This window comes from Oreochromis niloticus, linkage group LG3, assembly GCF_001858045.2.
Source record: "Oreochromis niloticus isolate F11D_XX linkage group LG3, O_niloticus_UMD_NMBU, whole genome shotgun sequence".
In the NCBI taxonomy this organism is placed as follows: Eukaryota; Metazoa; Chordata; class Actinopteri; order Cichliformes; family Cichlidae; genus Oreochromis; species Oreochromis niloticus.
Window position 1 is genome coordinate 81421897 of NC_031967.2, and position 72089 is coordinate 81493985.

General features: G+C 40.2%; 2 protein-coding genes and 1 long non-coding RNA gene across 6 annotated transcripts; all 3 read left to right on the forward strand.

The window, feature by feature from the left end:
• Positions 1 to 14547: 14547 nt before the first annotated feature.
• On the forward strand, positions 14548 to 17619 carry LOC109201541 (rano class II histocompatibility antigen, A beta chain). Its single transcript, XM_019357287.2, has 4 exons — positions 14548 to 15709; positions 15790 to 15857; positions 15942 to 16067; positions 16521 to 17619. The coding sequence occupies exons 1-4, from the start codon at positions 15552 to 15554 to the stop codon at positions 16544 to 16546; spliced, it is 378 nt and encodes a 125-aa protein (XP_019212832.1). The 5' UTR covers positions 14548 to 15551; the 3' UTR covers positions 16547 to 17619.
• An 11634-nt stretch (positions 17620 to 29253) lies between these two features.
• Positions 29254 to 41026, forward strand: LOC109201540 (CMP-N-acetylneuraminate-beta-galactosamide-alpha-2,3-sialyltransferase 1). The gene is made up of 7 exons (XM_019357281.2): positions 29254 to 29321; positions 33232 to 33514; positions 35266 to 35462; positions 35673 to 35840; positions 37987 to 38032; positions 38803 to 39512; positions 40194 to 41026. The coding sequence occupies exons 1-6, from the start codon at positions 29254 to 29256 to the stop codon at positions 38818 to 38820; spliced, it is 780 nt and encodes a 259-aa protein (XP_019212826.1). The 3' UTR covers positions 38821 to 39512; positions 40194 to 41026.
• Positions 41027 to 41862: 836 nt separating this feature from the next.
• Positions 41863 to 45429, forward strand: LOC109201545 (uncharacterized). Of its 4 annotated transcripts, none has more exons than XR_002061600.2 (4): positions 41863 to 41880; positions 42628 to 42666; positions 42892 to 43603; positions 43904 to 45429. It is a non-coding gene; the product is annotated as an uncharacterized LOC109201545 (long non-coding RNA). The 4 variants fall into 4 exon arrangements; XR_002061599.2 differs by lacking the exon at positions 41863 to 41880 and adding an exon at positions 41917 to 42533; XR_003219000.1 differs by lacking the exon at positions 41863 to 41880 and adding an exon at positions 41917 to 42512.
• The last annotated feature ends 26660 nt before the right edge of the window (positions 45430 to 72089 follow it).

Sequence of the window (72089 nt, forward strand, 5' to 3'; positions counted from 1 at the left end):
TTCTAGTTATTATAGATTCCGTACGTTTTTTGTAGTCCTACTCCTTCAAACCGTTCAACTTAGAAAACCATTCAAACACCGTTAGATTCTCTTCTTTTGGACATGACTGCTTCTATTTTTTTCATTTATAACATTTATTTTTAAATTATTCAACTTTTTTCAACAAAATTTCCCATGTATTTCAATGAGAGACCCTTCAAATCTCATTCAACTTACTCATTTTTAAACTGTATCTACTTCCACATACGTTGACATAGAGCAACCATTAAAACTTTAAAACGAAGACAAGACATTCAACTGTTCAACTTGTATTTTCTTTCAATATCTATTACACTTTCTTCAGTCCAGTTTAAGTTTCATGATGTTTTTTCAGCCGTTCAGAGTTTATAATGGGTGTGTATGGGACGGAATGTTGGGGCTAGAGTGAGCCAGCTCAACTGCTAGAGTGAGAGGAGCAAAAAATTAATCTTAAAATATTTTTTAAACTGCTGCTGTGTCCGCGGCGTTTGCTGTACAGGTATGATTTTACCCTCAAACGTAGCATCGCTGTCCTCTTTCATCCAATGTGTTTACTATTGTACTAGGTGTTATGGTTCTTTCATAAATGTCACAATGCACAGCCTCCTCCCTCCAACTCTTCCATAGACTCTAATGTTAAAATGGCTCAGAAGGTTCGTTTGAAAATCAGAAGAGCACGGTTTTACACTGTCACCACGTCCATATAATAAACTCACAGCCATGAAAACTGAGAATTAGGTAGACTGGACATTGCTGCCGCTCACGGTGAAAGAATTTCGTCAATAGGACCTGTACTTTTCATTTGGGAGCGATTTGTTCGACCTGACTTTCTGTTCATTTTAAGCAGCAAAGTGAGGTGCATGTCTGTGAGCGTGGTGTACTGAGCCATTGGGTGCAGTCACTATAGCAACCAGCTCACACCTGCCTGCCTAACGAGCTCTGTCTCTCACTGTGCCAAGATTCATCTTAAACACTTCTCTTTCAACTGCTGCTGTGTCCACAGTGTTGGTCTACAGCCATCATTTTACCTCAAAACGTAGCCATCGTTGTTCTCTTTCCAACAGCATGTCTTTCAAGCTCAGAGATGTAAACCTTTAAAAGTGTGTGGATCCAAGTGGAGGGATTACACTTTAGTCATTCAGTGATTCAAAGAATATGAACTTTTAATATTCATTCAGATGTTTTCTGACTCTAAATTTTCTGTTCTCATTTCTTAGGTTTTCTAATTTAATTTAAAAACTTTTCAGCTATTTCCAACTTCTTCTGTGTGAACATCAGCTTTCAAAAGTTCTGCACTTTTGTTTTCAGGCGAAAATTTCTGTATTTTTCATCTCATTCAACATTTTTAACTAAAATTCAGCATAATAATTCATTTCAGTGCATACATTCAGATTCAAGCATTCACACTGCAGTTCTTCAGAAAATGCACTTTCTAGTTATTATTATATTTTATTATATATTCCGTACGTTTTTGTAGTCTATCTCCTTCAAAACCGTTCAACTTAGAAAAACCATTCAAACACCATTAGATTCCTCTTCTTTAGGACATGACTGCTTCTATTTTTCTCATTTATAACATTTATATTTTAATTTTATTCAACTTTTTTCAACAAAAATTTCCATGTATTTCAATGGAGAGACCCTTCAAATCCTCATTCAACTTACTCATTTTCAACTGTATCTACTTCAACATACGTTGACATAGAGCCGCCATTCAAACTTTAAAACGAAGACAAGACATTCAACTATTCAATTGTATTTATCTTTTCAATATCTGTTATACTTTTTCTTCAGTTCCAGTTTAAGTTTCATGATGTTTTTCAGCCGTTTCAGAGTTTATAATGGGTGTGTATGGGACGGAATGTTGGGGCTAGAGTGAGACAGCTCAACTGCCAGAGTGAGAGGAGCGAAAAAATTAATCTTAAAATCTTTTTTAAAACTGCTGCTGTGTCCGCGCGTTTGATCTACAGGTATGATTTTACCCTCAAAACGTAGCCATCGCTGTCCTCTTTCATCCAATGTGTTTACTATTGTCCTAGGTGTTACGGTTCTTTCATAAATGTCACCAAAGCACAGACTCCTCCCTCCAACTCCTCCATAGACTCCAATGTTAAAATGGCTCAGAAAGTTCCTTTGAAAATCAGAAGAGCAGGCTGTCTTTACACTGTCACCACGTCCATATAATAAACTCCACAGGCATGAAAACTGAGAATTAGGTAGACTAGACATTGCTGCCGCTCACGGTGAAAGAATTTTGTCAATACGACATGTACTTTTCATTTGGGAAGGATTTGTTTGGGCCTGACTTTTCTGTTCATTTTAAGCAGCAAAAGTGAGGTGCATGTCTGTGTGCGTGTGTATGGAGCCCCTGGCTCAGTCACTATAGCAACCAGGCTCACACCTGCCTGCCTAATGAGCTCTCTCTCACTCTGCAAGATTCATCTTGACACTTCTCTTTCAACAGCTGCTGTGTCCACAGTGTTTGCTCTACAGCCATCATTTACCCTCAAAACGAAGCCATTGTTCTTGTCTTTCCAACAGCGTGTCTTTCAAAGCTCAGACATTTAAACTTTTTAAACTGTGTGGATCCAAGTGGAGGGATCACATTTTAGTCATTCAGTGATTCAAAGAATATGAACTTTTAATATTCATTCAGATGTTTTCTGACTCTAAATAGTCTTTTCTCATTACTTAGGTTTTTCTAATTTACATTTAAAACATTTTCAGCTCTTTTCCAACTTCTTCTGTGTGGATTTCAGCTTTTAGCAGTTCAGCACTTTTGTTTTCAGGTGAAAATTTCTGTATTTTTCATCTCATTCAACATTTTTAACTTAAAATTCAGCAATTAATTCTTTTCAGTGCATATATTCAGATTCAAGCATTCACACTGCAGTTTCTTCAGAAAATGCACTTTCTAGTTAGTGTGAATGCTTGTAAAAGCATTCACAGTATTGTTGTTGTAATCTTTATTATTATTATTATTATTATTATATCATATTCCGTACATTTTTGTGCATCTATCTCCTTCAAAACCGTTCAACTTAGAAAAACCATTCAAACACCGTTAGATTCCTCTTCTTTTGGACATGACTGCTTGTATTTTTCTCATTTATAACATTTATATTTTAAATTTTATTCAACTTTTTTCAACAAAAATTTCCCATGTATTTCAATGGGGAGACCCTTCAAATTCTCCTTCAACTTACTCCTTTTTAAACTGTATGTACTTCCACATATGTTGACATAGAGCCACCATTCAAACTTCAAAACGAAGACAAGACATTCAACTATTCAACTTGTATTTATCTTTTCGATATCAGTTATACTTTTTCTTCAGTTCCTGTTTAAGTTTCATGATGATTTTTCAGCCGTTTCAGAGTTTATAATGGGTGTGTATGGGACGGAATGTTGGGGCTAGAGTGAGACAGCTCAACTGCCAGAGTGAGAGGAGCGAAAAATTAATCTTAAAATATTTTTAAAACTGCTGCTGTGTCCACAGCGTTTGCTCTACAGGTATGATTTTACCCTCAAACGTAGCCATCGCTGTCCTCTTTCATCCAATGTGTTTACTATTGTACTAGGTGTTATGGTTCTTTCATAAATGTCACCAAAGCACAGCCTCCTCCCTCCAACTCCTCCATAGACTCTAATGTTAAAATGGCTCAGAAGGTTCGTTTGAAAATCAGAAGAGCATGGTGTTTTTACACTGTCACCACGTCCATATAATAAACTCCACAGGCATGAAAACTGAGAATTAGGTAGACTGGACATTGCTGCTGCTCACGGTGAAAGAATTTCGTCAACAGGACCTGTACTTTTCATTTGGGAGCGATTTGTTTCGACCTGACTTTTCTGTTCATTTCAAGCAGCAAAAGTGAGGTGCATGTCTGTGTGCGTGTGTATGGAGCCATTGGGTGCAGTCACTATAGCAACCAGGCTCACACCTGCCTGCCTAACGAGCTCTGTCTCTCACTGTGCCAAGATTCATCTTAAACACTTCTCTTTAAACTGCTGCTGTGTCCACAGTGTTTGCTCTACAGCCATCATTTTACCCTCAAAACGACGCCATCGTTGTTCTCTTTGCAGCAACGTGACTTTGAAAGCTCAGACATTTAAACTTTTTAAACTGTGTAGATCCAAGTGGAGGGATCACATTTTAGTAATTCAGTGATTTAAAGAATATGAACTTTTAATATTCATTCAGATGTTTTCTGACTTTAAATTTTCTTTTGTCATTTCTTAGGTTTTTCTAATTTCCATTTAAAACATTTTCAACTATTTTCCAACTTCTTCTCTGTGGATGTCAGCTTTTAGCAGTTCAGCACTTTTGTTTTCAGGCGAAAATTTCTGTATTTTTCATCTCATTCAAAATTTTTAACTTAAAATTCAGCAATTAATTCATTTCAGTGCATACATTCAGATTCAAGCATTCACACTGCAGTTTCTTCAGAAAATGCACTTTCTAGTTATTAGTGTGAATGCTTGTAAAAGCATTCACAGTATTGTTCTTCTAATCTTTATTCTATTTTATTATAGATTCCGTACGTTTTTTGTACTGTATCTCCTTCAAAACCGTTCAACTTAGAAAACCATTCAAACACCGTTAGATTCCTCTTCTTTAGGACATGACTGCTTCTACTTTTCTCATTTTTAACATTTATATTTTTAAAATTATTTAACTTTTTTCAACAAAAATTTCCCATGTATTTCAATGGGGAGACCCTTCAAATTCTTCTTCAACTCACTCCTCTTTAAACTGTATCTACTTCCACATACGTTGACATAGGACCACCATTCAAACTTTAAAACGAAGCCAAGACATTCAACTATTCAACTTCTATTCATCTTTTCAATATCTATTATACTTCATCTTCAGTTCCAGTTTAAGTTTCATGATGTTTTTCACCCGTTTCAGAGTTTATAATGGGTGTGTATGGGACGAATGTTGGGGCTAGAGTGAGACAGCTCAACTGCCAGAGTGAGAGGAGCAAAAAAATTAATCCTAAAATCTTTTTTAAAACTGCTGCTGTGTCCGCAGCGTTTGCTCTACAGGTCTGATTTTACCCTCAAAACGTAGCCATCGCTGTCCTCTTTCATCCAATGTGTTTACTATTGTACTAGGTGTTATGGTTCTTTCATAAATGTCACCAAAGCACAGCCTCCTCCCTCCAACTCCTCCATAGACTGTAATGTTAAAATGGCTCAGAAGGTTCGTTTGAAAATCAGAAGAGCATGGTGTCTTTACACTGTCACCACGTCCATATAATAAACTCCACAGGCATGAAAACTGAGAATTAGGTAGACTGGACATTTCTGCCGCTCACGGTGAAAGAATTTCGTCAATAGGACCTGTACTTTTAATTTGGGAAGGATTTGTTTCGGCCTGACTTTTCTGTTCATTTTAAGCAGCAAAAGTGAGGTGCATGTCTGTGTGCGTGTGTACTGAGCCATTGGGTGCAGTCACTATAGCAACCAGGCTCACACCTGCCTGCCTAACGAGCTCTGTCTCTCACTGTGCCAAGATTCATCTTAAACACTTCTCTTTCAACTGCTGCTGTGTCCACAGTGTTTGCTCTACAGCCATCATTTTACCCTCAAAACGAAGCCATCGTTGTTCTCTTTCCAACAGCAAGTCTTTCAAAGCTCAGAGATGTAAACCTTTAAAACTGTGTGGATCCAAGTGGAGGGATTACACTTTAGTCATTCAGTGATTCAAAGAATATGACCTTTTAATATTCATTCAGATGTTTTCTGACTCTAAATTTTCTGTTCTCATTTCTTAGGTTTTCGAAATTTTAATTTAAAAACTTTTCAGCTATTTTCCAACTTCTTCTGTGTGAACATCAGCTTTCAAAAGTTCTGCACTTTTGTTTTCAGGTTAAAAACTCTGCATTTTCCAGCTCATTCAACATTTTTATTTTTAACTTAAAATTCAGCAATTAATTCATTTCAGTGCATACATTCAGATTCAAGCATTCACACTGCAGTTTCTTCAGAAAATGCACTTTCTAGTTATTATTATATTTTATTATATATTCCGTACGTTTTTTGTACTGTATCTCCTTCAAAACCGTTCAACTTAGAAAAACCATTCAAACACCATTAGATTCCTCTTCTTTTGGACATGACTGCTTCTATTTTTCTCATTTTAACATTTATATTTTTAATTTTATTCAACTTTTTTCAACAAAAATTCCCATGTATTTCAATGGGGAGACCCTTCAAATCCTCATTCAACTTACTCATTTTTAAACTGTATCTACTTCCACATACGTTGACATAGAGCCACCATTCAAACTTTAAAACGAAGACAAAACATTCAACTATTCAATTTGTATTTATCTTTTCAATATCTATTATACTTTTTCTTCAGTTCCAGTTTAAGTTTCATGATGTTTTTTCACCCATTTCAGAGTTTATAATGGGTGTGTATGGGACGGAATGTTGGGGCTAGAGTGAGACAGCTCAACTGCTAGAGTGAGAGGAGCAAAAAAATAAATCTTAAAATATTTTTTAAAACTGCTGCTGTGTCCACGGTGTTTGGTCTACAGGTATGATTTTACCCTCAAAACGTAGCCATCGCTGTCCTCTTTCATCCAATGTGTTTACTATTGTCCTAGGTGTTATGGTTCTTTCATGAATGTCACCAAAGCACAGCCTCCTCCCTCCAATTCCTCCATAGACTCTAATGTTAAAATGGCTCAGAAGGTTCGTTTGAAAATCAGAAGAGCATGGTGTTTTTACACTGTCACCACGTCCATATAATAAACTCCACAGGCATGAAAACTGAGAATTCGGTAGACTGGACATTGCTGCCGCTCACAGTGAAAGAATTTCGTCAATAGGACCTGTACTTTTCATTTGGGAGCAATTTGTTTCGACCTGACTTTTCTGTTCATTTTAAGCAGCAAAAGTGAGGTGCATGTCTGTGTGCGTGTGTACTGAGCCATTGGGTGCAGTTACTATAGCAACCAGGCTCACACCTGCCTGCCTAACGAGCTCTGTCTCTCACTGTGCCAAGATTCATCTTAAACACTTCTCTTTCAACTGCTGCTGTGTCCACAGTGTTTGCTCTACAGCCATCATTTTACCCTCAAAACGAAGCCATCGTTGTTCTCTTTCCAACAGCATGTCTTTCAGAGCTCAGAGATGTAAACCTTTAAAAGTGTGTGGATCCAAGTGGAGGGATTACATTTTAGTCATTCAGTGATTCAAAGAATATGAACTTTTAATATTCATTCAGATGTTTTCTGACTCTAAATTTTCTGTTCTCATTTCTTAGGTTTTCCAAATTTTAATTTAAAAACTTTTCAGCTATTTTCCAACTTCTTCTGTGTGAACATCAGCTTTCAAAGTTCTGCACTTTTGTTTTCAGGTTAAAACTCTGTATTTTCCAGCTCATTCAACATTTTTATTTTTAACTTAAAATTCAGCAATTAATTCATTTCAGTGCATACATTCAGATTAAAGCATTCACACTGCAGTTTCTTCAGAAAATGCACTTTCTAGTTATTATTATTATATTTTATTATATATTCCGTACGTTTTTTGTAGTCTATCTCCTTCAAAACCGTTCAACTTAGAAAAACCATTCAAACACCGTTAGATTCCTCTTCTTTTGGACACGACTGCTTCTATTTTTCTCATTTTTAACATTTATATTTTTAATTTTATTCAACTTTTTTCAACAAAAATTTCCCATGTGTTTCAATGGGGAGACCCTTCAAATTCTCCTTCAACTTACTCATTTTCAAACTGTATCTACTTCCATATACATTGACATAGAGCCACCATTCAAACTTTAAAACGAAGACAAGACATTCAACTATTCAACTTGTATTTATCTTTTCAATATCTGTTATACTTTTTCTTCAGTTCCAGTTTAAGTTTCATGATGTTTTTTCACCCATTTCAGAGTTTATAATGGGTGTGTATGGGACGGAATGTTGGGGCTAGAGTGAGACAGCTCAACTGCTAGAGTGAGAGGAGCAAAAAAATAAATCTTAAAATATTTTTTAAAACTGCTGCTGTGTCCACGGTGTTTGGTCTACAGGTATGATTTTACCCTCAAAACGTAGCCATCGCTGTCCTCTTTCATCCAATGTGTTTACTATTGTCCTAGGTGTTATGGTTCTTTCATAAATGTCACCAAAGCACAGCCTCCTCCCTCCAACTCCTCCATAGACTCTAATGTTAAAATGGCTCAGAAGGTTCGTTTGAAAATCAGAAGAGCATGGTGTTTTTACACTGTCACCACGTCCATATAATAAACTCCACAGGCATGAAAACTGAGAATTAGGTAGACTGGACATTGCTGCCGCTCACGGTGAAAGAATTTCGTCAATAGGACCTGTACTTTTCATTTGGGAAGGATTTGTTTGGGCCTGACTTTTCTGTTCATTTTAAGCAGCAAAAGTGAGGTGCATGTCTGTGCGTGTGTATGGAGCCATTGGGTGCAGTCACTATAGCAACCAGGCTCACACCTGCCTGCCTAATGAGCTCTCTCTCTCTCACTGTGCCAAGATTCATCTTAAACACTTCTCTTTCAACTGCTGCTGTGTCCACAGTGTTTGCTCTACAGACATCATTTTACCCTCAAAACGTCGCCATCATTCTTCTCTTTCCAACACTGTGTCTTTCAAAGCTCAGAGATGTAAAGCTTTAAAACTGTGTGGATCCAAGTGGAGGGATCACATTTTAGTCATTCAGTGATTCAAAGAATATGAACTTTTAATATTCATTCAGATGTTTTCTGACTCTAAATTTTCTTTTCTCATTACTTAGGTTTTTCTAATTTACATTTAAAACATTTTCAGCTCTTTTCCAACTTCTTCTCTGTGCTTGTCAGCTTTTAGCAGTTCAGCACTTTGGTTTTCAGGTGCAAATTTCTGTATTTTTCATCTCATTCAAAATTCCTAACTTAAATTCAGCAATTAATTCATTTCAGTGCATACATTCAGATTCAAGCATTCACACTGCAGTTTCTTCAGAAAATGCACTTTCTAGTTAGTGTGAATGCTTGTAAAAGCATTCACAGTATTGTTCTTCTAATCTTTATTATTATTATTATTATATTTTATTATATATTCCGTACGTTTTTTGTAGTCTATCTCCTTCAAAACCGTTCAACTTAGAAAAACCATTCAAACACCGTTAGATTCCTCTTCTTTTGGACATGACTGCTTGTATTTTTCTCATTTATAACATTTATATTTTTAAAATTATTCAACTTTTTTCAACAAAAATTTCCCATGTATTTCAATGGGGAGACCCTTCAAATCCTCCTTCAACTTACTCCTCTTTAAACTGTATCTACTTCAACATACGTTGACGTAGAGCCACCATTCAAAGTTTAAAACGAAGACAAGACATTCAACTATTCAACTTGTATTTATCTTTTCAATATCTATTATACTTTTTCTTCAGTTCCAGTTTAAGTTTCATGATGTTTTTTCAGCCGTTTCAGAGTTTATAATGGTTGTGTATGGGACGGAATGTTGGGGCTAGAGTGAGACAGCTCAACTGCTAGAGTGAGAGGAACAAAAAAATTAATCTTAAAATCTTTTTTAAAACTGCTGCTGTGTCCGCGGCGTTTGCTCTACAGGTATGATTTTACCCTCAAAACGTAGCCATCGCTGTCCTCTTTCACCCAATGTGTTTACTATTGTACTAGGTGTTATGGTTCTTTCATAAATGTCACCAATGCACAGCCTCCCCCCTCCAACTCTTCCATAGACTCTAATGTTAAAATGGCTCAGAAGGTTCGTTTCAAAATCAGAAGAGCATGGTGTCTTTCCACTGTCACCACGTCCATATAATAAACTCCACAGGCATGAAAACTGAGAATTAGGTAGACTAGACATTGCTGTCGCTCACGGTGAAAGAATTTTGTCAATACGACTTGTACTTTTCATTTGGGAGCGATTTGTTTCGGCCTGACTTTTCTGTTCATTTTAAGCAGCTAAAGTGAGGTGCATGTCTGTGCGTGTGTATGGAGCCATTGGGTGCAGTCACTATAGCAACCAGGCTCACACCTGCCTGCCTAACGAGCTCTCTCTCTCTCACTGTGCCAAGATTCATCTTAAACACTTCTCTTTCAACTGCTGCTGTGTCCACAGTGTTTGCTCTACAGCCATCATTTTACCCTCAAAACGTCGCCATCGTTCTTCTCTTTCCAACACCGTGTCTTTCAAAGCTCAGAGATGTAAAGTTTTTAAACTGTGTGGATCCAAGTGGAGGGATCACATTTTAGTCATTCAGTGATTCAAAGAATATGAACTTTTAATATTCATTCAGATGTTTTCTGACTCTAAATTTTCTTTTCTCATTACTTAGGTTTTTCTAATTTACATTTAATACATTTTTAGCTATTTTCCAACTTCTTCTCTGTGCTTGTCAGCTTTTAGCAGTTCAGCACTTTTGTTTTCAGGTGAAAATTTCTGTATTTTTCATCTCATTCAACATTTTTAACTTAAAATTCAGCAATTCATTCTTTTCAGTGCATATATTCAGATTCAAGCATTCACACTGCAGTTTCTTCAGAAAATGCACTTTCTAGTTATTATTATTATTATATTTTATTATATATTCCGTACGTTTTTTGTAGTCTATCTCCTTCAAAACCGTTCAACTTAGAAAAACCATTCAAACACCATTAGATTCCTCTTCTTTAGGACATGACTGCTTCTATTTTTCTCATTTATAACATTTATATTTTTAATTTTATTCAACTTTTTTCAACAAAAATTTCCCATGTATTTCAATGGAGAGACCCTTCAAATCCTCATTCAACTTACTCATTTTCAAACTGTATCTACTTCAACATACGTTGACATAGAGCCGCCATTCAAACTTTAAAACGAAGACAAGACATTCAACTATTCAAATTGTATTTATCTTTTCAATATCTGTTATACTTTTTCTTCAGTTCCAGTTTAAGTTTCATGATGTTTTTTCAGCCGTTTCAGAGTTTATAATGGGTGTGTATGGGACGGAATGTTGGGGCTAGAGTGAGACAGCTCAACTGCCAGAGTGAGAGGAGCGAAAAAATTAATCTTAAAATCTTTTTTAAAACTGCTGCTGTGTCCGCCGCGTTTGATCTACAGGTATGATTTTACCCTCAAAACGTAGCCATCGCTGTCCTCTTTCATCCAATGTGTTTACTATTGTCCTAGGTGTTACGGTTCTTTCATAAATGTCACCAAAGCACAGACTCCTCCCTCCAACTCCTCCATAGACTCCAATGTTAAAATGGCTCAGAAAGTTCCTTTGAAAATCAGAAGAGCAGGCTGTCTTTACACTGTCACCACGTCCATATAATAAACTCCACAGGCATGAAACTGAGAATTAGGTAGACTAGACATTGCTGCCGCTCACAGTGAAAGAATTTTGTCAATACGACATGTACTTTTCATTTGGGAAGGATTTGTTTGGGCCTGACTTTTCTGTTCATTTTAAGCAGCAAAAGTGAGGTGCATGTCTGTGTGCGTGTGTATGGAGCCCCTGGCTCAGTCACTATAGCAACCAGGCTCACACCTGCCTGCCTAATGAGCTCTCTCTCACTCTGCCAAGATTCATCTTGAACACTTCTCTTTCAACAGCTGCTGTGTCCACAGTGTTTGCTCTACAGCCATCATTTTACCCTCAAAACGAAGCCATTGTTCTTCTCTTTCCAACAGCGTGTCTTTCAAAGCTCAGACATTTAAACTTTTTAAACTGTGTGGATCCAAGTGGAGGGATCACATTTTAGTCATTCAGTGATTCAAAGAATATGAACTTTTAATATTCATTCAGATGTTTTCTGACTCTAAATAGTCTTTTCTCATTTCTTATGTTTTTCTAATTTACAATTAAAACATTTTCAGCTATTTTCCAACTTCTTCTCTGTGGTTGTCAGCTTTTAGCAGTTCAGCACTTTTGTTTTCAGGTGCAAATTTCTGTATTTTTCATCTCATTCAACATTTTTAAATTAAAATTCAGCAATTAATTCATTTCAGTGCATACATTCAAATTCAAGCATTCACACTGCAGTTTCTTCAGAAAATGCATTTTCTAGTTCTATTTTATTATTATTCTTCCGTACGTTTTTTGTACTCTATCTCCTTCAAAACCGTTCAACTTAGAAAAACCATTCAAACACCGTTAGATTCCTCTTCTTTTGGACATGACTGCTTGTATTTTTCTCATTCATAACATTTATATTTTTAAAATTATTCAACTTTTTTCAACAAAAATTTCCCATGTATTTCAATGGGGAGACCCTTCAAATCCTCATTCAACTTACTCCTCTTTAAACTGTATCTACTTTAACATACGTTGACATAGAGCCACCATTCAAACTTTAAAACGAAGACAAGACATTCAACTATTCAACTTGTATTTATCTTTTCAATATCTGTTATACTTTTTCTTCAGTTCCAGTTTAAGTTTCATGATGTTTTTTCAGCCGTTTCAGAGTTTATAATGGGTGTGGATGGGACGGAATGTTGCCGCTAGAGTGAGACAGCTCAACTGCTAGAGTGAGAGGAGCGAAAAAATTAATCTTAAAATCTTTTTTAAAACTGCTGCTGGGTCCTCAGCGTTTGCTCTTCCGGTATGATTTTACCCTCAAAACGTAGCCATCGCTGTCCTCTTTCATCCAATGTGTTTATTATTGTACTAGGTGTTATGGTTCTTTCATAAATGTCACCAATGCGCAGCCTCCTCCCTCCAACTCTTCCATAGACTCTAATGTTAAAATGGTTCAGAAGGTTTGTTTGAAAATCAGAAGAGCATGGTGTCTTTCCACTGTCACCACGTCCATATAATAAACTCCACAGGCATGAAAACTGAGAATTTGGTAGACTAGACATTGCTGTCACTCACGGTGAAAGAATTTTGTCAATACGACTTGTACTTTTCATTTGGGAACGATTTGTTTCGGCCTGACTTTTCTGTTCATTTTAAGCAGCAAAAGTGAGGTGCATGTCTGTGTGCGTGTGTATGGAGCCAATGGGTGCAGTCACTATAGCAACCAGGCTCACACCTGCCTGCTTAACGAGCTCTCTCTCACTGTGCCAAGAATCATCTTTAACACTTTTCTTTTAACTGCTGCTGTGTCCACGGTGTTTGGTCTACATCCATCATTTTACCCTCAAAACGTCGCCATCGTTCTTCTCTTTCCAACAGAGTGTCTTTGAAAGCTCAGATATGTAAACTTTGTTAACTGTTTTGATCCAAGTGGAGGGATCAAATTTTAGTCATTCAGTGATTCAAAGAATATGAACTTTTAATATTCATTCAGATGTTTTTTGACTCTAAATGTTCTTTTCTCACTTCTTAGGTTTTTCTAATTTACAATTAAAACATTTTCAGCTTTTTTCCAACTTCTTCTTCTGTGTAACCTTCAGCTTTTAGCAGTTCAGCACTTTTGTTTTCAGGTTCAAATTTCTTTATTTTTCATCTCATTCAACATTTTTAACTTAAAATTCAGCAATTAATTCTTTTCAGTGCATATATTCAGATTCAAGCATTCACACTGCAGTTTCTTCAGAAAATGCACTTTCTAGTTTTGTTAAAATTTTTAAATCTAAACATATTGTAAATCAAATAAACGTATCTATCAAATATATATAACTTTGACTACAACAACCAACAGCAGCTTTCATTCTGTGCTGTCACCATAGCAGATTTTAGATTTCTGAGAGATATAATCTCTCCAGTGTGTCGTGGGCAGTGTTGGGTGTAATGTGTGACTAAGTAATGCGTTACTGTAATTAAATTACTTTTCCACTGAAAAAGTAGAGTAACTGATTACTGTTCATTTTTAGGTATTTTAATTACAGTTACTTACAATGTACTTGCGTTACATTGTAAAATAATTAAACTCTCTGAATATCATTATTTAATTTCAATAATTTGTCTTCTAAACGTAGAAGTAAACTCTGCCGCTTTAACATCGCTGTAGTGCAGCTGCACGTCATTTCGCGCCAGTTTGCTGCATAGTCGTATTCTACAGCGGAAGATGTCGGACTCGGCTGAAGCCAGTGGCTGTTTCATGACATGGACATACTCTTCACTTTTCTGAAACAGCAGACAAGAACATTACAGTAATATGTAAAAACTATCGGCTGCTGTTAATAGCACAGTAATCTACTGAAGTGCCAGACACAGAGCATAGACGAACACTTCTGAGTGATCCTTGTTCATCATCCATGGATAACACCGCGGCAACTCCGGCTAAGCAGCAAAACCTGATTTTATTTCAGCAGCACAGAAAGTGTCTGAAGGTGAGCTTAAAAAATGATTGCAGGCTACATTGTGGAAGAGATGCTACCGCTGCGCAGTGTAGAGTCTCTGTCTTTAAAAAAATGTATTTATTAAAGAGTTTAATTTCTATTGTTTGCCCACTCAAGGTTTATAGGGATTTTAAGAAGTATTTAGTTAAATTAATTATTTAGTAATTAAGTTACTTTTCTGACACAGTAATTAGATAAGTATTTTAAATACAATATTGACTAAGTAATTAGTAATTAATTACTTTTTTAAAGTAACTTACTCAACACTGGTCGTGGGTCTGCCTTTGGGCCTCCTCCTGGTGGGATCTTATTCAGATCTCGCTCTTTCGGTCACTACCCACAGCTGGTGAACACAGGTGAGGGTGGGGAAGTAGATCGACGTAGATCGAGAGCCCTGCTTTTACACTCAGCTGTCCAATCTCTTGTCACTCGTGACCCCAAGATACTTCAACTCCTCCACTTGTGGCAAGGACTCATCCCCAACCCGGAGTGGGCACTCCATTCTTTTTCTGAGGAGAATGGACCGATCTGAGGACCATGGATGCAGATTTGGAGACGCTGATTCTCATTCCCACCGCTTCACACTTGGCTGTGAACCATTCCAGTGCGAGCTGGAGGCCACCTCCTCCTGACCTCCTGCCTGGTTGGACAAACTCCCTCAATGCACTCAATGCACTCTTGAGTATCCTTAAGAGGATGAAGAGCTGGTCCAGTGTTCCATGTATAACGGACGGACTGTCCTTTCCAGCACCCTGGCATACACCTTTCCAGGGAGGCTGAGTAGTGTGATCTCCCTACAGCTGGAACACATCCTCCGGTCCCCCTTCTTAAAGATGGGAACCACTCCAGAGGTACCCCCCCAAACACAACCAAAACATCCCTAAAACATCCAGAGTCTTCAGGAACTCAGGCTGAACCCAGGGACTCTGCCACCAACAAGTAGTTTAACTGCCTCAGTGACTTGACTCACTGGACATTGGCGGGTCTTCCTCCTCGTCGCCAGGCTCTGCTTCCTCCACGGAAGACGTGTCAGTGGGATTATGGAGGTCCCCGAAGTATTCCTTCCACTGGCTGACAATGTCCTCAGTCGAAGTCAGCAGCACTCCACCCGCACTATTAATATGCACTGTGCCTTTTAAATAAATACATTCAAATTATACAGAGAACATTAATGATAATACAAACTAATAATGTCTTGGAGCTCGGCCCACTGTCAAACTTCACTCCACGACGCCTCTCTCCAGTCACCATCCTGCCATGTTGGTCTGCAGTGTCTTTGACTTCTTTCCCAGTAAGATCAAAGTGAGCTGGCACAGAGACGGACAGGAAGTCACCTCTGATGTCACTTCCACTGAGGAGATGGAGGATGGGGATTGGTACTACCAGACCCACTGCTACCTGGAGTACACACCCAGGTGAGCATCATAATAATAATAGTGCTAAAGTTTAAACATTTAAAGTCCAGATCTGAGAGTCACTGATGTTTGTGTTGAAGGTCTGGAGAGAAGATCTCCTGTGTGGTGGAGCACGCCAGCCTGGAGAAACCTCTGATCACTAACTGGGGTAAATACCTGTCTGCTCGTATCTTCACGCCTGTACATACCTGTCTGTCTGTCCACCTGTCTGACTCTCACCTGTGTGACTCAGATCCCTCCTCATCCTCATTCATGCCTAAGATAGAGAGGTACAAGCTTGCCATCGGCGCCTCAGGACTGATCCTCTGTCTGATCTTGTCTCTGGCTGGGTTCATCTACTACAGACAGAGAGCTCGAGGTCAGAGAACCACTCTCACTCACAGACCAGTTCAGACCAGAAACCAGTTCATACCAGAAACCAGTTCAGACCAGAAACCAGTTCAGACCAGACTGAAACCGTTCAGAGATGTCAAAATCTCAAACCACATACGATGGGTCTAAAACTGGTTTGGATCTGGTTTACATCAGTATTTTTTTAATATATTGATGTTTTAAAATTTACACTTTTGGGCAGGTTAAGGCCAGTTTTACAAATTTCTAGAACAAAACAGTACATTTTCAGACAAGTGTTAGTTTTTGGCTGCATTCAAATGCAGGTTTTCTACTGGTCTCAGAGAACTCTTGGTCCTTGTCCAATCCCTAAAACATGAAACCTTTCTGAATAATCAGTATTGCTCAGTTTAAAATCAGCTTCCATGAAGTGCTTTCAGAGTTTGTTGGTGACTGTCCTCATCTCTTCTTCTTTCTCCAGGTCGTATCCTGGTTCCCACAAACTGAGGCTGTTCCTGGTCCTGGTTTTCTTCGATGTTTTAAAGTCAGCTGCCTCCTGTGTTTAGCAGACTGATGACGATGTAGCCAATATGTCAGCTCACCAAAGAATAACTGAAACAATATCTGTGCCAAAAGAAGAAAATGTATTCAGGGTCTGACTGCAGTTTACCATCTGTGCTTAATATCTTATAGAGCAGCGGTTCCCCAACCCCGAGTCGTTTAGTACGGGGCCGTGAGAGTTGAGGTTCGGGTGTAAAATGTTTGGTTTTCAGGGTTTTTAGTGTTATTTTGTTATCGTTTTTGTTGTTAACTCGGTTTTCATAGGTCTTTAAACACGTGTTATGAATAAATCTTCTTTTTTCGGTAGCGGTACTAGTTTTCTTTTGTGGTATTTATTTGCGACACCTTAAAGGCCGGTCCATGAAAACATTGTCAGGCATAAACGGGTCCGTGGCGCAGAAAAGGTTAAGGGACCGCTGTCATAGAGATTTCTGGATTGGAGCATGTCATCCTTCAGGACTCACATCCGCTTTACAGTTTACTTTTTGACCCTGGGCCCGCTGATACAAGCGCTCTTTAAATGACTGTGACTCCGTCATTGTTTGTGCTAGTGAGAACATGTGAATGGCTTTGAAAAGATGAGAAGCTGTTCTTTACGGGATATTTGGTGTATTACGGTAGCACAAAGCATTCACAGGCTACTGCTGTCTGAACAGAGAAAAGTCAACTCTGCTTAGGTTTTACCATCAGTGTTTTGCAATGCCGTAGCTCCTCCACCAACTGGGCTGGAGAGACATTTCAAAGACGAGCTTTACGAAACTTTACTGTGCATCATTAGAAAGCACGAGCAGCTGCAGTCCAATCACAGATAAGAATTGATGATTGATTGATTGATGATGATGCACGGAGCAGAGAGGCAGGAATGGAGAAGTGGCAACGCACAAAAAAAGACCAGGAGATTTAAAAACTCCAGTGTGGCCCAGGCTGAAAACCCTTTTTATACATATTTAAAGTTGATGTTGTGTTACATTTTGTTCATGTTGAATATCAGTTTCCACTAAAGTATAAAGCTGAAAAAACTGTCTGTTTTGTTTCTTTCTAAATGTCTGTATATAGTCTGGCCAGCAAAATACTAAAAATGAAAAGAGCTACAGTGGCTTGCAAAAGTATTCGGCCCCCTTGAACTTTCCCACATTTTGTCACATTACAGCCACAAACATGAATCAATTTTATTGGAATTCCACATGAAAGACCAACACAAAGTGGTGAACATGTGAGAAGTGGAACGAACAAAATACATGATTCCAAATGTGTTTTTTTAACAAATAAACAACTGCAAAGTGGGGTGTGCGTAATTATTCAGCCCCTTTGGTCTGAGTGTCTAATGTCAGTACAAATACAGCTGCTCTGTGACGGCCTCAGAGGTTGTCTAAGAGAATGCTGGGAGCAACAGCACCATGAAGTCCAAAGAACACACCAGACAGGTCAGGGATAAAGTTATTGAGAAATTTAAAGCAGGCTTAGGCTACAAAAAGATTTCCCAAGCCTTGAACATCCCACGGAGCACTGTTGAAGCGATCATTCAGAAATGGAAGGAGTATGGCACAACTGTAAACCTACCAAGACAAGGCCGTCCACCTAAACTCACAGGCCGAACAAGGAGAGCGCTGATCAGAAATGCAGCCAAGAGGCCCATGGTGACTCTGGACGAGCTGCAGAGATCTACAGCTCAGGTGGGGGAATCTGTCCATAGGACAAGTATTAGTCGTGCACTGCACAAAGTTGGCCTTTATGGAAGAGTGGCAAGAAGAAAGCCATTGTTAACAGAAAACCATCAGAAGATCCGTTTGCAGTTTGCCACAAGCCATGTGGGGGACACAGCAAACATGTGGAAGAAGGTGCTCTGATCAGATGAGACCAAAATCAGGGCTCTAGACTAACTTTTTGCCATGGGCCTCCCCAGCAGAACTGCCCCTCCCTGAGCCTGGTTCTGCTGGAGGTTTCTTCCTAATAAAAGGGAGTTTTTCCTTCCCACTATCGCCAAAGTGCTTGCTCATAGGGGGTCATATGATTGTTGGGTTTTTCTCTGTACCTATGAAGTGCCTTGAGGCCACTTTTGTTGTGATTTAGCAATATATAAATAACATTGAATTGACTTGAAATTGAATTGAATTGGATGTTGAAGAAGCTTCCATCCTCTCCTCCGGTGTTGCCCACCTGTCTCTGGGCTGCCCCCTGCTGGTCCCCGGGTGCAGTGTCGGGCGAGATGGGTCCCTTCAGCTCTTGATTGGAGCATGCCGGGTGTGGGAATTAGCCCTTCCTGAGGTCCCATCTAGTAGAGTGGACCTCAAGGTTGTTGCTATCACGCAATCTCAGTGCCTAAGGTGCCGCTGCTGCCTGGTTGGCCTGGTTGCAGGCAGTGACTGCCCTGCCTCCCAGCATTTATGGTCCCCTGCCCGCAGTTGGTTGCTGCCGTTCATGGCGGGAGTAGCTGCCCCTCCCCGGTCCCTGGTTGCCCCTTCGGGCCTTCCGTGGGCAAGGGCGTGAGGGTTACTTATGCTGCTGGTGGCCATTTTGTCGCTCCCTCTATGGAGCTTGACACGACAGCTGCAGGCGGGCTGGGCATGGAGAGCCCGCCCCAATCCTGTGCCTCTCAGGCTGAATGAGGATGATAGCAGCAGCATTCTCTCCCATGGCCCTGACTTTGCGAGGCCTGGGGCGGTGGAGGTTGATTATCATGAGGTGGATGTTGACGAAGCTTCCATCCCCCCTGGCTGCTACTGGAGTAGGGTCCAGACAGGTGAACCCATGTCTGGGTTGCCTGGTTCTGGGGCCCTCCCACAGCATTCCCTCCCATGGCCCCGCCTCCTCGAGGCCTGGGCTGCTGGAGGTTTGATTGTCAGGAGGTTGATGTTTATGACGCTTGGCTAAGTCGGTCAGACGACCAGGGTTGCCTGTTGGAACTGCCTGTCTACCCTGCGGCCACCTCGCGATGAAGCAGGTGAGGGGCCTATGCAGGCGTGCGGAGACAGCCATGTTCAGTTGAGGTGGGGAGGACTCGGAGCCTAGGCTCAGCTGTCCTTCAGCGCCCTCCTCCCTCCTGACATCCTTTGAGTTGGGCCTAGTGGCCAGCACCGCTGCGGTGGCGGTTGTCAGCTGCTGCGACAGGCTCTCTCTCCCTGGCACTGTGTCACTGCCTAGTCCCAGGCGGGGACCTGTTGTGACTTGACTTCTCCAGCTGGCGGCTCCGTCTTCCCGTTTGGGGCGTCATCCGCATATCACGGGCTTCTGTCACAGCGATAGCCAGCTGCTGTGCTTGAGTGGCTTGGTAGGCTGTGTTGCCCTGGCTTATTGCCGGCGCTTCGCCAGTTTATACGCAAGCTGGACCTCGCTGTCTCTGATGCTCTGCCAGCAAGTGAGTGTTCTCCAGCCTAGTGTAGCCTGTTGTGTCTGGCGTGTTGTCCGCAGTGCGCGGTTCACACGGCCAGCAGGGCTCCTGTCATTGCTCGAGTGGGGCGGCTTCTCGGCTCTGACTGCAGCTTAAGCCGCCATCGCCGCTGCTGCTGCCGCTACTGCCGCTACTGCCGCTACTGCTGCTGCTACTGCTGCAGCTGCAGGCTGTGTTCCCCTCGCGTATTATCCACGCTTCGCCGGTTTACGCGCCAGCTGGACCTCGCTGTGTCTGATGCTCAGCCAGTGAGTGAGTGTTCTCCAGCCTGCAGTGCCAGGCTCCCTGCAGGCGGTTCACCCGTTACACGTTAGCCGGGCCTCGCTGTGTCTGATGCTCAGCCAGCGAGTGAGTATTCTCCAGCCTGCAGCCCCAGGCTCCCTGCAGGCAGTTCACCCGTTAGTGTTCCCCAGCCCGGCGCTGGCTCCCTGTCTGGCGTTGCCCGCTTCTTGCAGGCACCCGGTAAGGTACCCTCTCAGCGGCTCGGTGATCTACGCTTCCTCTCCTCTCTCTGCTCCTGGGATTCCAAGTTCGGGCCCTGGGCTCCAAAGGCTCCAGCTGGAGATCCTTGGGGAGCGTACGCATGGGCTCATCCTAGCCGACCAATCGTGCTTCTGGCATTCCGTTGCTCCAACCGCATGGCGGTTGTCAGACCGCTTCGCCGGCTTACACGCCAGTTGGACCTCACTGTGGCAAGTGAGAGTTCTCCAGCCTGTCGCGCCGACTCTCTGTCTGGCATTGCCCGCGTGTTTTAGGTCTGTGCGACCAGCAAGATGCTACTTGGCAGCTTGGTGTGCTGCGCTCCCTGGTGGTCTGCCTTGCGGTTCCCAGGCTGACCTTGATCAGCCGATCACTTGCGGTCCTGCGTCTTGCACGACCGGTTCAGGCCAGTCTGGCGTCTGCAGACTGCAGCCTCCACCCCCTGGCTTGACCTTCGCATTGCGAAGCCCTGACCAGGGTGGTGGCTCTATTGGTGTGTTGTTACTGACTCCCGGCACCTTCACTCAGCGGTTCGGTTGCACAGTCTCCTCGCGGGGTGTCTTACAGAGTTACTCCGTACATGTGGAATATGTTACGGTGTGGAGAGATAGTCTCTCACTAAGAGAACCAAGGTTACACCGTAACCGTATGATCAGCTCAACAGGCCCTCAGTTTACCTGCATGCATCCTCCTCCTCACTTGTCAGCTGTTTAACACTTGCTGTTAATTCAAGAAACGAGCCCATGTTACCTGGTGATAGTCACAGTTTAACTGGGCAGTAGGTGCTCAATATAATGCAATGTTGGCAAATTTGGAGAACACTCACTCACTGGCTGAGCATCAGACACAGCGAGGTCCAGCTGGCGCGTAAACCGGCGAAGCGCGGGTAATACGCGAGGCGAACACAGCCTGTAGCTGCAGCAGTAGCAGCAGCAGTAGCGGCAGCAGCAGCAGCAGCAGTAGCGGCAGCAGCAGCGGCGATGGCGGCTTAAGCTGCAGTCAGAGCCGATAAGTAAATATAGTTTTTTTTCCCAAGCGCAGAGCTGCTGGAGCTTGTTTCCCAACAGAGCACTTTATAGGTGAACTCACTTTATCAGCGGCTGATGTCCAATCACCGGCACACAGCTTTGAAACCTCACCTGAGTTTTAGCTCTCAGTGGTTAAACACTGGACTTAATTCACTCAGGTTTTGTCTGTCGGGTCATGTTTACTTTGCTGTTTTATTTACAAATGAGCAAATTGGTTTGGCTGAGGTTAAAGTTACGTTTCATAACTGCATAGTTTTACAGACGTTTAATGGTTCACTGGCACATGTGTTAGACTGAACCATTCGCTTTTCTTTATCTGGTGTGTTTTGGATTTAACAGTGAATTTTGAGATTAAACTGACTTTTAAAATGTTTTTATACAAAACGGAAAGAGAAGGCGCATTTCCACCTAGAGGAGCAGAGTTTGCAACAGCATGTTCATCATGAAGACTGCAACCTGGTCAGAAATATTACATCATCAGTTTTTTAATAGTTATTCAACTGTATTCTAAGCACCAGCTATCTGTTAGAATTTTTAGAGTTTACTTAACTAAAAATAAATGAGGTTAACATATACAGTGGCTTGCAAAAGTATTCGGCCCCCTTGAACTTTTCCACATTTTGTCACATTACAGCCACAAACATGAATCAATTTTATTGGAATTCCACGTGAAAGACCAATACAAAGTGGTGTACACGTGAGAAGTGGAACGAAAATCATACATGATTCCAAACATTTTTTACAAATAAAAAACTGAAAAGTGGGGTGTGCGTAATTATTCAGCCCCCTGAGTCAATACTTTGTAGAACCACCTTTTGCTGCAGTTACAGCTGCCAGTCTTTTAGGGTATGTCTCTACTAGCTTTGTACATCTACAGACTGAAATTCTTGCCCATTCTTCTTTGCAAAACAGCTCCACAACTGCCCTGTGACGGCCTCAGAGGTTGTCTAAGAGAATATTGGGAGCAACAACATCATGAAGTCCAAAGAACACAACAGACAGGTCAGGGATAAAGTTATTGAGGCTACAAAAAGATTTCCCAAGCCTTGAACATCCCACAGAGCACTGTTCAAGCCATCATTCAGAAGTGGAAGGAGTATGGCACAACTGTAAACCTACCAAGACAAGGCCGTCCACCTAAACTCACAGGCCGAACAAGGAGAGCGCTGATCAGAAATGCAGCCAAGAGGCCCATGGTGACTCTGGACGAGCTGCAGAGATCTACAGCTCAGGTGGGGGAATCTGTCCATAGGACAAGTATTAGTCGTGCACTGCACAAAGTTGGCCTTTATGGAAGAGTGGCAAGAAGAAAGCCATTGTTAACAGAAAACCATAAGAAGTCCCGTTTGCAGTTTGCCACAAGCCATGTGGGGGACACAGCAAACATGTGGAAGAAGGTGCTCTGGTCAGATGAGACCAAAATGGAACTTTGTGGCCAAAATGCAAAACGCTATGTGTGGCGGAAAACTAACACTGCACATCACTCTGAACACACCATCCCCACTGTCAAATATGGTGGTGGCAGCATCATGCTCTGGGGGTGCTTCTCTTCAGCAGGGACAGGGAAGCTGGTCAGAGTTGATGGGAAGATGGATGGAGCCAAATACAGGGCAATCTTGGAAGAAAACCTCTTGGAGTCTGCAAAAGACTTGAGACTGGGGCAGAGGTTCACTGTCCAGCAGGACAACGACCCTAAACATAAAGCCAGGGCAACAATGGAATGGTTTAAAACAACACATATCCATGTATTAGAATGGCCCAGTCAAAGTCCAGATCTAAATCCAATCGAGAATCTGTGGCAAGATCTGAAAACTGCTGTTCACAAACGCTATCCATCTAATCTGACTGAGCTGGAGCTGTTTTGCAAAGAAGAATGGGCAAGGATTTCAGTCTGTAGATGTGCAAAGCTGGTAGAGACATACCCTAAAAGACTGGCAGCTGTAACTGCAGCAAAAGGTGGTTCTACAAAGTATTGACTCAGGGGGCTGAATAATTACGCACACCCCACTTTTCAGTTTTTTATTTGTAAAAAATGTTTGGAATCATGTATGATTTTCGTTCCACTTCTCACGTGTACACCACTTTGTATTGGTCTTTCACCTGGAATTGCAATAAAATTGATTCATGTTTGTGGCTGTAATGTGACAAAATGCGGAAAAGTTCAAGGGGGCCGAATACTTTTGCAAGCCACTGTAATTTGTGTGAATTTTTTTCCCGTTTTTTAAAATTTTGGTCATGTTATGTTTACCTGTCAAAGGCTTGTTACAAACTATGAAACACATCGTGCAGACTTCTGGTCATAATACTGCTCATGAATGAGACTAAAGGCAGGAAGGTGTCCTTTAAAACTAAACATGTTAATAGGACCTCCCTATTTATATCATAGTTTATGATATAGCACGTGTATTTCAGTAATAGCCTACTTATTTCAGTGTAGTGGTGTACAGTCACACAGCTCATGTGGGCGTTATCTGTGATACTCCTTAACTATAATTTATCCAAGTTAACTTCAGTTAACTATTCAGACAGTTCTTTTGCAATGAAAAACATTAACATTCATGTCACCGGTAGGTTTCTGCTGTGCCAGCTGTTTAATTTACAGCTGCTTATGCAGTAACCATGGTAACCACGGACTCTGAGCGGCTGGATCGATGCAGGTCAGACAACAATTTTACATGTATGATCTTAAAACAGGACACAGCCATTATCCGTCCTGGCCTCATATCAAATGTGACAGTAGACAGAGTTTGACTTTTTTTTATTTTTTTATTTATCTAATCTTCGCTCTCAAACATTTAAACAGCAGCGAGTTTGCAGCTGAGGGAACACAAACTCAAATTATCGGAACAGTTTCCTGCTTGTATTAATTTGGTGATTTATTAAATGTATAACTGTTAGTCTAATCTGCTGCTGAGTCTATTACGCTGATGAAAATGCAGATAACACAGATCACAAACACCTGTTCAACAAATCACTTTCATTCCACTTTGATCTGTGACAAACTGACGTGTTCATCTCTGTTACAGTGTTGCGTTAGACTGCTATATTTTTGTGTTCTTTATATTGTAGATTTTCAGGTCTCTGGAATAGTTGGCAGTAATAAGGATGATTTTTTTCTAAAATCATATAGATATGACCCGTGAATTATTTGTAGATGACCGTTAGATTCGTTTGATGCTGCTGACATTTTCAGCTGGGAAACTCGGGGTTAACTCAGAGAGCTGAAGATATCGTGGATATGCTGAGCTCACTCCGTGGTGTACAGGGCCGTTTACCCTCATGATTAATATTAACAATAAAAATATTAGCCGGACATCATGAAGTCTGTATGTGTTTCATAGTGTTGAACAACCTTTGTACAGTTAAAGCCAGCAGTTACTACATGACGGAAACACCAACGTTATCTCTTTTATGCGTTTATACGCAGGTCACAGTGATTATTGAACAAAAACCCAAAGATCAGCTGTTAATCGGATTTATTTGCTCTCTCTCCTCCTTAAACATGTTTTTAATGTTAGTTATGATTCAGAATTGGCAACTGAAACAGGTAGGACACATACGAACATCAGGAAATAAAACCACGATAAATATAACCTCAGTAAATGAAGTTGGTGTACTGCAGGGGTTATGACAGCCGTGTACCGGGACCTGCATTTTGTTGGCGGTAATAACAACTCATTTGGTTGCGAGGCAAGCGGGTCTATCCCACTTTGTCGTGAGACTGGGCTGGGCAGACATCTCCGATATCATCGAAGCACTTTTGCAAAGAGGCTGTATCTTGACAAACTGACCAGACATCTGAAGATTAAACCACTACATTCTCGGCTAAAAAATATTATTGGTGACACACAAACATGGTTTTTCAAAGTTCAGTTCTGTTAGTTTCAACATGCCGGTTGTTGTGTGCTGAAAACAATGGCCACCAGGCCAAAGCAATGGTTTTGACTCGATCAGCCCCCTTGAGTTTGATCGGTCAAAAATATTTATTTAATTAATTATTTCCCATTTTAATTAATTATTTACAATTTTAATTAATTATTGCCACATTTAATTAATTATTTAATGGTGTATTTAATTAATTCAGTATATGGCAGTCCTGGTGTTCCATAGAACACGATTCCTGACAAAATGCAAAATATGAGAGAGAGAGAGAGAGAGCAGCATTATTTAATAGCTAATAATAATTTAATACAGTAGTGGTGTACAAAGACAGACAGTAAAATGAGATGAAGGAAGAAATGCATCATGAGAAGTAAATGTATCATGAGAAGCCCCCTAGCTGTTTAAGCCTATTGCAGCATAATTAAGAAATGGTTAGGGTCACCTGACTTGGCTCTCACTGCAGTACCATATCACTTCTTCTTCCTGTTGGAACTCAGTGTTTTGTTTTGTTTACCTGGATTAATTACAAAGTTTTTTATAGCGACATATTTCACACTATGAGGCTTCTTTATCTGAGCACACATTCTCTTGAATCCAAATTATATTCATAGTATTAACTTACTGTGACTTTACCAGTATAACTCTACAGGGGTTTAAAAATATTAATACTACTAATATGAAAATATTATTGCACAAATGAAGTCAGTCTGTGATTAACTTTAATTCCACCAATGAATTTTTCAGAGACACTAATATGAAAGTGAAAGCACTGGCTGAGTCTTCCCTGTTTTGTTAAACACTGTATGAGCTGACGTGACTATTACACCAACTGCCATGAGAGTGAGTTTTTTCTTCCGTGTTCTGAAACTACTGACTATATGGAATATACATGCCCATGAACTGTCAGCTATCAAATTATTCCCCCAAACGTTAAACCATTCCGTGTACGTAAATGACTGAATTTGATTTAATTTTATACTTTTTATGAGAAAAACAATAATTACCATCAGATCAAGATAAAATGGCAACGACTCACCCGCGGCATTTCTGGCATATCTTTGACATCACCTACACCCATCAACAACTATCGCAGCCGCCATGAAAAATATTATTTTTTACGTTAAGTACTGGAGTGTTTTACAATGACTTTTGCAATCCGAACATTTAAATTATCGTCCCCAAATTTTGCAGTCAGAAAGGAAAACTTAGGGCTGGAATAATGAAGCAGTAAAGAGATCATCTTTCATTTATAGAAAGTCACTAAAGAATTTTCCTTTTTATGTCCGAAAATACATTTATACATTTACTTTTTAATGTCTGTTTTTGTTTGTTTGTTTGTAAATAAATAACAAAAACAAACAGTCAGTCAAAATCTGTCTGGGAGAATTTCAGTTAAATAAATTTAATCTAAATACATTTAGAATGTATTAAAAGAATATAATAATTTTAAATTAATTAGTACGTTTTTTTAAAATACCGTACCTTATCTCAGAGTACACTACATTCATAATTTTAGTTGTGCAAATTGTTTTAGCCTTTCAGTTTCAGCGTTACTATAAAAGATTTCAAAGATGTAAAGTTCAAAGTTTATTTTTTTGTACATAGTTAAAGATTTGACACTGTGCTCACAGCTGTTAGGTAAAAATATATAAATATATCATTCACATATTTCAGTCATAAAATAGACAGTGTTCCTCTTTAATAAATCCTGCAGCTTTCCAATATCAACAAACGGTATTATGCTTCCACGTCAGTAAATCTGTTCCCGTATGTGCAATTCCACCCTGTGTATTGTTGTATTTCACAGGTTGTTGTACTTTATATGCCGTGCATAAATCAACAGGGTCAGAATGCATTATGGTAAAGTAATATGCTCGTTTTGTAATTCATCTCCTGCACTTTCAGCATCTGCAAATAATTGCAGGCTTCCCCACAAGGAGGAACCAGTTCTGAGTGTAGTAAGCTGCTTCAAGTCTACCATTACGTCAGACAAGAAAGAGCCTGCAGACCGATCACATCTATTGTCCCCAGTTTCTTTTATTGAAACAGGTTAGTGTGTTTTCTGATCTCAACACATTTATAAGGACATAAAACCCGTATTTGTGCTAATATGATAAAGTTGAAATGTTATTATTAGTAGTAGTATTATTATTGTTATTATTATTTCTTTATTATTTTTACTTTGTCTCAAATGTAGAACAAGTAAAAATAATAAAGACAGGGTGCCATGTATTTTGATTTTGGGAGATGGCTTAATGTGTTTTTGTGCAATTGATTTCTATTGGAGGGCAGCACAGTGGAGCAGTGGTTAACACTGTTGCCTCACAGAAAGAATGAGTTCCTGAGTTTGACTCCATGACTTGGCTAAGGGCTTTTCCATGTGGAGTTTGCAAGTTTTCCCTGTTACTGCGTGGGTTCTCTCCAGGTACCCCACTGGTTAATTGCAGTGCAAGTGTTACTGTACAGATATATTTTTGAAGTGGGACAGAAGCAGAGTTAAGTTCCAAGTTGGAACATATTTAAAAGAGACTTTAATATGGACATTATATTACAAAGGAAATTATTTAAAGCTATAACTTTGAGTAGTCATACACATTTATTTAATTGAAATTTTAATTCCCCCAGACAGATATTGTCTAACTGAAAATAAATACCAAACATTACAAAGCAAAAAAGTCTCAGGCCATGTGATGTTTCTTGTGATAAATGTATTTTCTGAAGTGAAATGGACATTTTTCAGTGACTTTATATAGTTGAGTGATGATCTTTCCATTTCTTGATCTCATTACATCGGTAATTGAACAAAATGTAAATTCTTTCATAATTAATTCACTGCAGTTAATTTTATTCATGCAGCGCCAAAAACAACACTCAACCCCCACACGTCATGATGTTAAGATCAGTTGGAATGACTGATTAAATCGCTATACAACAATAGAGAACAGGCTTGTTCAGGAAGTCACGTACAACTCTTACCTACTTTAGGGTGGATGGCTGTGTTGAGATTTTATTAGTTTCAGTAGGTAATTTCAGAGCTATGTCAGAAATGTCCTGGTGGAGTAATTGCTATGTCATTTTGAAGTATATGCGCTGCACATAGCAAATAGGCATAAAAGTCAAAACGTAACTGGTCTGCACCACTAAGAAAAATATAGCATCATAGAGACAATATTTTAACACAGATGCAACAAAAGACAAAATGGCACACACAAGTGAGAAACTTTTAAAAAATTATGCCAGTGTTGCAACAATGAGCTTTCTTGAGACAGTCAACATAAATGATAAACCTTTTTCACATAGCAGACCAGAACCTATCTAAATATGGATAATATTTTACCTGGCCCAAAAGCGTACAATTTACACAGCATACAACATACTCATGCACCCATTTGCAGGAGAGGTAGCACTGTGGAATTACTGTTTATTTATAATGCTAAAATGCTCGAAAGCGGCTCATAATAATAATAATAATAATAATAATAATAATAATAATAATAATAATAAATAATAGATTTGTATAGCACCTTTCAAGAAATCCAAGGACGCTTTACAAAAGAGTATAAATATATAAATAAACAAAAACAAGGCTAGAAGTTGACAGCTTTGTTGAAGAGGTGAATTTTGTTGGTTTTTTGAAGGACTCCAGTTATGGGGCATTGTAAAACTCATATGGAAGAAAGTTCCAGAGGGTGGCCGCCATAGCTGGACTGGCTATGGTGATTTTTCGTTTTTATGGGCCGATGTGTTTTGTTTTGGGGGTTTTTGTAACCGTTTAAACAATGAAAGGTGTGGCCAGATGCTGGCCAATGTGTAAAAATAACTCATTTGTTTGGCGGTGGCTATATGGCGGAGCTTCCACAGAGGCCAGCAGGTGGATGAGGGAAAGGGGAGGCAGGAGGAGAAGAGACGAGGAGGTCCAAATGTCAGGTGAATTGGACTTCAGGTAAGAAGTTATGACCTGCAGTCTATCTGGGTCAGATATAAACCAAGTTTAGGTGGAGTTTATTTTCATTGTGCTGACTTTTTACAGTCAGTTACAATAACTCGTACTGCTTTCTAGCGAGCATGACGGACTTTCTATACAGCTGGGTGGGTGCTATGATGTTACTGATAGTGAACTTTATTTTATTCCTAAGGTTAGTTAGTAGAGTTGCCAACCGTCCCGTAAAAAGTTTATCGCCCACTTGCGCAGCAGCAGCACGTTAATTTCTAGTATCAGCTGATGTTTGCTGGAGCCACAGCTGTAAAAGCTGCTGGTCATGATATCAGTTTGTATATCTGGTGAGAGGGAAACATGAAGATGAAACCAGGAGATGTCCTTACTGAATCATCAGAGCTGAACAGGTGATGGAGAAACAGGTTTACCTTTTAGGTGACATGAATGAGTTGAAGGGAAGTTATGAACTGTTTCTGAGAGACAAATAACACCAGGATCCTTTTCTAAGTAGCTGACAGCTGGTAACTGTGCAGGGGCGGGTCTAGCAAAGTTTTGCCAGGGGGGCCAGGTAGGGCATTAACAGGGAAAGGGGGGCACAAAGAAATACTTTTCTTTCTTATTCTCATTTCAAATGTCTAGCTGTTAATAAATAATCATCTGAATCTCACAACCAAAGTCATTAGCTGATGTAAAATGTATAGAAATCATACATATATACCAACAAGAAAGTGTACATCACTGTCACAACAGCATTTGTTTTCATTCAAAGGCTTTATGGCTTTAATACCTGGTGGGCCGGTCTCTAGTCAAAATGTCCGGGCTGATTTTTTGTCCCAGTCCAGCCCTAGTGGCGGCCACCCCAGAGTTATAGAGCTGATGCAAGGGACAGAAAGCAGACTGATGGCTGAGGATCATAGCATCTGAGACTGTGTGTGTGGGTGCACCAGGTCAGAGAGTCACATCATGATGGTCCATAACCATGTTTTTAATTGTAAGTTGGAGAATGATACTGAGATAAGGCCAACACAAGGACAATTCCCCTCAAAAATTGCATCTGAAGCAGATGATCTTCTGTTGTTCTTTTTATAACACTATAGTTAAAATAAAATCAGAAAATGAGATTTTCACAACATTGTGATAGCTTGTGATAGGTACTGGCTGATAGCTCATTTGAAAACTAAAATACTTCTATCTACTGCTGTCTAGTATATAATGTTATTTGACGATAATGCTTTACAGGAGGCAAAACGTGGGGTTAGTGCTCTGTATTCAAGTATTAAGCTTAATAAACTTGCAACATATATGCAATTCAATCACAATTCAGTCAAAATATTTTTAAAAGGAGCTGCTGATATGATTTTTTTAAAATCGTATTTTCATAAACCAAAATTTAGTGGTAAGTTAATATGTTTGTTTTGTTTTTAATTTCTACCATAGTGATGCCAAAGCCTGTGTGATGGAAAGATTTAGGTTACTGCATTAAATGAAGATACATGGTGGCAGCAACATCTTTTTACAATTTGGAAAATTATGTTTGGCAAATTAACTATCAACAGCCGGGTCATTCCTACTACTCTGTGTTATTTTGAGATAATAATATTGTAAAAAAAAAAAAAAAAAAAAAGAGAAAGAGAAAAAGAAAAAGAAAGGAGAGAGTTCAAAAAGTTGCATATTAAACTATTAGAAAAATATACTGGTCAAGTTAAGACCATATGCTCATGCCATAACAATTTTATCCACACTTTCCACACATGATGTATGCCAAATGTGCCATCTCCATTAGTAAGTGTTTTCTACATGCAGTTACTTTCATATTTACATTGTTTAAAAAGTCTCCGTCTTTACTCATATTTACACATGTATTTTAAGTCAGTGTTAATAAACAAGCATTATCCAATAAAAGCACAGTTTATTTTGAAGCACAATGTTATTTCAATTGATGTCTTTTAGTTTAAAAAGGAATTTTTATGAAAATGTAATAATTCAGTTTTGTCAGTTCATTATTTTTGATTTACCACAAAGATATATAAAAAGTTTTATGTTAAATTCATATTAAAATATTAACACACACACACACACACACACACACACACACACACACACACACACACAGAGGAATAATGGAGAATTAGGGTTGACATAACATCAATAAAAGCTGGACCCAGCATACACTAAACCAACTGGAAGATGTAATTTTAATTTGATTTCATGGGGGCTAGTACAGTCTTTCACCTAAAATAAGTCCTTATACTGCTCTTATAATATAATATACTGCCTCTTCAACCGCATGTCTGAATCGTCTTTAATTCACCCTATCAATAGCTGTGGACACCATCTACACCATGTTATTACGCTATGCTATTGATGCAGGAAGAACAAATATTAATATTTTAGTAAATAAATGAAGAAGTTATTAAAAAAGTTAATAAAATGTGATATTAACTCCTTAAAGATTATTTCCCTCCAAAAACGTTCTAACTTACTCTAAGTCATGAACTAGAGGACTAATGAGGGGACCTGTTTAGAAAGATTTCCACAAGAGTAACAGGAGGGAAAGGCAATTCAGGGGCACTTACTTCACACTTATTTCAAACACTTTAAAACAATAGAAATAAGAATAGAATCAATAGAAATGAACAACTGAATATAATGAGTAAATGAAGAAAAAGATCAGTACCCCCCCCCCCCCCCCCAAAAAAAAACACAACCTTTACAACTAATAATTTCACCCAAACTTGATGATTGGGGCCATAGCATTATAGGGTACTGCTAAGTCATAATTTGGTGTGTGTGTGTTCTGAAACCTCTGCAATCCTGTCCCACTCGTCTATTGTACACTATCCCATACCTTTTGAAATGAAAAACAAAAAAAACAAAAAACTCATAACAAGAATAAGGAAAGAAAGTGTCCATCAGCTATAACTTTGGCCAAAAATTATAAATGCATGGAGACACATAAACATGCCAATGAAAAGTTATTCAGTCTACAGCAAACACATCTATTACACCATTACCGGTGTCCTTCAAAATGAACCTTCTTTGGGTTTTAAGACTTTTCAGTATCAAAGTGAAACCAGTAATAAATCAGTACATCCATGATAGAAATAACAACTATAGTTTAACTGGCCAACTTAATTTTCAAAACAAATCCTTCAGACATCAAGTTACTGATGTGTAGCACAGATCAGTGCCTTAAAGAATGTTTTTTTCATAAAAACATATAATGGCAAATGTTGTATTTTGATTTTGATTTAAAGCTTTAAACCTATTTAGTATAATTAGATTAACCCAAAACCCAGCTAATACATTATGGTGTGGTTTAGCTACAATGCATTACCTCCAGCTATGGTGTACTGTTTAATGAGTCAGCAATTACTGTTCTTCCATCCATCCATCCATCCATCCGTCCATCCAATCTCTTCCACTTATCCTTCTCATTGTCAAGGGGATAGCCCTATTTGGATAGGCTCCAATTAGGGCTAACACAGAGAGTCAGGCAACAATTTGCACTCACTTTCACACCTATGGGCAATTTAAATTCATCAGTTAACCTAACCCCACTAACTGCATGTCTTTGGACTGTGGGAGTAAGCCGGAGTACGTGAAGAGAACCCACGCCAACATGGGGAAAACTCCACACAGAAAGGCCCTTACCTGGTGGTAGAGTCAAACTCAGCATTTTCTGACTGTGAGGCATCAGGTATTGTTACTTACATGAACTAATAATGTAGAAGCAGGTTGTTGCTGGTGAATAATATCTATGCATGTACCACGTAAATCCAACAGGATGACACAAACTGTAAATAATTTCATTGAACAGTGATCATTTCAGTTACCGTTTTGTTTTAGGCTTGTCATATTTTCCACATTTATGTATTTGCTCATTTTAATAGTCCACCATTCATTGTATCCACAGATTGGACCTGTTCTTCATTAAAACTGCCAAGATGGTTTTCAGACGGAGAAAATCCAGGCTTCAAATTTTACAACTAATGAGAATAACGGCAATTGCTTTGGTCTCCATCCTTTTATGGAATTTATCAGGATTTTCCTTCTGTCGTCAAGAGTCAAGCCTTTGTGCCTGTCTCAAATGTCTAACAGACAGTGATCCTTGGTTTAATTACATTATCAGTGAAGCTCCTAAACCCTTTATGTCATGGAAACATAAACCTTCAGAGGAAGATTTCAACTGGTGGAAGGTAAGCAATGAAATATCAACTACACATCACAATAAACTTTTTGGGCTACTTAGGCCATCTTAAAGTTATACATATTAAAACCCTTTAGTGTTCCCTGTCAAAATGGACCGGTCATTGTTAACTGCTCTTAAATAAGCACAAAAACCATTTTTCCCACCAAACTTTTACTCAACATTCTTTAGCTGTGAACAATGTTTCAAAGTAGTGTTTAACATGATTAAAAAGAATTAGACATAAAATAACTGCAGTGAAAATACAAATAGGCACTGTAAATGTATTACAAAATGAACATGTAAAAAATAAATTGAAAACCAAAGACCAAACTGTGTGTGTGTGTGTGTGTGTGTGTGTGTGTGTGTGTGTGTGTGTGTGTGTGTGTGTGTGTTATTATTTCAATACTTTATCAATGTACTTACCATTTACCCACAATGACATAAAGTAAAAACACTATGAAAACACCTCACTACACATAAAACTGCATTATTGGTGAATTTTACAGTATTTAAGAATCAAAAGTAATTATTCAGCGAAAAAAAGAAAATGTTTCACCATCAATGTTATATTGAGCAGTATAAATGCTGTAGATGTTTAAGGTTGGACTTAAATATTTCATTTTCTATTTAATCTCCAGAGCATCATGTTCTATACAATCCCTTTATTAAGTGAGGACCATGTATCTCCAGAAAAAAAGAAAAAAAAAGATTTAATGAGCTCACAAAAAAAAGGTCTACACCCTGAGTGATGTTATAATTAATAAAATTGCAGCTGATTAAAAAGACTTAAACATGACACGGTTAATTGTCTACAGTGGGGTTTTTTTTTTTTTTAAAAAGAAAAAGAAAAATGTGGGTGTTTTAGCAAAACAGCAGTTGTTTATGATGAAATTACAAATAGAATATGTCTTTTAGTGCAGAAACTGAAAATAAAATAAATAAGAATAAAAGTAGGAATACATTACTCCAATTAAAAGAAAATTTGCAACTCCAATTAACAAAAACTCCAACACAAAAACACATAGCAATTGAGAGAATGTGACCAGGAACCAAGGAAAACTGAGGGCTTAAATACATACATGAAGTAGTTAGGGAGACAGGATAAAGGTGAACAGAATCTATCTAACAAAACAAAGGGAAGTACAACTTAAGACGAAGCACACAAGACAAGAGACTGGCAAAATAAGAAGAGAAGTAACAGAACATGGGAAGAGAAACACAGACTTGATACAAAGACAGAAAGGGTAACAAACACAAAGACAAGACTTCAAGAGATGCTAGGGACAAAACAGGCAAGACTAGGGCAGACTGCACATGAAAGCAAACTAACAAAACTAAGAAATAAGAACTAGAAGCAAAGATTTCAAAACTCAGAAGCGCAGAGAAAGATTACTATAGTCCAAAAGACTAAATAAAATAAAAATAGAATTTAAATCACTTCAAAATCCCCCAAAACACGTTGATTGTTGCCATTGTAATTAGAGAAGCTACAGTCTCGATGTAGTTAAAAGTTAACAGATCCATACATTTTTAGTAAAGGTCACTGTGTGGAATTTTTAAGAGGTCGAAAAAAAAGGAAACCATTTGAACTTCAAATGGCAAAAAATGGGAGACTAGGATGCTAAGGAGCAGCAGGAGGAATTTATCTGGATAACGCAGATGGCTGATTGATTAGACGACTTTAACACTATTGCATGATTTTAAGCTTTGAAATGGAGATGTGATCTCAGCCTGCAAAACTTTCTTCTTCTTTGTCAGGCCTTACAGGGGAAAAAAGAAAACTTCACTTTCTACAATAAAACACTACAAAGTGTGTTTGAGACGATAACACTAATTGCAGATATTGAAGAACCTCGGCCTGATCGCTGCAGGAGCTGCGCTGTGGTGGGGAATTCAGGAAATTTGAGAGGATCACATTATGGACCAATGATAGATGCCCATGATATCGTAATAAGGTACAAATTATTTAACAGCATTATAAGCATTTTAGAAAAAAAAAAATCTAATTATAACAATGTTGTTGACACAAAGACAAAATCTAAAGAAAAATGTAAATTGACATCACACAGTCAAGTCGAATGTAAGTAATGTTTAATGTGATTTAAATTATTATCATAGTATGCATAAGTATGTATACTAATTATCTATCCTTCTGTACTATTTAGAATCAATCGAGGGCGTACCAAAGGCTATGAAACAGACGCTGGAACCAAAACAACTCATCATGTCATGTATCCAGAAAGTGCTACTAGACTGGACAATACCACTAATCTTTTGTTTTTTCCCTTCAAAACACCTGACTTTTTGTGGCTTCTCAAGGCCTTAAATCCCAGGTAGGCCAAATGTGACACTTTGAAATTTCTGATTTCAACAGCTTTGCAACATAGTCTTGATGCATTCTAATTCATCCAGGAAAGTAAATCTCCAAAAGTTGAATCTGTTCATCTGGACGTAGCGTTTTGTGGGACAAACGTTTCGTCACTCAAAAATACATAAGCAGGGTGCACCTTTAAGACCGATTGTCTGCATGATCAACTCGGTCACCTATAACATCTCCAAGTTTCTGGCTTCGATCCTCAACCCGCTGGTGGGCAGCTCTGAACACCACATCCAGATCACCCTGGATTTTGTTGAGAGATGTCATTATGGAGGCAGATGAAACCATGGTCTCGTACGACGTTACATCTCTCTTCACTTGCATCCCAGTCACGGAAGAGTTGGAGGTAGTCCGTAAGAGATTACAGGACGACACCAACCTCAGCAACAAGACCACTCTCACCAAGTGTGTTTGCTTTTGGAACTGTGTCTTCATTCCACCTACTTCACATACAAGGGTCAGTTCTACAGGCAGAAACATGGGTGTGCCATGGGCTCCCCAGTTTCACCCATCGTGGCCAATTTGTACATGGAAGAAGTGAAAAAGAGGGCTTTGCTATCCTACCCTGGAACACCACCAAGCCATTGGTTCAACTATGTGGATGACACCTGGGTGAAAAATCAAATCTCAGGACGTACTACATTTCACAGATCACATTAACTCGGTGGACCGACACATCAAATTCACCAGGGAGGATATGAAAAGTGGCAGGTTAGCCTTCTTAGACTGTGAGATTTCCATCAGTAATGGGGGACATCTAAAAGCTAAAGTGTACTGTAAACCTACGCATACGGATCAGTATCTAAGGTTTGACTCTCATCATCCACTGGAGCACAAACTGGGTGTCATCAGGACGCTACAACACAGAGCAAACACCATCCCCACTGACACAGCGGCCAGGGAGGCAGAAGAACAGCACATCAAGAAGGCCCTTAGTAAATGTGGTTATCCCAGCTGGACTTTTGTCAAAGCTGGAAAGGCACCTAAAGAAAGCTCCAGCCGATCCAGGAGAGAAGGACAACCGCTGCCCAGGCGAAAACCTGTGGTGATCCCGTATGTGTCAGGAGTATCGGAACAGTTGAGACGCATTTTTTCTAAACACCGGGTCTCTGTGGCTTTTAAACCCCAAAACACGCTGCGCCAAAAACTGGTCCACCCCAAGGATCGGGTGCCCCGACACAAACAGAGTAACATAGTGTACACTGTTAAGTGCCAGGAGGATTGCCAGGATTTATACATCGGGGAAACCAAACAACCTCTGGCGAAGCGGATGGCACAACACAGAAGAGCAACCTCATCAGGCCAGGACTCTGCAGTCTATTTACACCTACAGGCCAGTGGACACTCTTTCAACGATGAGGATGTACACATCCTGGACAGGGAGGAACGCTGGTTTGAGCGCGGAGTCAAGGAGGCCATTTACGTGAAAAGGGAAAGACCATCTCTGAATCGAGGAGGGGGCCTAAGGGTACATCTTTCGCCATCTTACAATGCTGTGATTGCAGCCATTCCCCAACTCTCTGTGAATGGTACTCATGGCCATTGATCAGTGTTCTTTGATCAGTGGGTTTTGGTCAGTGATTGTTGATCAATGGTCATGGGAATTTGCATAATTATGATTAAGGAACTGACCTCACAGCCCATTGTTCCTTCAGTGGGCTGGTTTCAGTCATTATGCAAATGTACTGTTTATAAGGTTTGGGGAAACCTGCAGTCAGCTGAGACTGAAGAAGTCACTTGGATGAGTGACGAAACGTTTCTCCCACAAAACGCTACGTCCAGATGAACAGAATCAACTTTTGGAGATTTGCAACATAGTCTTTACTAACTGTAAGAAAGAGTACAGTCTAGTTGTATCTGTTTGAACAAGCAAACTTAACAACGAACAAAACTTTTGTTAAAACCTAAAGGGCTCAGCTCAATGCTGGATGGTGTGTATGGCATTGAAATTGCAGTGTTTTGTTCAGTTTCACTACTTATTGCTAGTGTTTGTCAGTGAACAAGACAATAAACTATTAGAATAGGAGAAGTATTAGATAATTTAGCATTTATTTTGCTAAAAAAACAGTTCTGCCAAACATAATACATTTTCTTTTCAACAGGGAAAATGGTGCCCCAAACTCCAAAAAGATAGCTAACAAGGATTTGGTGAGTATTTCAAGTTTAAAAACAAAACTGTGCTCTAATGACATGTAAGCAGTTCAATAATAAATTTGCGCTAACATTAGATCAGGGAGGCTACAAAATAAACTAATGGCTAGTGTTTGTCACTAGCCATTAGTTTGTTACACACTGAACTGGCAAATCTCATACACAGTAGCTTGTGCTATTAACTTGCCTTAGTCTACCCACCATTGCTGCAGATGTGCGAGGCATTTTGCAAACCACCTCTTCCTCAGCTTTTCCTTTGTTTCGGTATTTGTTGCTTGCTCTTTTTTTGGTTGGGCCATAATGGTGTTTTCCCAGTTGCTCATACTTGCTGTGTAGAAAGCCCTTGGAAATGAACTAGTGTAAATTTCTATGATCCCACAATCAGAAAGAGACCCTCAAAAAGATTTGAGGGTGGTCTGAGGGCCCGAAGTCTTCTAAGGTGCCCTGTACTCACTGCCCAGCACTGTGGAGTCCGACTGGCATTTCCCAGAATCCTGGAATTGGCAGGCCCACTGGCACTCTGTGGTTTACACTGATAAGAGCAGACCCTGAGCCTATGTGACACATGTGAAAGGGTCTGGAGGATTCAGGGAGAATGTTATGCTGCCTGTAATATCATTCATTATGACTAGGGTCATAGGTCAAATGATTTCATGGATGAAATCATTTGACCTATCATTTTACCTATCATTTGAATCTATGCTGGTGCAGTGGGTTCTGGGTTCCACCTGCGACAATGCCTGGACTTATATGTCGTGTTTTTTCAGGCAGTATATGGAGGATGAAGGCACTGATACCACTGACTGGCCTCCCCGCTTGCTTTACTTTGATCAAATAGAACACTTTGGTGACATTGTTTCCTCACATCCGATGCTGCTAGGTTGCACCTCAGATTGTCCAGGAGCTCAGGGATGCCCTGGTCCAGTTCTGGGAGGCGATACACCATAACACCATCATTAGGAGCGTGCCCTGACATTCGCAGGCATGCATACAAAAATGCAAGTTCACACAAACTATCAAGTGCTGTTATGAATTGCTAAAAATCAAATTTTGGCAAAATGGACTAGCCTGCCGCATGATTTTTTTTCACTGTGATTTTCAGGATGTCTTCGATGGCAGCTGTCTGGAATTTGATAATTTTCATTTCCATAAAATGATGTTACATCCTTTCATGTCAAACACATTACCCAGTATATATCAGTATAGATATCCAGCATGGTTTTTTTTCCCCATTGAGATCTGATATGTTTTCAAAGTCTTCCATTACTTTTTTGAGTAGTATATTTTATTGTGCATTAATTGCAGAAAGGAATGATGAATAAAACTCAGATTTAAGGCTCTGTCTGATTCATAACAGGTGATGATCCTTCATCCAGCTTTCATGAAATATGTTCATGAAGTCTGGCTGAGAAGGAGGGGAGCTTATCCATCCACTGGCTTTCTTACTGTTGTTCTCAGCTTACTGATGTGTGATGAGGTAGGTATTTATACATTATGTATCTGACTCACAGCAGTGGTACTCAGACTCCAAGAAACATCGATTAACCAGCAAAATCAAGAATGTGATCTGTTATAAATGATTATATCTAAGTAGCCAGCTTCAAAAAAATCTTTCACAAGGACAGAAGTGTATTTATGGTTATTACTTGACTCTTTGATAGTACACCTCTGCTTGGGTCGTGTGCTAACTCATTGGCTTGGCAAGCAAAGAGTTGCTGGTTTGATTTTAGCTGGGGCACACATCACCTGGATCTTGACACAATGGTGCCAAAGAGGAGCAGATTTACTGGAGATATGCTCAAGACATTCAAAAGTAATTTCCCAACATAACAAGGCTTCTAGATAGATAACTGCAAGGGGAAAAGAAAAGGCAAGTAAGTGAGTAAGGACAGACAGAAAAGGCCTGACTGTCACCATGATTGAGGAGGCAGTTTGGCAGAGAACTGAGGCACCACCTGTCCTTGATAAACTTGTCTACTAGACGACATAATTGTCAACAGGTGTCGGGTGTACGACTGACCCCAGGAACTCCACCAAGGACTAGAGACCACACAGGGCCAATTTATTTATTTAAAACTTACTTTAATAATGCATTTAGTGGTAACATTACTTTAACATTAAAGACTTAGCTTTGATGTAAAAAATCTTGTTTCCCCAGGTCAATATCTTTGGGTTCGGAGCAGACAGCGAAGGAAACTGGAGCCATTACTTTGAAATCCTCCGAAACAAAAAATTAAAAACAGGAGGCCATCCGGGACAAGAAGAATATAAAATGATTGATAGATTACACAAGAGGAAGAAAATATTTTTTTTTAAAGGATGGTAGTTTTTTCTGTTTGCATTTCTCACTTTATCAGTTGCAAATCAGTTTTAAATAAGAATATATAAAATGCATTATTTTCTCCCAAGTCGTGGCAGTCAGTTATTTTGACTGACTGCATCAAAAACTATTTACATATTTTCCAAAAACAAAGTACTTTTTGCTTGACTCTAAAATATAGGGTTAGGGTTTGCATTCAGAGCAAGGGTTGTCAGCGATCAAGTCTTAGACCAAGAAACAAAGAATAGATGCTTGTTGCTAAAGGGTTATTTTATTATTTCATATTTGATTGGATACACGGTGTGCATGTGTATTATCCAATCACACACCAGCAGACAAATTTAATGTCCAAATTATAGTACTGGTTGCCAGATTCAATAAAGAATTTACTGATGCATTTAAGGTCTCAATTAGTTTAATATCGTATTGATTACAAAATTATGCTTGTATTATACAATATGTCAAAGAATCTTTTTTTTGTTTTTTTACATGACATCTGAAATAAGTGTTTAAAACAAACACTGGCAGAATCAGGCAGCCCGCTGCTGTGACCTGTTGGGGGTGAAGGGAAAGAGCAATGTGCAGTTGAAATTTTGAAATGCTACATGGGACAAAGTTTGTGGAAACTGACATAATCATTGTACCATAAATTAACATTAAAAAGTGTCTTACTTGGAAACTTAGAAGTTGTCACGCATGTTAATCACATTTCTTCAGTGTGAATGCTGGACTGGGCGTGGACTGGATGCCACGGTAACACCAAACAACAACAAATATTCAAACATCATGCAAGGCATTATATTTCAGTAATGACAGCCACCATAGCAACAACAGAAAAAAAAACTCTCTTGTCTGAGGCCTCAACCCCTACACATCAAATCATGAACCTCTGATACATTTCTAGGGTTATCATAAGATTCATTTTACTTTTTGCTCTCATAGAAGTAAATATGATTGCCTTAATAGTTCAACATATTTGTCCAACTCACTGACGTAATTAGTGTCAAGAGATTTATCAGGAAAAACCAGTATGTTGTAGCAAAGCACTTGGCATGTCTCCATGAGTTCTAAAAGTATCAGACCTTACTGTTCAAATAAAGTGTTAAATATCAACACTTCACCTTTTGATTCCTCATAGGCATCCGATGGAAGACAACACACTGCTCAGTACACTCAAAAAAATGAATGAGGTGGATTGTTCAGTGTATATTAATTATTTATTTTCATTTTACTTAAAATATATGTTTTTGTTAAGTTAACATATGTTTTTCTAATCAAGTCTACGTAATTGTGTCTATTATTCACTGTACATAATACTAATGTGTTACTTGATGGTATAACATTTAAGTTAAGTCAATTAGGATCGATATACTTTGTATATCCACAAGGTGGCAGTAATGCAAAAACAGTTGTAATGAAACCGCGAAGAACAACAAGGTTTCACGGCTTGGGCCTGCTCATGCGCAAGACTTCAAATTTAACTTAAAAACGTTGTTTTGGCGCCAAACTGCTGTTTCTTTGAGAGGTAAGACCAGTTTTTTCTTTGACTATGTTGTGGACATGCTTAACATGCTTATTTTGTGGACTGTGTAAGAAACATTTTTATTGTTTTTGGTTTTATTAAGGGATTAGCTACAGGGGTTCGTGGGGTTATTTTTTCATTTGCTTTCTTGGGATTCCTTTACTGTAATCCGAGAGTCATAAATATCGAATAGGATAGCAAGGATAGCATAAAGTGACATTTAAAATCCAAAAAGTCGAGGGCGAAAGCCACTGTGACACCATTGTTATGCTCTATCAGTAATCTGTATTATGTAAAACTGGTCTGTAAATACAGCATGTTTCCTAGCGGAGTTATACATATCAGCATAGTTATAAATTACAGTTTGTTAAATCACACACTTTTTTAAATAAAATTATTCACGACATATGAGTGGACAGACAATGGAGGTCGACAGACCTGGTGAGAATTGCTTCTATAGAAAGTTAGCACATGGCAGTGTCAATCTCTTGCTTTTCTTCTGAGTAGTATTTTATTTAGTTGTAATACAATCAATAATTTGCTTCTTGAAATTAAGTAATGAATTTCTTGTTTTACTGTATAAATTTCAGATCCTGCCTTTACCTGCTCCCTCCTATACTGATGTGGTGTATGTGGTACTGCTGAGCTTGCATGTGGTATGTGAACTGTTATACTTTTAAAAACAAAACTGTTTTATAAGTTAATTTTTCTTTAGTGACCCATTCAATGCCCCTGTTATTTCTTCTCCAGATCTGAACCATTGTAAAGGTTGCAGTTCAAGGGCCTGAGGTATGAAATTCTTTTCAGATCAGCTGTGATCAATATTTTTTGGAACTTGATAAATAACAATAAAAGCTGTAATGGCTCCATTAGCATTTTGTGTAAATGTTTGTGTTAAAATTATAGCTTTAATGAGGTCTTTCTACATTAGTTTCAGTTATAAAGTATGTATATGTGTACATATAGTATGTATATTTACAGTACAGTATGTTGTGTTTGTTGACATGTTTTCAGGTGGAAGCAGAATTTGTGAGGATTACTACTGCTCCACTTGTTCCAAGGCTTTTTGCACAACTTGACCAATACACCAATGACCAGCTCATAAAAGTCTTCAAGAAAAAAGGAGGCGCTGCAGGGAAGAAAATTAGACAAACTTTGGCTCCAGCCACAAAGGTGCGTTATTCTGTTGGTAGCAAAATATTATGGCTAATAAGATCACTTTCAAATTTAAACAGCTAGTGTATGGTAGCTGCACAGTGTACTTACATTTATATTAAGCAAGACAAAGTTTGGTACTCAAAACTTTGGAAAATTAAAATTACCTAAACATAAGTAAAATCTGATCCCTCAATTTCAGGTTAAACCATAAGTGAATGTTTTTATGTTAAAGATCAGTTTTTGAATGCAAAAAAGATGATGTATTAGTTTGTCTATACCTCCATTATGGACATATATAATGTGGTGGAAACCCTGCCCAACAGGTTAACTATTCATGTCCATGTGATGATTAGTTGGTCTTGTGTATATGTCTATCTGTGCAGTGGATATGTCATTCATTTTGCATATAATGTGAGTTTGTGTCATCCTAAAGTATTTCTGTTTTCTCTTCCTGTATCTCTGCCACTCTCTACGGAAGGAAACTATTGAAAAGGGGAGGGAGTGTGTCCTCAGGGCACTACCTTTTTACCTGAATGAAGACCCAACCATCCTCTTCAAAGAATAATTGGTTGGTAATTTTAGTTTAGTTTTTTATCTGTATTAAACCAAATTTTGAATAACTAATGTTGTTGCATGTTGTAGTGTTGTTGTTGTTGTAATTTGCATGGAACCTGTTTTGGGGAATCTTCTTGTATACCCAAACTATTTATATTTATTGTTGAGTCTGTAGTCTAAAATAGTAGCGCACTGGGGTGCATGTTCCTAATATTGTGTTTACTTCATTAAAGGGTAGCTTTGGCTCTTTTTGTTTTTCTTTTCTTTTTTTTAAGTTAACTGGACGCCATTTTTCTTTGTTTTTGTGTCTAAGCTACAGCTACAGCTGTTCAGAGGGAGCTGGAACAAATTACCCTTGCTATCTTCACCATCGAAAAAGCTGATGTCAGCACTCCTCCAGCCGATGTGGGTACAACCATCTAGGGTGTTCTGCATGACCTGGAAAACATGGCCTCTGCATGTGCACTCTTAATGGGTGGGATATATGCACTGAATCGCAGTTAACCTCGAGACTGAAAGCTTTCTTTGAAGTACTTCAGAAGCTCTTCCTTCATCTGTATGTCAGCAGACTCTTGACCAAGGTACAGATACTCAAGAATAAACTGAATGAATAAGCCAATCCTTAATTTGGATGATGAATGTTCTGTCAGATGGACAGAAGTTTTTCGGAGGCTGAATGGGAATAAAACGGTAATTTGTTGAAAATGACAGATAAAGGGAAAATTACATGTAAGAGAAATTTTGAAAATTTTGAAAAGTTTGTAAACTACTACAATTTGAGAGATTTTACTCTTGGGGTGGGGGGGGGGGGGCTAGTAAGAGACAATCAAAAGTATTGAGATTTAAAGGATTTAAGTGAGAGATGATACTGCACCAGAAATGTTGAAGGGTGGTGTGTATATTAGCGTTCAAGGTATATTGTTATGAGGTGGAAATATGTTCATATTCTGTTTGTGTTACATTGTGTGCATTGTAAAGGTAATTGCAATACATACTAAGAATAAGGGTAAGTTAGGAATGCAGGATGAATGTATATTTTGCAGACTTTTAAAGACGAACAATTGTTTCCATGTTGAAATGTTTACAACCCAAGTTTTTGGCCCAAACACTGGTAAAATAAACGTTGAGGGTGGCAAGTGTTAAATGGTTACTGTTGTGCTGTTGCAAAAAAACTGAACGCTGAAAAGCTGTTTTATTGTTAGACCATAATGCTGGCATGTTTTATTAAAGTTTTATTTGGGATGGTGATATAATTTTCTTTGATTGCTAATATCAGTGGACTATTTATTGTTATTATTATTATTATTATTATTATTACAACATTAATTTTTTTTAATTGTGGCTGTTGAGGTGGACACTTCACTTTGCATTGTTAAAGGAAAGCACTTCATTGGCGTTGTGTTACTGGACTGACCCTAAGCAATCATTGCAAATAGCAACTTTGCTATCCATTTTAGACACTAGAAGAAAAAACACTCCACAGACCTTACTAGCATCACATGTGCATAACTCAAGTGTCATCTTATCAACATGTTATGTGGTCTTCAATGTTTTTTTCTTCTATTTCTGGCAGATACAGACATTTAATTTAAAGTCCTGATGTTGCATCTGTCTACATACTGTTAGTTACTAACCCTAATGACCTGTTGTGTTTTATTTTGGACTGGGTTTACACAAATGTTCACTGAATGTGTTGGCAATAAACGAAATTTAAAAAAATAAGTTGGATGTACTTAATTCATTTGTGTGGAACCTGTTGACAAAATAGATTTATGTAAAACTAATTAGTAAAGCACAAGGTGGCTGAAAATATAATATTTGAATTAATCTAACTTAAATTTAACATTTTACAGCCACAAATAAGAAATGTGTTGAAGTAACTAATCTAAACTATCTAACCTGTAAATATATCATTTATGTTCATACAACATAATTTGATTTAGGTAGTCTTAAATATGTCTTGTTGATCTTAAGTAGTTTTTTTTAAATTAGATGAAATAAAGATTTTTGCTTTAAACTAACACAATGCAATTTCGTGGAACCTGTTGACAAAATAATTTCAATTAAAGTCAACGTTTCATTTTTTTGAGTGTAGACCATTTAACACTTTATTCTCTTACACAATACTTCTAGAAGGGAGATGTGTCCTGCATGACACGTTGCCGTGAATCTCAAAATGGTTACGCGCGCTAACAGTTTTTATTACCAGCTATCTCATTCTAGTCTAAACAGCAGTGTTACACAGGCATTCAGCAGTCACGTTGCATGGCGTGCTCATAGGTTATTGTCTATTAGCTGCAACACATCTTTCTCAGCTCCGGCGAGGCTGCAACCTTGCCCTACTCCTTTCTAGTAGGTTTCCACTAGCAGATGTTTCCCTGTTATCAACTTATGCAGACAAGCGTGGGCGAGAGTCTCCTGCAAACTTACTTCTAAGAGAGTGACACGCTATAAGAGCTTTTATTATTCAGGGCTGTGTCCACTTAATACTACGCTATATAACTTTATAACACTTATTAATAAAAACATAGCATTATTGAGGCACTTCAAATAATTTCATGTCAACCAAAGATAATTCAGAGAGTATTTTCATTAATATTATTATTAGTAGTAATACTATTGTTATTATCATTTTTATTATTATTATTATTATGATCATTAAAAAAGTTCTGCCTCTTTACTTAACATTAAGAATAAAAATTTAGCAAAGGAATGGGCTGGCCTTTATTGCAGAAGTTTCCTGTTTAGATCCCGAAATTGTGGATGGATTTTAAAAAGTGTGCCTGCTAGGAGGAAAATATTGGAGCAGTACAGCGATATGTAGCTTTTGAGGAGTGGAGATGTGGACATAATGGCATGATGAAGTTGTACTTTACTTGTATGCATACTTCACAGCTACAGTACCTACTTACTGGGAAGACCAGGGTAAGCTGCTAGGCAAGTTATTCTTCAGCCACACAAGACCCTTTCTCAAAAATCTAACAGCTACTTTGCGTGAAAGCACTTTTATTTTCAGTTCATTATTCAAATGTGTAAAGAAGAAAAGATTAAAAATCAGACAGCTGTTATCACCGTGTAAAAAATTAGTTGTTTTTTAAAAAAAAATAAAACTGTTTAGATAAAAATATTTAAAATTACTGTCTTTAGGAAAATACAGTAATTTGAGTTTTTAGCTTCAGTTACATGTTAAGGTCATGTTTAGCTTGAACCATTTTGCAGTTGGTTATCTTGTTGTCTTAGTGACTTTGGGGCAACATATGACGTGTAAGGTTGTCATATGTTTCCTTGGTTGAGGAGCATAGAACAGTCTTTAAAAAAGAGGGGGAAAGAGTTATTTTTGTATATTTTAAATGCTTTAGGAATCCCTATTGAAGGAAATGGAGGAAGGAAAGAAGAAATTATGAAAGAATAAAAATGGGGATCACATTTGCCTGTGTTCAATCCACTGTCTAATACAGACTTTATGTTAGTGTGAGTGGTGCACTAAATAGTGATAGCTGTGATGCTTGCACCTAAAAGCCAGTGTATATGTGCCAGAAGTAAAACTCAAAGTTGTTAAATGGTATTCTTAGCTGGTTAGTTGATATTGTTTTTCTCATAATGTACCTGACATGATATTTTTTAATCTGGGATTTTACCTGTGTTTAGTCATGTATTCACAGACTGGATCTGATCCCCCGTTCAACAACATGACAAACATTAATTTCCCGAAATGGATTTTAAAAGTTTAGGCACCAGGATTAAGTTTCTGTTCACCATTCATTTGTTATTTTCAACAATAAGTTAAGTACTTTTAAAAGCTAATGATGAGCTAATGAACTATTATTAGGCCCTTTTCTTCATCCCTCGTCCTGTTTCTACGTACGTGACTGCCCGGTAATCTGACTAAAGATAACATTTATTGTTATTAGAATTATACAGGGTATATCAAAAAGAATCTATGGCTATGTTCTTTAAAGATGCTTGTGGCAAATTTTGAATTACATGGCTGAATATAAAATATAAAGTTTTACATACAAAACATATAATGTTTACAAGTGCTCAGTGGCCCTCCCCACCCCACCCAAACAAACCACAAAAAGTTCAGACAGACAACAAAAGCATCCATCTGTCCGTCCCGTCCGTCCATCCATCCATCCATCCATCCATCCATCCATCCATCCATCCATCCATTTTCTTCCGCTTATCCAGGGCTGGGTCGGGGGGGCAGCAGCCCAAGCAGAAAAGCCCAGACCTCCCCTCCCCAGCCACCTTCTCCAGCTTATCCAGGGGAACACCAAGGCGTTCCCAGGCCAGCCGAGAGATATAATCTCTCCAGCGTGTCCTGGGTCCGCCCCAGGGCCTCCTCCCGGTGGGACATGCCCGGAAAACCTCGCCCACGAGGCGCCCAGGGGGCATACTTGTCAGATGCCCGAACCACCTCAACTGGCTCCTTTCGATGCAGAGGAGCAGCGGCTCTACTCTGAGCCCCTCCCGAATGGCCGAACTTCTCACCCTATCTCATGACCATAGGTAAGGCCTCAGATTTGGAGGTGCTGATTCTCATTCCCACCGCTTCACACTCGGCTGCGAACCATTCCAAGGTGAGCTGGAGGCCATCACCTGATGAAGCCAACAGGACCACATCATCTGCGAAAAGCAGAGATGAGATCCTGAGACCACCAAAGTGAAAGCCTTCCACCACTTGGCTACGCCTAGAAATTCTGTCCATAAAAAGTATGAACAGAATCGGTGACAAAGAGCAGCCCTGGCGGAGCCCATCACCCACCAGGAACGAGTCCGACTTATTGCCGGCTATGCGGACCAAGCTCTTGCAACGGTCGTATGAGGACTGAATGGCCCGTAGCAATGGGCCAGACACCCCATACTCCCGGAGCACCCCCCACAGGACCCCCCGAGGGACACGGTCGAATGCCTTCTCCAAGTCCACAAAACACATGTAGACTGGTTGGGCAAACTCCCATGCACCCTCGAGTATCCTCGAGAGGTTAAAGAGCTGGTTCAGTGTTCCACGGCCAGGACGAAGAATGCATTGTTCCTCCTGTATCCGAGGTTCGACTAACGGACGAACTCTCCTCTCCAGATTGAGGAGGTCCTCGAAGTATTCCTTCCACCACCTGACGATTTTCTCAGTCAAAGTCAGCAGCACTCCGCCCGCACTATATGTAGCCGCTAACCTGGTGACCTAAATCTTCGCCACCACGTCTATATACATACAAGCATAAGGGGAGAGAGTGAATCAGCGCTCGGAGTACGGACACTGGGCCGGCTTTAAACACACCATTTATTTTTTTAGAAGAACAGCCAGAATCACAAGTACGAGTTAAAATCCCCACTATACAATAAAAAATAAATGTTCCCAACCCGCTAAAAAGCCCTGCCGGCAGAGATAAAAATACAATTAAAAAAATCAAAGCTAAATGAATGTCCTTTTTATACGATAAAAACTTCCCCCCCAGAGTCCTCTATTCCCAGTGTCCAACCACACACACTCGGGCAAATGTTCCTTAGCTGAAAGAGACAGAAGGGGAGCTCCTCTTCCGGGATGGGGAAATCTCGCCAGCAGAAGGCCAGGGAGGAGGCTCCTATCCCCACCTGGCGGCGCGTGACCGTGCAGTCCAGCCACTCTCCGCACCCGCACACGGCTTCCCTTGTAGCCCGGCCCTAAAACAACAAACACGGGCCAGCAACGTTGTCGGCACAGCCACTGTTACCCTTCCCCGGCAAAGCCACGCCTAGCGCCCAACAGTGGGAAAGCGATACTCACGGATGCAGGCAGAGGCGTCCCCTCTGCCCTACTGTGGATTTCACGCGTCGCCTCCCACTGTTGCTATTCTGTCCGTCAGAACTGAATCGCCGGGCTATGCTGGCCGATCACCGGAAGTCTCGCGACGCCACACAGGCAGGCCGGTCCTTCTATACATGCGCTCGTCTGCACACGTTCGGTTTCCTGCTCTTCGCTTTCTGTGTGTCTCTCCTCCCATCTTTGCGCTCACTATCTCCCTTAAGTCAGTTTGGCGGCCAATAGGCCACCTCGGGGGGCACGCCCCCACCTCACAGGTGCACGCAATTATCTGTCCAATCCACAGTGGAATAAAAAAAGAATACTGTACAACAACACAAAACACAGTATAAATATGGAATAAAATCATGCAATAAAAATTATTACAATAAGATCATGCAACTAAAATTGACACTATGCACCAACACACAGTCCAATCCAAAACAAAACATAAAAACACAATTTTCCACTGTGTGACATATACACAGTGCAAGTAGAGCGCCGCTTTCCCCTCCTGAGTTGCCTGACGGTTTGCCAGAATCTCTTCGAGGCAGTTCGAAAGTCTTTTTCCATGGCCTCTCCGAACTCCTCCCACACCCGAGTTTTTGCTTCCGCCACCGCCCGCGCTGCATTCCGCTTGGCCTGCCGGTACCTATCAGCTGCCTCCGGAGTCCCACAGGCTAACCAAGCCCGGTAGGACTCCTTCTTCAGCTTGGTGGTTCCCCTCATCTCTGGTGTCCACCATTTGGTTCGGGGGTTACCACCACGACAGGCACCAACTACCTTGCGGCCGCAGCTCCGTGCAGCGGCTTCAGCAATGGAGGTGCTGAACATGGTCCATTCGGACTCAATGTCCCCAGTCTCCCTCGGAATGCTGTTGAAGCTCTGCCGGAGGTGTGCGTTGAAGATCTCGCGGACCGGGGGCTCTGCTAGACTTTCCCAGCACACCCTCACTGTACGTTTGAGTGCGGCAGGTCTGTCCAGCGTCCTCCCTCACCACCTGATCCAACTCACCACCAGGTGGTGATCAGTTGACAGCTGAGCCCCTCTCTTTACCTGAGTGTCCAAAACATATGGCCTCAGCTCTGAATATACTATTACAAAATCGATCATCGACCTGTGGCCTAGAGTGTCCTGGTGCAACGTGCACTTATGGACACTCTTATGTTCGAACATGGTGTTCGTTATGGCCAAACTGTGGTTTGCACAGAAGTCCAATAACAAAACACTGGTCGGGTTCAGATCCGGGAGGCCGTTCCTCCCAATCACGCCTTTCCAGGTCTCAGTGTCGTTGCCCACGTGAGCATTGAAGTCTCCCAGTACGACAACAGAGTCCCCAGGAGGAGCACCCTCCAGTGCCCCACCTAGGGACTCCAAGAAGGCTGGTTACTCTGAACTGCCACTCGGCGCATAAGCACAGTCGACAATCAGAACCCGTTCCCTGACCCAAAAGCGAAGTGAACAAACCCTCTCGTCCACTGGGAGAAACTCCAACATACCAGCAGCAAGCCGAGGGGATACCAAAATACCCACCCCAGGCCGACGCCTCTCACCAGGGGCAACTCCAGAGTGAGACAGAGTCCAGCCCCTCTCCAGGAGACTGGTTCCAGAGCCCAGGCCATGCGTTGAGGTGAGCCCAACTATATCTAGCCGGTACCTCTCAACCTCACGCATTTGCTCAGGCTCCTTCCCCACCAGAGAGGTGACATTCCATGTCCCAATTGCCAGTCTTGGTAGCCGGGGATCGGTCCGCCAGGGCCTCCGCTCCTGCCGCCGCCCGACTCACATTGCACCCAACCCCTACGGTGCCTCCTGTGGGTGGTGGGCCTGCGCGAGGATAGGCCCATGTCCCCTTTTCGAGCTGCGCCCCATGGACTAAGGCCTGGCCACCAGATGCTCGCCCTCGGGCACCCTACACGGGGCTGGCTCCAGGGCGAGGCCCCGGTAACCCTATCCCAGGCAGGGTGAACTGTTCCCTCGAAGTTCTTTTCATAGGGGTCTTCTGAATCGCTCTTTGTCTGGTCCCTGATTTGCAGAGGGGGCAACAAAAGCATAGAATACAAAAAAGCATACAAAATCATTTTTTAATGTTTTTTTGGAGTTTAGAGACATTTCTATGGAGTAGTATTAGGGTCACAATAAGAAAAAGTATTGCTGATCATTTTCAGAATTCAGTTGAAATTTCGAGAAAAAAAATATGAATAATATATTTTTTCCTTCAAAAATATGGAGATTACAGTTGTTTCAAGAAAAACTGGCTGCTATACCCTCTACAAAATGCCTTGTAGAAGGCATTGATCAGCTGTCTTTGTCAAGGGGCTGCGGCAGCAGACCTTGTATTTATTAAGCGGGACCATACGCAGATGCTCAAGGAAGGTAAAGGGTTCAACAAAAAACAAACTGTTTATTGAGGCTGGGAAAAAATCCAAAACAAGGGTAAAAGAGAACAGAGATTAAACTAAACTAAACCTAGACTGGGAAAAACTAAACTAAGATCAAAGGAAAAGGAATGTGGGAAAAACTTCAGATCAGGAACACAGGGAGAAGAGCAGATGACCTGACACTGACCAAAGGGAGACAGAGAAATTAAATACACAGAAGGGTAACAAGGGAAGTGGAAACACATGGAGAACACAGCAGACACAAATAAACATGATGCCACAGAGGAACAAAATTAAACACACTTAACATGGAGCATAAGACTGTCAAAATAAAACAGGAAACATAGTCCGATGTAAACTGAGACATGAACTTGACACAGGGGTCGAGGCGACACGAGAGAGATGGAGGAAGAGGGAGAGAGCAAGAGAGGACACGAGAGAACACACATGAAAGCAACACAACAACGGCACAACTTCACACAACAATGGAAGTCTTTACAGAATGGACAGAAAATGGGGAATGACACAGGGATAAGAAAACATGGACCGGTATAATAATATATTCAACTTGACAGGAAAATCTAAACTAAATGACAGAAAACTAAAATTTTACAAAGAAATCATAAAAAATGCTTTGTTGAATGACCCAGAACCATTAGTCTTATCATGTCTTGTGATAACATACATCCTCTCTACACTGTAAACCCGGATAAGTTCAATACACTTAAATCGTTTGAGGAAACCGATTCCCTTCAAATGATTTGAGTAATCAACCCAAAACAAAAAATTAACTGATTTAGTCAAGTAAACTTAAAAGTAAAATTGTCACAATTTACTATATTGAGTCATCGCTACCTAAAGTGTTTAAGTATTCAATATTTCAAAAATAATTTGTTTAAGTACAGTTAACTTAATACTAATAGAAAAAACTAAATTGTTTAAGTGGTGCTAATATTACAAAACTCACTTTTTTGCGTAGTGTTTAATTAAAAGCGTCTTTTAATTAAATGTATTATTATTACTAAAACTTAATATGTCAAGGCAAACACACTCAAAACGAAAGACCACTAAAGTGTTTTTTTTTGTTTTTTTTTACTTTATTTATAACAAAACAAGACTTTTGTTTTCCTTTGAACAGTATTCCAATTTTTACACATGGCGCTTCTAAGAAGACATTTCTTTCAGAAACAAACACAATATTTCAGTTGTTCCTAGCCACTTTTTGACAAGAATTTATTTGTGGTCTCTGAGGTAGTTTTTTTTGAACAGTAAGTTTTTGGTTTGCACAATTGGACTTCCAATAAAACATTTTCTTTAAAACAATCCTTTTAAACAGATAAAACTGTGTATCACAAGTAAAGAACTTTGGTGCGACACTCTGGGTAACAAGTTGTAACAGTAAAACTTATTTTCACAAATATTTTAACTTGGAAAAATAAAAACTATGGAATAAGGAATGGCCCCAGCGAGACAATGAAATTAAAGGAATAGTTCACTGATTTTACATAATAAGATATGTTCTTACCTTAGCTTTGACGAGTTGATGTGTACCAGTCTTGTCTTTGTGCGTGCCCTCAGTCATGCAAATGGAGCAAAGCCTCTCCCATATATTCCAAATACCTCCACTTTTTGCTCCTTTTAGAAGCTACCGAGCTCCCCCACGTTTTCCCTATTTATGTAAAATTACATGAAAAGTGACACTCTCCAAGTTTAGTTTAACTAAATTTAACGTGTGGATTTTCTAAGCCGATAAGAAGGGGTACTATATTACAAGGTGTAATAACACTGTAGGAGCACTTCTTCATCCCCCCAGTAACTCAGTCTATGCTCCAGAGTGCACTAGGGTTACTGCGCGCTTGTAATATAGTGCCCCTTTTTATCGGCTTAAAAAATCTATACGTTAAATTTAGTGAAACTAAACTTAGATAGTGTAACTTTTCATGTAATTTTACATAAATAGGGAAAACGTGGAGGAGCTCGGTAGCTTCTAAAAGGAGCAAAAAGTGGAGGTAGTTGGAATATATGGGAGAGCCTTTCTCTCGCACAAAGACAAGACAGGTATGCATCAACTCTTCAAAGCTAAGGTAAGAACATATCTCAGTATGTAAAATCAGTGAACTACTCCTTTAAGCCCTGGTTTCGCCATCCACTAAAAACAAAAAAAGACAATTACAAACACAATAATGACTTCCTGAACTTGAGAAAAAGCTGCTCAATGAAGAGTGAACATTCAATGTATCTATGCACACATTGAAAGCTCATTTTTTAGCCTTTGGAGTTTTGGAGGAGGATCGTTTCGTCCCAGATTCAGCATAATCTGCTGGATAAACAGGAATGTATTCTTCATGCACTTTGGGTACTCCAAGTGGAGTGCATAAGTCAGTCCAAACAGGAGACACATTGCCAAAGGAAGACTGCAGATGGAATCCATTACCACATTGCCCTCTAGAAGGATCCCCAGCTGGGAGGGGTTCAGTTCTTGCTCTGGACTTCCGTTTTCACCATTGAAGATGATTCCTATTGGGATTTCAAGGTCACCATCAGCAGCATTCTACAGAGGGGGGGAAAAAACTGTGAGTTAACCTGTTGGTGGAGAGTAACACAAGTATAAAAGGTCAAAGTATTGTATTTCTATAAATGCTCTTTATTATTTAAGTACAAGTTAATTGTTCAAATAAAAAAAATAAAAAAACAGGAAAATTTGGGGAATCTGTAAGGCTTATTGTCATTATACAACTGTATAATGAAGTTTGTCCTCTGCATTTGACCCATTTTTCAATGTTGATAAGGCAGCAACCCGTCAAGAGAATGGGTTTTTGTAGATTGGCTGCAGGAGCCTGTACAGCAGGTTGCGACCTAGGCTTAACCTGGAAGGAGGATTAACCTGTTGTGCATATTTTTGTAATTTTTCTTTCATAAAGATGATGAGCTTCATCTAACACCGTCCACTGGTTCACTCTTCTACTCTGGTCCACTCCAGTTGTACATTCTCATTTCGCTCTCTGTAGAACATGTCTCACCCCATAGGCTGACCAGCAACAGCTTTTTCGGTTGCACTGCAAAGCCATTTAGACCTTTGTCCCCAGTCCCACCCAGTCCTTTTTTTTTTTTTCAGTTTTCTGAGTCATTAAAGGAATTGTGACAAATTGAAGGGCTTAAATGAAACTTAAAAGGCTGGAGGTGCCCGGCCGTGCTCTGGTCCTCCTCCTCTGACCGGGGCCGGAGTCCGGACCCGGGCTAACCCTGAACACGGTTTGGATGTGCTCACATCACACAATGGAACCGCGCGGTTTGGATGGACGAGGAAGATGCTAGAACCATTACGCATGAGCAGGGGTTAAGGCTGTGAGGGTTACAGCCTTAAAACATTTATAATAAATACTTTTCACTACTTTGCGGATTTCACTTATTGCGGGTTGTTTTTGGGACGTAACCCCCGCGGTAAACGGTTCACTGTAGATTGAATTAGCGTGTACATTTGCGTAATGTAACATGCAACTATTTTTGCTTAAAGTTGAAATACAAAGATTTAACTCACCAGTTTGCGTGGAGGTTTGAGGAAAAGTACTCCCTATCGACTGTAGACTGAAACAAACATGTCCAATCCCAGGCAAAACCACCAAAAACGACTTGTCTTAATTTTTTCTGACAAACAAGTCCAGACTCTTCGGTTCCAGTGCCGGGAAAAATATGGGAGGGGCAACAAAAACTTAAAAATAGTGAAAGTGCTTTCAACTAAACATAATCAGTAAACATCAAATTTACTTTTATTATTTGAGTGTTGAGTTTAAAACTTATTCTCTTATAAATAATTGAACTTAAACTATTTATTAGAATAAACTTAAAATAGAAAGGACCATGTTAAATGTATTCATTTTAGTGCATCACATGCAAAACAATATAGGTTAAGTGCAAAAAGCTTCCACCAATGAGTTCTGTCTGACACAGTTATATGATTTTAGTTTTACAAAGAAAATTAATTACCATCAGTGATTATAGCTAAACCATTTGAATGCAAATAACTTTTGGGATTACAGTGTATTGCAATGAGGCTGTAACCATTGGTATGTCATTGTCATCAATTTCATTTTGCAGAAATCCAGCCAACTCTTGACCCTGAATTTCCTCTCTTACAGACTTTCTCAAAGATTTGGATTTTTGACCGGGTAAAAGTTAAAAATCCAAATCTTTAGTCAAGAACAGGCTGTGGTTATAAACAGAAAAGCAAGCAGTTCATAAAAGACTTTTCCAAATGTCATAAATACTGTTAAAAAATAAATATATGTTCTTAGTGCTTATTTTCTGATTATATTGTTTTATGTAATTTAATAATAAAGGCCTGTATTAAGCAAGGCCAGCTTTGACCCACAAACTAAGTGCTCAGCCAGACTGAGAAACAGGAAGTTTAGTGCAGAGCTGCAGAGGCTTATTAATGAAATACAGGAAACCAGTACAGGGAGAAAAAGCGGAACTAAGTAACACACACACACATCAAGTCAGCCCAGAAGGAGTTGTTTTTATCGAAACTGTGTGTGACGTGTAAAGGACCAAAATAACACCTATATGACAGACATTTTTGGCTTCTAATGCTAGAGATCTGCAAAATGGCTTTGGGCTGTGTATGTCTCTCTCTTCTGGAAGATGATTAAATAAAATAATCATAAACATTTTGACTAACTGATTCATGTTCTCTCTATTCAGTAAAAGAATGACAAGAACCAGATTTAATAATGCATAACGAAACAGTAGTAAAATAATATATATATTATTGGAAAAAAAACATAACTAAGTGATGTGGCAGGGAACAAAGGAAAGCACGTAAGAACTGACACTAAATTAAACTTAGTTACAAAGAAGAGAAAACTGACAAAGGCGAGCAAGTAAACTGGGTGGAATACAGAACGATCAAAGATTACAAAACAAATCAGGAAATTACTTCTGGGAGTCACTGAGTCAACATTTTCAAAGCAAGTGTCCTCAATTGCAGTTACAGAGTCAATTATAGTGTGGGCAGTAAAGATTAAAACAAACAGAAGCTGTCCCAGTGTGGTTAATTCTGTTAGTAATAACTGACATATAAACATGCTAAGAATATTCAATAATAATCAGGAAGCAGCCAAACTGGCATGATCAGAGGTTTTAGTTAGTTGTCATCTTTCTATTCATCCTGATCAAATGATAAGATCGAGAGGTCCTGAGGTAGGCAGGAAAGTTTCTAGTGATATAACCATAAATTGCAAGAATAGTGACTGACATGTGTTGGTGAGACATCACAGGACACTGTTGTTGTTTTCTTTCCACCGGTTTAACAAGCTGGATGAGGACAGAGAACACCAGGCTGCTCTGTCACTGATGGCTTTCCAGAAATGGAGGTGCTCGGCTATATTTTTTATTTCCTGGTGCAGGATGTGCAAGTCTTTAATGTGCAAATAATGTCACCTGTCCCTTGAAGAAAGAGAATGTTAAGTCTTGTTACCATGTCGTTTCTAAAATAACTGGCAGAAAGTAGAAACTATAAAGTGATTGCCACAAAGTTTTAGGCCATGTAACATCACAGAGCAGGGTAAGCGGATGCTGAGGTACCTAGTGCACAGTAGTGATGGCCATAAGTAACCTCATGAGCCCTTTAAAGCTTTTCATCCAATTGGTTCAACAAAAAAATTCATTTTTATAAGGCTAGGGGTGCACACAAACCCCAATGCTAGTCAAAACATTCATCATCATTTCAACCACTTGTGAGGGCCTCTATGCTGTTTTACAACAGTGTCAAGGAAATCACCACTGCCAGGAAGAGAAATTAAAACACTTTATTCGATGAATGAATTAATGAACCATACATAGAGGTATGATAGAGGTCTATCAGTCTATCAAAAAAAAATGTCATTATGATTTCAATGTCTAAATAAATCCAATAGGGCATGAGATGTTTAACTTAAAACTGTTTGTCTTCACAAGATAGGACAGTGATTTTGCTTATGGATAATGTGGTGATGGTGATGATTCATTTTTTTAAAGAAATTGTATTTTTTCTACTTTTCTTGGACTGTTTTTTTTCTCTTTTTGGAGAAAACTCTTTCACATGGTACTGAGGAGGCAGAGGTGCACTAACATGTAAATCCCTTTATACATGTTCATAAATCACAACAGCATTTAAATTACTTGCTCAACAAGTGAGGCTCATTGATGTCTCTTGCCCATAATGAAGCAAGCCTCGATACGTGCTTTATAAAAGATTTTCCAGATTTCTCAGCACACAACCTTGGCACATTATGTCTCTGTCACTAATGCTCAGAAGTCACCAATCTTGTGCAGAGTGAATTGCTACAGACCATCAAACTTTATGTGGCCCTCAGATTAGCTCGGGAACAGTGCATTCATGGAATGGATTTTCATGGCTGAGTAGCTTCAACTGAGCCTTACACACAGTGCAAAGCATTAGATTTAGTGGTCTAAAACATGTCACCACTGGACTCAAGAGTAGCAGAGAGAGAGACTTGTTCCCAGGAGTAATGAATCACGCTTCTCTTTACCTTTTGTTAAGAAATAAATATATATTCTTAATGCTTATTTTCTGTTTATATTGTTTTATAGAGCCCAGTGTAGGAAAACGCCCTTGTAAGTTAGAATGTATGCCAAAAGTCACAGAGCAGACTGCACGTCTTGTGCAGAAAACAGGAAGTAAGTGCAGAGCTGCATAGGCATATTAATAAAACACAGGAAACCAGACAGAAAAAGCGGAACTAAGTAAACTGTGTGTGTGACGTATAGCAGAACTATGTATAACCATGCTGGCGTCTAAGGCTGTCAGACCTGAGCTTGTGTGTTCATGTGGCAGGTCTCCATTTCCGGAAATGTAAATAAATATCATTTCTGAGTTTGACCACTCTGAGTTCAGTCTTTCTCTGTCGCTAAAAGAATTCAAAAGAACGGGATTTAACAATTGGTGCCAGTGACCCGGATTCTTTTGCGGCTGAGAGGAATTCGGCTTAAGGTGCGATCGGAAATGAGGCGAACAGGAGATCGGTCTAAAAAGATTTAAAGGTAAGCACAAGCCTGTTCAAAGAAAAGCGAATTGTGCATATTGGATGAATTCTAAATTATCTGTTCGCCGAGTTGATGATCTCCACCGTTAAATTGGCTCAGTAGTGGTGAAATTAAAGTAAATTATAAAATCTGTTAAGTAGATTTTGGGTGACGTGTCCATGGTGATTTTGGGTAATATGTGATAAATAAAAAACAAAGTCTGGGGAATATTTGATGAAAGCTTCTTGTTGTTAATGCTGGGGTGAATTTTAAAGTTGATGTGATGTGTGCTTAAAGTTGATGTGTTAGGGGCGTGTCAATTGTGTTATGTCAGCCAAGAAAAGAGATTAGATTAGGACATTCAGTTAAGGGATTTCATTCCCAAATTGATTATAGGGTGGGACCTGAGCATTAGATAAATAAACTGGCGGTTAGAGTCCACAGTGATGCTTCTAAAAATTTAAAAATTATTTAGGACGGGGACGGTAATCCCTAGGAGCGCAGATTGCTCAGTGTGTGGCAGCGACTCCCCATCGTGGACGCGCAGTGGGGCCCGTGGGCGTCCGGACTAGCCCGGGTGGTTCCCGCGGGATTTCGGGCTCCCGTTAAAAACCAAGTGGTCAAGGATCACTTCTTTACTGCGCTATTTGAGCTACAAAGCGGGGCTTTCAGAAAGACATCTACTGTGATGAAGTCTACTCTCCACTGCTGTGTAATCAATTATTGTAAATGTAAATGTTATCAGGAAATGATCAGACAGCAGAGGGTTTTTCATTAAACACTGTTAAATGTTCAGTTTCTATTCCATATGTTAAAACAAGATCTAGAGTGTGATTAAAGTGGTGGGTGGGTTCTCTTACATTTTGAGAGAAGCCAATTGAGTCTAATAACAGATTAAATGCCATGTTGAGGCTGTTATTTTTAGCATCTACATGGATGTTAAAATCACCCACAATAATTATTTTATCTGACTGAGCACTAAATCAGATAAAAAGTCTGAGGTGGACGATAGATGATAACAAGTAAGACTGGTTTCTGAGTTTTACAGCTGGGGTGAGCAAGGCTAAGCATCAGGCTTTCAAATTAATAAAAAGTTAATTTTTATGTTTAAGATTTTTTATGTTTAAGTTGTTTATTGCTGGTTTTTAGTTTGTTTTTTGTCCATTTGGGAGCTGACACAGTCTCAGTGGAGATGGGTTTTTGGGGGGGTAGCAGGAGGAGAGAAGCTGCAGAGAGGCGTGTAAGACTGCAACTCTGCTTCCTGGTCCCAACTCTGGATAGTCATATTTTGGGGGGTTTAATAAATTTGTCCATATTTCTAGAAATGAGAGCTGCTCCATCCAAACTGGGATGGATGCCGTCTCTCCTAACAAGACCAAGTTTCTTCCAGAAGGTTTGCCAATTATCTGTGAAGCCCACATCGTTTCTGGGACACCACTCAGACAGCCAGCAATTTAAGGAGAACATGCGGCTAAACATATCACTCCTGGTCTGATTGGGGAGGGTACCAGAGAAAACTACAGAGTCCCACATTGCTTTGGCAAAGTTACACACCGATTCAATATTGATTTTAGTGACCTCTGATTGGTGTAACCGGGTGTCATTACTGCCGACGTGAACTATGATTTTACTGAATTTACATTTACCCTTAGCCAGCAGTTTTAAATTTCCTTCAATGTCGCCTGCTCTGGCCCCTGAAAGACAATTGACTATGGTTGCCGGTGTCTCTAGCTTCACATGTCTGAGAACAGAATCACCAATTACCAGAGTTTGACCCCCGGCGAGTGTGTCGCCGAGTGGGGAAAAACGGTTAGACACATGAACAGGTTGGTGGTGTACCTGGGGCTTCTGTTTAAGACTATGCTTCCTCCTCACCGTCACCCAGCCGCCATCTTTCCCCAGCTGCTTGGGGTCTGCCGGGAAACAGCTAGCAGGACCTACGCTATCTTCAGCTGCACCAGCTACAGGGGCCTGGCTAGCTATGGGTGAATGAAGGGTGTGAAGCCGAGTCTCCAATTCAGTAATCCTGGCCTCCAGAGCTGCAAATATGCTACATTTGTTACAACTATCATTACTGCTAAAGGAGGCCAAGGAGTAACTAAACATCTGACACAATGAGCAGGAAAGTGCAGGAGAGACAGGTGAAGTAGCCATGGTGCTAACGAGTCAGCTACGAGCTAAGCTAAGTTAGCAGAATAGTAAAAACACAGTGAGTGAATACTTTGGCTATAAGTTAGGTAGTGAGTACTGTGAGATTATTCTGTTATCATATGTTACCATATATATGTAATCAAAGTAGTTGAATTATGATACTGCTGTAGATCATATTATACCCCTTAATATAGAGTGTGTGATCAGTATGTAGTTTTAGTTTGCATTATACTTCTGACTTAAAAGAGTGTGAAAATCATTAGATCTATTGGATTGACCTGTATTACTCAACACTGTTGAATGTGTTACACTGTTTCTTGACATTTCATACTGCTGAATCATGAAGAGAATGTTGTGTGCAGAAGACCTTGTACTGATAAATGGGAGAAACAGACTACGTTCCATACCCCCACCTTTACAGAGAGCAGAAAGACAGGGAGCCGAGGTCATAACTTAGGCGCCGTGTGAGAGAAAGAATGTGAATGTTTAGGGTTTTATGACTAGGTGGGGGCTACTAGAGGCTATAAAAGGCTGAGTAACCCGTCACCATTTTGAGACTTGCTGTGACCCTCTGCAGGCAGGTCTCCCCATCATGATGGTTCTTATGCTCATAAAGTGTTGAATTATATGGAAATAAAATATTGTTGATTGAGCATTTATACACCGAGTATTGTCCTTCCTTCAGCCCAAAGATTAAAAGAACTGGGAGATTTTAACAACTTGGTGCCGTGACCCGGATCTTTGGTGTGCTGAGGAGGGGCAGATTTGGCCTGTGGTGAGATCGTGGGGCGAGGCGAACAGAAAGGACCGGTCCAAACAAAAAGGTAAGCACAGCCTGTTGTATTATAAATACCAAATGTGCATATTGGGCTTTCCAAATTAATCTGTTCGCTGAGTTACACGTATTTTCACATTAAATTTGTCGGTGTCTGGTTTTTGGCACGAGATACTAACAGCAAAAGTTGAGGCTGAATTCCAGTGTGTTAGATAAACTGCTTCTACCAAGAAACTAATAATATACTACGTTGAGCTAGTTGCAGTTTAATTGCATCTACCAAGAAACTAATAATATACTACGTTGAGCTAGTTGCAGCCCACTTTACCTTCCACATTTAACTTTGTCTAAAGACTGGCTTCTGTAGCAATAATACATTAGAATCTTTGGAGACGCGACCATAAGTCCAGTACATTGAATAGAGATTTTGAAGTTGGTTTATGGTGTCGGATATAAGCCCTCGTTGATGCGGTCATAAAATTAGTACAGAATTAAGGTTAAGCAGATACTGGTTGAGCGCCGGCAACGCGTAATGCGAAACACGTCCGTAGGTTTTGGTTTATGATACGGCCGTGTTCTGGTGATGCGGCCGTAAGTACAGTAGTGAGGGGTTGCTGGTTTCAGCACATTGAATAGAGGTTAGACGGTGGTTTATGGTGTCGGTTAAGCCTCGAGGGTTGCGGCCATAAAATTATAAGTAAAATATTTACTTCACCCCGATTAAAGGTAAAGCAGACGCTGGTTTATGGTGTCGGTTTTGAGCCTCGGGGACGAGCATCACTTCTGTTTATGATGCGATTTTGCCCCGTGGTGGCGGCCATAAGCGCAGTGAAAGGGGTACATGGTGTATGGTGCGGTTGTGCTTCGGAAGAGTTCTAACAGTTGAGCTTCAGAGGTTTCTGTGTAAATTTCCGCTGATGAAAAGCGCTCTCTGTGGGTCTCACTGCTGGTGAAACGCGCTGTGTGTGTGAGGCGCGCTCTGGGTGCAGTTCTGTGTGTGAGGTGCGCTCTGGGTGCTGTTCTGTGTGTGAAGCGCGCTCTGGGTGCTGTTCTGTGTGTGAGGCGCGCTCTGGGTGTGTTTCCGTGTGTGAAGCGTGAACACAGTGACGGTTGATGTGTGAATAGGAGGACATTAGTGCGAAGAGAATGCTTTAAGATCAAAGGTTGACGCCTAGTGTACCTGTGGAAATTAAGTTTGTTCAAGGTGTGGCAACCCCCCTGTCTGTGGACGCACAGGCCGGTCCAGCGTCGTCTGGGTGCCGAGGTGGCGACTTGGGAACTGAGGACTCCCGTATAGCTACAGAATAACACTGGAACGGCCGTGTAATCACGGGTTCACATTTATTCTGGAATAGAACAAGAGAATGCTTTTACATCTAAGGTTGAGTTCTATATTAGTCGAAAAATAGAGGTTAGAGTCCTCGTTTAAGTGACGTTTCAGTGGCTAGAATTGTTGTGTGCCTGTCCCCTGATAACGTGAAATTACGAATAAAGAGGGAATTTGGAGCCACATAGAGATAGACGGGCATAATTGGGTGTATTACTCTGTGGTGTAATAAAAAATTAAAAAAATAAAAAAATAAATATATAATAATAATAAAAAAGGAGAGAGAGGGTGTAAGAAGTGTGTAGTGGAGAATTATTGAGAAGCAGAGAGAGGAATGTGTTGGGAGACTGACGTGCAGTTTGCGCTGTCAAGGTGGGCGTGTTTCCTGCTTATCTGTTTAACAGTGATGAAAATGATATTAAATAAATTTCTTAGTGTGTTAATACAGGAAGCTACGGACCTGGACCAACTGCCCCCACAAGCACAGCGGCCGAAACAAAATTATAGTAAGGGGAACCACACCCAGCAAGAATCAGCAGCTGTGAAACAGACAGCAGCGAGGAGAGAATTAAAGGAGAAATGAAGGTTTTAAGAGCACATGAAATTGGGTTGAATTTTGGGGCCAACGGACTTGTGGAGGTTGGGAAGGCGTCCGGAGCATCACAACAAAAGGTGAAACAAAAACACACACAAGCAGAGAAATGTGAGAGAAAGGCTCCTTTTAAGGTAACGCCTAGTTTGAGAAAAAGTTAAAATTAACCTGCCTACAAATGCACACACATGCAATGAAGAAACAGCTTACACTCATGTGAAGATTTTCCAGCAAGGTTAAAGCAGCAAAAATTAACATACATCTGTTGTTAAATGATGAAGTTTATCCATTACTAACAAATAAACCCTCTGGGTTGCAGGACAACAATTTAACTTCAAAGAAAAAAGAAAATAAAGAGACTGGTATGACCAACTAGTGATGAAATAACAAATTTAGTGGTTAACAGTCAAATTGTGAGATGTTTTCTGATGATTGAACAACACAAGTGATTACTGACGGAAAGAAAATTTCTCTTTTGTGAGTTTAAACATGATCTTAGGAATTTGAACATGTGCATGTTGTCCTGTCAACATGGTGGGTTATGAGTTGATTAAATCGTGAGGAAAAAAAAAAAAAAAAAAAGGGGGAGAGAAGGCTGACACAGGGCCTGGCCTGGTGTTTCTCCCCTCTCGTTGTAACACAGCCAACACAACATCATTTTCCTGTTCGTACACTTCTGTTTGTTTGTTTTTGGTTTGTTTTGTTTTTTGTTTTTTCTCTTTATGTTTAATTACAGGCTGCTTTGCTGGCCTTGAAAGCCGAGGCTGACCTGGACTCCTGCTCTCCCCTCTACGTGACCCTGACCAAATGCTGCAGCAGCTGGACCCACAACAACCTGAAAATGTCAACAAGTGCTGCAGGAATGCGATCTCATGCACCAGAGACGGAGAGCGTTAAAACCAAGGCCCGTTTCATTACACGGGGGAAAATTCTCCGACATCTTCAGCTGACAGAGCTGTGACGAGACGCCCGCCAAGCCCGAATGAAAAGTAAGGCCGAGCACAGGAATGCTGACCTTAATAACTCTGCATTAACACTGTGCAGGACAGTGATGGACCAACACGCATGATCGGGCAGCAAAAAGGGCGCGACAGAGACAGGAGGAGTAACTGAGGTCAAAAGGCACCTCAGAATGGACAAACACACAGAAGAAGATGCAGGTTTCACCTACCTACGGTGAGCATGGCCATTGGAGAAAGGACTGCCCCAATTGGGGTCAGAACCAGGACGGACTGAACTTTGAGCAGCAGCAGCAGCAATGGTCGCAAACAGACTGAAAAGGAGGAGGGCAGGACCCCAGGGCACGCTTCAGGCCATGGTTTACCCAAGACACCAGAACAGGAAAGTGATGAACACACAAACACACACACACAAACACACACATCTACATACACTGACTCAGAATGAAGAGAAACACACACATGAATAGATGTGCACTCGTTGATTGAGTGAGAAATGACATACACACACACATGCACACAAATCGAAATGCTGATTCAATTCACTGAGAAGTGATCCACCCACACATACACATACACACGCTGATGCAATGAAGAATGCTTTGCTAACAAATGCTTATGCTGATATGCAAAATGCTGCACACAAATATCCCAATACATAATTTTTATGACGAGCCATTGATTATCGTTGATTATTTAGAATGTGTTTTATGTCACCCAAAGGGCATCTATGTAGAGTTAAGGAATAAGGTCTAAAGCGGTTTGGTTATGAAAACAATGTCTGTGCGTGATGTCTGTTTATGGCTCAAGGCCTTGACTGAATTCTTTGCTGTGCTTCACACAGCCCTGATGAGGAACAGTGGCACAGAGTGAAAATGATGAATTAATAGTGTAAGTTTTAGGTCGGAGTACCGCATTTTCTGTGATTGAAATTTAATTCAAGGAGGAACAAAGGTGCTACGGTACCTGAGGTTCTCATTCCCACACAATATTGTCCCGGCAGGAAGCAAAACGTTCCTGTGAATTTCTGGTTGATTTTTTGGTTTTGCTTAGCGCTAGCTTGATTTTATCAGTGAGCTTTGGGTTGTGTTCTTTCTCTAACTAAGAGAGAGATGATTTTATGTTTGGACATGACTGTAACGGGCCCTAGTTTGTGTTATTCTTATTAGTATTTTGTTGGTTACATCTGTTTTCGTTTTTGTTACAGTGCACTGAGATAAGAAAATCTGGGAGGTGTGATCCACCGATGGTGATATTTTGTGAGTTCATGATTGAACAATCAGCTCTTTAAACCAGGCCTGAAAGAGTGAGATTTAAAGCGCTATAAAATATTATTACTGTAAACAGTTGCAAAGTGTGCTTCTCCATGATTGTAATTGGCTTGAGAGAAATTCACTTATATGGGACATTGATCACGTGAGAAGTCCTGAGTCTAAAAGGATTGCAGCGAGTCAATCCACTCCAAAAAACAAGGAATTGTTTTCCTTTTAAAATGATGACGTCATCTTGCTGGTGATGGATGCTCGAACAGGTCGCACGTGAGACTCCATTATCAGCAACATTTGGTATGAATGGGTGTGAATGAATGCATGTGACTGGACTGTGATGGACTAATGACTAAAAGTTTTGACTGACTTGATACTGAGACAATGACTGCACCAACTTTAGGATTAGTAAATGCTGACAAACAATTCACCCAGCCGGCAAGAGAAGGGTGGATGCTTCGCTCTGTTTTGTTTTGTTTTTGCAGGAGCAGGAGGATAAGAGAGACCGGAGGAGGAGACGGTAGCTTCACATGAGAGTGTGGAACCGCAGATTTAACCCTTTGGCTGCTAATTTTGAGTTCTGAGATATGAGGTCACTAACCTTTTCTTTTAATTTTCTAGCTCCGATGGATTGACACATGGGAGTGTGTCAAAAAGGGGGAGGTTGAGTCTGAACATCAAACAATGGTTTTATGAACAGTTTATGACTTTATTTGTGTGTTTAATAATTTAGGTATGGTAAAACTTAAGCTTATAGTGTGTTAGACGTAGAAATGGTTCATTAATTTTTGATTTCTTTTACACATACATAGATTATGATTAGAATAAGTTCCTTGGTCAGAGAGTTCTGAACATAATATTTTAAACCAACTTTGAATCACTAGAGGAACAATGGATAACAACATTAGATTATCAAGGCTAGGGAGAGAGGTGTTTTGATTTTCTGCCTTACAGAGAGAGGAACAGACACCAGACGGGGACACGGAGATATGAGGACCCTTCACAGCAGAGACAGACGTAGGGACTGCCGAGACAGCAACTGGGGTCAAGTGTCATGGCGTTTGGGCTCCTCGAGAAGATGGATCCCATAAACACAGCAATAACCATGAAGGGGTTGACGAAAATCTAGGAACACCAGACCAACGAGGTTCGAGAGGATCTTGGCAAAAAGGGGGACACGGCGGTGACCCCAAAATACACAGATCTTTGTTTGAAATCGGGGCAGAATAATCCCCTGATCTGTGCAACGACTAAAGGGTGGTCTAACCCCGGAGGTCGAAGAAAGAAGCTGAGAATCACCCAGCTGGAAGATACTGGTAGCTGCAGCAATAAAATAAAGGTTAAAAGCTCCTTAGACAGAGGTTCTAGTCTGAGTACATTTGAAAGGTATAAGGTGGCACCAAAATGGGAGTGGGAAACTGTAGCACCAAAATAAAGCTGTGGGAAAATTGGGGAGTGATGGGAGTGTCATCTGTAACTGCTGTTATTGTTGTAAATCTAATTTTTCTTGCATCTGAACTGTGCAAACACAGAGGTCATTTCACATATGGTCGACCCGTTAAAGGGGGACAGAGGGCCTCAGGACCAAGAAGAACTGGACCTTGTAACGCTGGAGTGTATGTTTTAAGTGATCTCTTAAAAAAGAGATCAAAAGGGGGAATTGTGAGATTATTCTGTTATCATATGTTACCATATATATGTAATCAAAGTAGTTGAATTATGATACTGCTGTAGATCATATTATACCCCTTAATATAGAGTGTGTGATCAGTATGTAGTTTTAGTTTGCATTATACTTCTGACTTAAAAGAGTGTGAAAATCATTAGATCTATTGGATTGACCTGTATTACTCGACACTGTTGAATGTGTTACACTGTTTCTTGACATTTCATACTGCTGAATCATGAAGAGAATGTTGGGTGCAGGAGACCTTGTACTGATAAATGGGAGAAACAGACCACGTTCCATACCCCCACCTTTACAGAGAGCAGAAAGACAGGGAGCCGAGGTCATAACTTAGGCGCCGTGTGAGAGAAAGAATGTGAATGTTTAGGGTTTTATGACTAGGTGGGGGCTACTAGAGGCTATAAAAGGCTGAGTAACCCGTCACCATTTTGAGACTTGCTGTGACCCTCTGCAGGCAGGTCTCCCCATCATGATGGTTCTTATGCTCTTAAGTGTTGAATTATATGGAAATAAAATATTGTTGATTGAGCATTTATACACCGAGTATTGTCCTTCCTTCAGCCCAAAGATTAAAAGAACTGGGAGATTTTAACAGTACACAGAAAGTGTGCTTCTGATGAAGCACGTGAAGATTATACTATGAAAAAAGAATGTATCTAACAGTTTTTAATTAAATTGCTAAGCAGATAAGCTACTCAAAAACACCACTGTGTTTGAGCAGGAAGTGATACTTTACCACAGAGAGAGCGAACAGCAAGCGACAGTGCCATTTACAGACCCAGTTCTCGGAATATCAAGCCAGACACGCTGTCTTGCCAATTCTTCATCACTGAGACCCATTTCCAATACCACCATCCTTCCACCCTCCTGTGTTATGGGCTCTCTCACCTGGGAGATCGAGTTGGGTATCCATGAAGCCCGACAGGCCAAACCCAACCCAAGCACTGACAGCCCGGCCTTCTATACATTCTCACTCTAGCTCAAGCCAAGGTAATCCACTGGGCTCACAAAGCAAAACTGACATGTCATCTTGGTTTCAGTTGCGCAATCACCGTTCTGCTACAGATATTTTGGTGGCTGTCCCTAACCAACTGTCATGGTCCTGGGTCATTTTGACCCAGTGTTCTTAGTTTTCTTGTGTTTTTGTATTTTGTTCACTATTTACTCCGTGGTTCCTAGGTTATTCAGTTTGGTTTATTAGATTTCCCCTCGTATATTTACCCCCTGTGTCCCCCTCCGTGTAACTGTGAGTTTTCATACCTCGTTTCTCCTCCTTGTGTTTTATTCCATGTTTTCCCCAACCTGTTATGTCTATGCTCTCCTCATGTTCTCTCTTCCCCTCCTGTCCGCGTCTCTGTGTAGTTCCTGTTTTAATTTGATAGTCTCCATCAGTGTAAGTCACGTTGTGTTTGCTCCTGCCCTGTCTTGGTACAATTATTAGTATCAGCTGTGTTCCCTGTGTGCTCCCACATCCCTCATGTCTGTGAAGGTTCTCAGTCATCCAGGTCATCGTAGTCTAAGGAGCTTGGAAAGAAAAGCGTCTGGAGTTCTTTAAGTTGCTTGAAGACGTTTCACCTCTCATCCGAGAAGCTTCTTCAGTTCTAAGGATCAAATGGTGGAGAGTCCCAGATTTAAACCCAGTGGGAGTATCCCCCCAAAGAGGGACAAAGGACCCCCTGATGATCCTCTACCTAATCACATGAGCCAAGGTGTGAAAACGGGTGGGGGTCACAATCAGCCAGGCGTTCGGGTGAGCACATTGTGAAACCTGGCCCCACCCTATCTTGTGATTTCCTGAGGTCAGATGGCCCAGGGTGTGAGTGGGTGTTAAGGCGTCTGGGAAGGGAACTCAAAACTGGATTATAGATGGCAGACAGTTGGTGTCGTAAACCACCGCCTCTGTTCAAAGATGGTCGCTCACAGTGGACATAGATGGCTTCTTTCACTCCTCTTTCAAACCATCTGTCCTCTCTGTCCAAAATGTGAACATTGGCATCCTCGAAAGAGTGACCTTTGTCCTTAAGATGCAGATGGACTTCTGAGTCTTGTCCCATGGAGGTGGCTCTTCTGTGTTGTGCCATGCACAACATAGACTACAAGGACCAGGTCAGTCATCCAGTTCACTACGATGATCTGGATGACTGAGAACTTTCACAGACATATTCCCACTGGGTTTTAAATCTGGGACTCTCCACCATTTGACCTTTAGAACTGAAGAAGCTTCTGTTTTGTTTTGGGACCTTCTAGTGCTCCTGTTCTGTTTTATGACCTTGTGTTTCGAAAGCAAAGCAAAGCAATGTCGCTCAAAGAGAAAAGAGACACATTGTGGAAAGAAGTATAAGAAAAACCTGCCACTGCAAACTGTTCATCAAGTAACAGATAGCTCTGCACATGTGGAGACAGGGCACACATCCAGCAGTGATGACGCTTATGTATATGTAGTGAACACAGCTCAACATCCTCAACTCCCACATACTGAAGTCAGAGTACTGGGCAACCAGATACCGGTGCTAATCGACTCTGGGGCCACTGCTAACAGCTTAACTGAAGCCACCTACAACAAACTGACACCACGTCCTATGTTAACTTCTACAGACATCAAGATTTACCCATACCACTCATCTACGTCTCTCCCTGTGTGTGGTGCGTTCAGGTGCAGTGTGGCAAAACAAGACAAAACAGTTAGGTGTTCTTTCTTTGTCATTAAAGGAGGAGGTTTCAATATTTTGAGTTTTGAAACCTCAAAAGACTTGGGACTCCTCCGTATTGTCACTGCGGTCTCTTCTCAGTCTCAAAGTTCTGTTGCAGACAAGCTAGTAGAACAACACCCAGAACTTTTCCAGGGAATTGGAAAACTCAAAGATTTTCAAGTGAAACTGCACATAAACACAGATGTAAAATCAACCTGTCAACCACACAGACGTGTTCCTTTTCATTTACGTCAAAAAGTGGAGGACGAACTTCAGAAATTAGAAGCTGATGACATTATTGAAAAAGTTACGGGACCAACACCGTGGGTTTCACCCATTGTAACACTGCCAAAACCAAAGAATCCAGATGAAGTACGGATATGTGTGGACATGAGACAAGCAAACACTGCAATCGAACATGAACGACATGTCACACCCACGATTGATGATGTAATCCATGAGCTGAATGGATCTACGGTGTTCTCAAAACTTGATCTCAGGGCAGGATACCACCAACTTGAACTACACCCTGACAGCCGCTACATTACGACATTCACTACTCATCTGGGACTTCGGAGATATAAAAGACTGAGCTTCGGAGTCTCTTCTGCAGCTGAAGTGTTCCAAAATGCTATTCATCAGACGCTGCAAGGACTGAACGGAGTCAAAAAATCTCAGTGATGACATTATAGTCTTTGGCAGGGACCAGGCTGACCATGACAACAATCTTACAGCTGTCTTTAAGCGACTATCAGAGTCGGGTCTTACTCTGAATCGAGAGAAGTGTGAATTTAATAAAACAAAACTTGAGTTTTTTGGTTTCATCTTCTCTGCAGGTGGCGTTTCAGCTGATCCTAAAAAGGTTGCAGCAGTTCAATACGCTCCCAACCCGAAAACACCTGCTCCCTACGGGGGAATACCTGCTCGTTATCACAGACAAGTATTCTCGCTATCCAGTCGTTGAAAGTGTACGCTCAACATCAGCATCTTCTGTTATCCCAGTCATTGACAAAGTGTTCTCCATGTTTGGAATCCCAAGGACAGTAAAAACTGACAATGTTCCTCCTTTCAACAGTGAGGCTTTCTCACAGTTTGCAGACTACCTGGGATTTCATCATCGCAAAATCACATCTTGTTGGCCTCAGGCGAATGCTATTGCTGAGAGGTTTATGAGAACCCTAGGCAAAGTACTGAGAGTTGCTGAGACACAGGGCACACCATGGAAACAGCAACTAAACATCTTTCTTCGTGAGTACAGATCTACACCTCATAGCACAACGGCGAGCTCACCAGCTGAAATACTGTTTCAACGCCAGCTATACACCAAGCTCCCTTTCTTTAACACCACTCCACAGAAAAGTTCAGATGCTGAAGTGAGAGCAAGGGATGATAGTGCAAAGATCAAGATGAAGGTGATCGCAGATGCAACCCGTTGCACCAGACCACACTCACTAAGTCTGGGTGACACAGTGCTGCATCGCCAACCCAAGCACAACAAATTATCCACACCGTACAATGCAAAACCCTACAAAGTGACCAAGGTTAAGGGTTCTGAAATTACAGCTACAAGGGATGGACACTCGATTGTCAGAAATGCATCATTCTTCAAGAAAATCAGACATGGACTTGAAGATGCCCCACCTGTACGGCATGTCGACCCCGCCTTATCAGACAAGCCTAGATACCCAGTCAGATCAAACAGACGCGTACCTATGCATCTGTCTGATTACATCAGATCTGAGACTTGAATATCTGAGTGACCAGTTAAAGGTTGCGATGTGTATAACATGTTTGATGTTCCTGAATCTAACACTGTAACCTGTATTCTAGTCTTGAATGTTGATAGTGTTTAGTCAGAGATCTGCGC

Excerpts from the sequence above, each read along its gene's own strand:
- LOC109201541 (XM_019357287.2), top strand. The coding sequence starts at position 15,552 with ATGTTGGTCTGCAGTGTCTTTGACTTCTTTCCCAGTAAGATCAAAGTG. Across the intron at positions 15,710-15,789 it reads TACCTGGAGTACACACCCAG|GTCTGGAGAGAAGATCTCCT; the intron begins GTGAGCATCATA and ends TTTGTGTTGAAG. Across the intron at positions 15,858-15,941 it reads ACCTCTGATCACTAACTGGG|ATCCCTCCTCATCCTCATTC; the intron begins GTAAATACCTGT and ends TGTGTGACTCAG.
- LOC109201540 (XM_019357281.2), top strand. The coding sequence starts at position 29,254 with ATGAGGGAAAGGGGAGGCAGGAGGAGAAGAGACGAGGAGGTCCAAATG. Across the intron at positions 29,322-33,231 it reads TCAGGTGAATTGGACTTCAG|ATTGGACCTGTTCTTCATTA; the intron begins GTAAGAAGTTAT and ends TTGTATCCACAG. Across the intron at positions 33,515-35,265 it reads AAGATTTCAACTGGTGGAAG|GCCTTACAGGGGAAAAAAGA; the intron begins GTAAGCAATGAA and ends CTTCTTTGTCAG.